Source organism: Oncorhynchus keta, chromosome 33 (genome assembly GCF_023373465.1).
Source record: "Oncorhynchus keta strain PuntledgeMale-10-30-2019 chromosome 33, Oket_V2, whole genome shotgun sequence".
Lineage (NCBI taxonomy): Eukaryota > Metazoa > Chordata > Actinopteri > Salmoniformes > Salmonidae > Oncorhynchus > Oncorhynchus keta.
In genome coordinates, this window is record NC_068453.1 from 5,400,619 (window position 1) to 5,472,707 (window position 72,089).

The 72,089-nt window shown below is 42.2% G+C and overlaps 1 protein-coding gene across 1 annotated transcript; it reads left to right on the forward strand.

Moving 5' to 3' along the window:
- The first annotated feature begins 3,912 nt into the window (after window positions 1–3,912).
- Window positions 3,913–38,728, forward strand: LOC118366089 (DENN domain-containing protein 2A-like). Its single transcript, XM_035748453.2, is given in 21 exon segments — window positions 3,913–4,303; window positions 5,353–5,424; window positions 6,058–7,334; window positions 7,453–7,520; window positions 7,607–7,704; window positions 8,010–8,225; window positions 8,830–8,923; window positions 9,008–9,058; window positions 9,203–9,414; window positions 20,086–20,140; window positions 20,143–20,194; window positions 21,942–22,011; window positions 31,391–31,468; window positions 31,629–31,769; window positions 32,004–32,152; window positions 34,798–34,975; window positions 35,119–35,160; window positions 35,306–35,414; window positions 36,759–37,013; window positions 37,089–37,175; window positions 37,314–38,728. Coding segments are annotated over 19 exon segments (3,123 nt in total). The 5' UTR covers window positions 3,913–4,303; window positions 5,353–5,424; window positions 6,058–6,198; the 3' UTR covers window positions 37,346–38,728.
- Window positions 38,729–72,089: the final 33,361 nt, after the last annotated feature.

Consider the following 72,089-nt stretch of genomic DNA (forward strand, 5'->3'; position numbering starts at 1 on the left):
CTACAACGCCGAACTTTTTACCAAATTAACTCCATAATATCGACAGAAACATGGCAAACGTTGTTTAGAATCAATCCTCAAGGTGTTTTTCACATATCTATTCGATTATAAATCATTCGTGGCAGCTGTGTTTCTCCTCGAAGCAAACGAAAAATACACGCAGCTGGAGATTACGCAATAATTGCAACGGAGGACACCAAGCGGCCACCTGGTAGATGTAGTCTCTTAAGGTCAATCTTCCAATAATTTGCCTACAAATACGTCACAATGCTGTCGACACCTTGGGGAAACGACAGAAAGTCTAAGCTCATTCGTGACCCATACACAGCCATATAAGGAGACATTGGAACACAGCGCATTCAAAATCTGGGACACTTCCTGTAGCATTCTGTGGCACTCACAGACAATATCTTTGTAGTTTTGTAAACGTCAGAGTGTTTTCTTTCAAAGCTGTCAATTATATGCATAGTCGAGCATCTTTTCGTGACAAAATATCTTGTTTAAAACGGGAACGTTTTTTTATCCATAAATTAAAAGAGTGCCCCCTATATCCAAGAAGTTAAAGTCCCCGGACACTGGGAGTGCCGCTTCTGGATGAGCCATTTATTGTTTGCTTATAACCTTACACAGGTTATGGTTGAGTGCGATCTAAGTGCCAGCATCAGTTTGTAGTTGTAAGCAGACGGCTACAAATAATATAGATGAGAACTCTCTTGGTAGATAGTGTGGTCTAAAGCTTATCATAAGGTACTCTACTTCATTAATATTAGACATTGCGCACTAGCTGTTATTGACAAAAAGACACTCACCCCCACCCCTCGTCTTACCAGGCGTAGCGTCTCTGTTTTGCCGGTGTATGGAAAATCCTGCCAGCTCTATATTATCCGAGTCAGCAGTCACCCACGACTCTGTGAAACATAAGATATTACAGTTTAGTTAATGTCCCATTGGTAGGAAAGTCTTGATCATTGGTCATCAATTTTAATTTCCAATGATCGCACGTTGGCCAATAGAACGGATGGCAGCGGGGGTTTACTCGCTCGACAACGAATTCTCAGAAGGCAGCTCGACCTCCGCCCCCTTTTTCTACGTCTTTTATTCATGCAAATGATGGGGATTTGGGCCTATTCCCTAGGAAGCAGTATATAATTTGTGTCAGACTCTTTAAAGAAAAAAGCTTAATGTAGTTTGAGGTGAGTAATCGCTGTTCTGATGCCCAGAAGTGCTTTTCGGTGATAAGAGACGGTAGCAGCAACATTATGTACAAAATAAGTTAAAAAATAAGTTACTAACAATGCAAAAAAACTAACAAAATAGCATGGTTGGTTAGGAGCATGTACAATGTCAGCCATCCTCTCCGGCACCATTCTAACATGGCTAGGTAAACAACGTTGAAGATCACACACATCACATAACGTTAGCTAACTAGACAGCCAGCTAACGTTAGCTAGCTAAACAACTTGGATCACAGTGCCAAATCTTTATTACCTGTTACTACCCTGCATGAATACGGCTCTGGAATATGAATAATAACGTCAGCTAGGGACCAGCCAGTTAACATTAGCTAGCTAACAGTACACATCAGCTCGCTAACAGTACACATCAGCTTGAAATTAAACCACTTTGTCACAATGTAATTAGAAATGTGTAATATGTATACATCTGAAAATGTAGCTAGTAACGCTAGACTATCTTACCTGTAGATACCATCATGCATGATGGACGCATCGCCCTGTTCAGGAATGCCATACCACTGTTGCCCTTAGTTTGAAGATGTAATCCGGAGACAGGCTGCGTTCGACAGGATTACCAACACAGATCACTACCCACAACCCCATGATGGATCTCCATTCCCCCAATAGATCACTACCCACAACCCCATGATGGATCTCCATCCCCCAATAGATCACTACCCCATGATGGATCTCCATTCCCCAATAGATCACAACCCCAACCTGTGGGAAATTTGTGACCACGTGTAACCACGCCAGCCCAGGACATCCGGCTTCTTCACCTGTGGGAAAAACGTGGTCTGCGGTATTCTGATTGGCTGGGCCTGGCTCCACAGTGAGAAGGCCTGGCTCCCAGGTGGGTGGGCCTATGCCCTCCCAGGCCCACCCATGGCTGCGAGCCTGCCCAGTCATGTGAAATTCATAAATTAGGGCCTAATGACGAGAGAGAGAGCGAGAGTACTACAGTGCCTTGCGAAAGTATTCGGCCCCCTTGAACTTTGCGACCTTTTGCCACATTTCAGGCTTCAAACATAAAATATATAAAACGGTATATTTTTGTGAAGAATCAACAACAAGTGGGACACAATCATGAAGTGGAATGACATTTATTGGATATTTCAAACTTTTTTAACAAATCAAAAACTGAAAAATTGGTCGTGCAAAATTATTCAGCCCCTTTACTTTCAGTGCAGCAAACTCTCTCCAGAAGTTCAGTGAGGATCTCTGAATGATCCAATGTTGACCTAAATGACTAAAGATGATAAATACAATCCACCTGTGTGTAATCAAGTCTCCGTATAAATGCACCTGCACTGTGATAGTCTCAGAGGTCCGTTAAAAGCGCAGAGAGCATCATGAAGAACAAAGAACACACCAGGCAGGTCCGAGATACTGTTGTGAAGAAGTTTAAAGCCGGATTTGGATACAAAAATATTTCCCAAGCTTTAAACATCCCAAGGAGCACTGTGCAAGCGATTATATTGAAATGGAAGGAGTATCAGACCACTGCAAATCTACCAAGACCTGGCCGTCCCTCTAAACTTTCAGCTCATACAAGGAGAAGACTGATCAGAGATGCAGCCAAGAGGCCCATAATCACTCTGGATGAACTGGAGAGATCTACAGCTGAGGTGGGAGACTCTGTCCATAGGACAACAATCAGTCGTATATTGCACAAATCTGGCCTTTATGGAAGAGTGGCAAGAAGAAAGCCATTTCTTGAAGATATTTTTTATCAATACCCTTGGATGAAGAGCATCATACAATTTGAATACCTTTTCCTTCCTCAAAATCAATACAGAATCAACTATATTAATTTGGGGAGAGGTCGAAAAGCAGGAAACATTTATGTCAATTTAGCTAGCTTGCTGTTGCTAGCTAAGTTGTCCTGGGATATAAACATTGGGTTGTTATTTTACTTGAAATGCACAAGGTCCTCTACTCCGACAATTAATCCACAGATAAAATGGTAAACCAAGTTTGTTTCCAGTAATCTCTCCTCCTTCAGGCTCCTTCTTCTTATTCGTTGGACACTATATGGAGGTTAGTTGAAAATAATAATGCATAATTATTTATAGTTATGATATGAAGATCTTAAAAGTAATAGACTGGGATATTGCAATAACCTGTTGCTACATAATGTTTTTCAGTATGTTACATGCAGAAAGATGTAGTTCTTGTAGCAGGCTGGGGATCGAAATGTGTAGCCACAGCTGCATTGCAACAGTGGTGCAGATAGATAGTTGCCATGAGAGGTTCAGTTCAACACATGGTTTTTAGGAAAATTAATATAGTTGTCACTGTCCATTCAATTCCCCATTCTCTTGGACTAGCAGTTGTTTACTAACTTAAATCAATAAATTTGGCCTAATCGTCATGTTATGAAATAGTTATGAAGTTGCAGTAAACACAATAAACAGCAGATATAGGTAGAGAAACGGACCAATGGAAACAATGACCTCGGACCAGTAAAGCAAAATCCTTCCTACAGAAATGAACTTCTTGACAGAAAAGTGAATAATCCCTGCACAGTGGATGAATTTATTTGAACCCATTACATTGCAAGTCAACTGAACCTCAGCCAGCTAAAATGTCCAATGATCTAGCTTAAGATAAGAAGTGGTGGAGAGCAACCAGAACTTTCAGTTAGCTGGGAAGGGACCATTGTGTAAGAGTGGGAGGGGTCTGCAGCTATAGTGGGAGAGTGAGTTTAGGAGAAAGGGGTCAGCTATTCCTTTAGGATACATGGCAAATAAAGCATATAGAGGGAAATACTAAATCAGACTACTAAAGCCTTGGAGCTGCGTTGGACTTGATGCAACCTTTGAGATACACTTCTTCATAATAAGCCAAGAGATGTTTTCCACAGTGTGTGAGAGATGATTGATGACTAGTGTTGGAGTCGTGGGAAAGGAGAGGCAGATCTTAGTATGGCAACGTATAGTATTGGAGTTGACCTGCTTGTGATTGAGGAAGTCATGGATAATGATGCTGTTGTATCAAGGGTCACTGATGTGGAAATGAGCTCCTGTTCCACCGGTAGACTCACAAGGTCTGTGCAACAGAGAAAGGTAAGGACGACTAGATGACGATTTGTGCATTGGCTGAGTTTGATAATATTGTATTAATTTCTTGTCCTGTGTCAAAATTGTAGGACCTCTACAAGGCTGATAAACGAGAATAATGTGATGTTATGTATGTCCTGCTGTATATCCAGCAGTATGTGAACCCCTGGTGCTCTTTCAACTTATCTACGACTTACAGCATCAAATCACATTTTATTGGTCACATACACATGGTGGGAGTGTAGCGAAATGCTTGTGCTTCTAGTTCCGAGAGTGCAGTAATATCTAACAAGTAATCCAACAATTCCCCAACAACTACCTAATACACACAAATCTAAAGGGATGAATGAGAATATGAACATACAAACACATGGATGAGCGATGGCCGAGCAGCATAGGCATGGTACAATAAATAGATGGTATAAAATACAGTACATTCATATGATATGAGTGATGTAGGACATGTAAACATTATTCAAGTGGCAGACATGCGGTCTAAAAGGGTCTGCTTGGGAAACTCTACCCAAGATCTTCTCAGAAGCCAGTGAACTGAGAGACAATGCCCTGAGAACTGAGATACAGAGTAGAGTCTCATAGAGTGGTTAAAACATTTCCATTTGCCATTGTGACAGTGACAGGGGTTCAAAAGTATCAGTACTCCCTCTCCAATAGTTATTTGTGACTCAAATGTTTTATTTGTGTGCTGACTTAGACCCTCATGGGATCTGAACTATTTTTGTCATGGTTTTGTATGAGACTTAACTGGCTGTGCAAAATACTGTAGGAAACCAGATGTGAGGAATGAATGAGAGGTGGAAAATCAGTTATAGGATACTATTCTTACACTGATTCAGTCTCACTGGGACAGATGCCTCGACTCTAGATGTCTGGCTAGTGATTTTATGAGCTTCATAGACATATCTGCATGACTAGAACTATGATTAAGGGAATCCAAAATATCTGATCTCTCTCTCTCTCTCTTTTCTGCAGTATCCCTTTGTGTGTAACTGTAATTTGAAACTTGTCTCTATCTTCCTGTCTCTCTCTCTCTACAGGTGTATGCTGAGAATGGAGTCTGCTAGCAGGATGACTGCAGGGCAGGACTGCCTTTACCAAATTGTTAACAAGTGAGTATGATGAGAGTGGGGACCTGTAATGTTGGGGGAATATTTATGGGTCCATTGAAAAAGAAAAGTCACCAAGAAGATCATGGTTACAATGTAAAGTGGTTCCCCTTAAGCCATACTATTCTTTCAACTACTAATACACTTCCCAATTCCAAACCATCAACACACATAAAACTAATTCAGTTTATCTTTAATTAACCACTGTTAAGTTTTTATTTGGGTTCAGAATGCTTATTTAATCTATTTGCTTATTTCCATCTAAAACAAAACAGTTTTAGATGGCTCTGGTCCATGTGGCTCTGGTCCAAGTATGTGTTTGTTTACTGAAGCTCTGTGAGAAGGATATGCTCGGTCACAGGCCTGTCCTCATGACATTTATGCTACCGCCAGACTAAAGACCCTGACTTTCCCATCAATGACTGAACAGACTGGAATGTTCCTTAAATGAGTCCTGTCGTTATTGTCTTTTTATGTTGACTAAATGGAGAATTTGAGGTCTACAATATATTTTAAAGTCTATTTTGCCTGAATTGAAAATTCAAGGTTGTGTTTGAGGTCTAAAAGTTTTAGTTGCCTGTGTTAATATGGTTTTAGTCGCCGTTGTGTTGACTACCATTTGGACTGATATTTCAGACGTGGCCTTCTGAAAGGGGACAGTGCACCTACAGACCCTAACAACAGGCCAGGGCAGTGCCAGGACAGGGAAGGGCAACCAATCTGCCCCTCATCTCCATAAACAACCTAAACAACCTGCTGGAGGTCCCAAGCATAACTATGCAGGCTGAGAGGAACACCTTGGCTGGGGGCAGAACACTCTCCAAACCTCCCCATGCCACCATCAAAGACAAGATCTCAAAGTGGGAAGGAAAGGAGTCTTCCCCATCCCCAACATTAACAACAGCTACAACTACACCCACTCAGAGTATTGTGGAAAGAACTGACTCCTTAATTAAGAGTGATTCCAAACCCACCATTGAGGACTGCGAAAGACCGAAGAACAATGGGAAGGAGAAGATGGAGCATATCTCCCCAACAGTCACTACAGTTCCTATTGGGAAAATAACAGAATCCCTAAAAAAGATTGATTCCCGACCCACCATGGAGCACTGGAGTAGACCAGCCAGCAAGGAGACACAGCAGAACCATGGGAAAGATAATGTAGAATTGGCTGGGAATTCGAGGACTACCTCGCCTGTGGGGCATGTAAAGGACACTACTGTGAAAATAACTGAATCCCTTCAGAAGAAGGATGTCAGACCCTCCGAGGAGCAGCATAAAGGACACTGCAGCAGGCTGGCCAGCAGGGAAAAGCAGCAGAACCTTGGGAAAGCGATCATAGGAAGGGCAGGGGTTTCTCGGCCTACTGTGGAGCCTGTGAAGGAGCAGGTGATGGGGATGCTGAAGAAAGACAACGGTAGGAGACTGGTGGAGCAGAGAGCCGTCTTCACTCTCTTCAAGAAGCTGGAGCAGACCATGAGGGAGGAGAACCCCAGCAACAGTCATCTAGAGCTACCTGGCAACTACTTCTGCCCACCTAGCAGAGATACACATGTAGAGGCCAAGAGAAGAGAGATAGAATCCATTTTAGGAACATTGGATGCTGACGAGATGTTTGGGGAGTCAAGGCAAGGTGGGCAAGAGGGACGAGACCTGCAAAATGTGTACACAGAGCCAGGGTCACCACCGATAAACCCGGTCCCCAAACCCCAGCGCACCTTCCAGCAACGTACCTTTCAGCATCTCTCCAAATTTGAAGCGAGGACCCGCTCATTACCGAGACATGGGAAAGGGCAGAGGAATCTGCCCCCACTGCCTTCCATCTCCCCTCCACCTCTGTCCAACCAGCCTTCCCCCAACATCTACAGGAGACCCAGGACAGACAGACAAAGAGATAGAGACAACCCCAAGAGGTAAAATGGCCATACAGAACAGACAACACTAAATTCACACTAACAGTAATTCATTCACTCTCATATAAACATACACAATATATTCTAAGTATTCCCCCTTTCTTTTGTTCCTTCACAGGAAATCATTTGAGTTTGAGGACATTCCATCATGTCATCCGCCTTATCATCATTATGAAATTATTACAGGTGAAGAATAAAAAAAAACTGATCTAATCACAAATAATAATTTGAACTAAATTCAATTGTGTTTAATTATCTTTGGTCTTCTGCAGACTCTTCCAAGGAGAATCCATATGAGGACATTGAGGTATCCAGTCAGTGCTCATCACAACCTTCTCTACCTTCCTCTCCTGGGTCAGAATGCTCCAAGGTACATAACACTGTCTTAATGATGACATAACAGTCATGACAGTTTGTGTCAGTTTAGCAGATGGGGATCTGTGATGCTCACTCCTCAGCCTGAAGTGTCTCCACATGCGCTGTTGGATAGCCAGCTTTTCAGTGGCATGACTGGGTAAGATGTGTGTTTGCGAGGCAGAGATCTTGGGTTTGAGTCTCATGAGCCAAATCAGGAGGAAGCGGTACTCGCTAAGCAAGCAGTGTGATGTCCTTTACATTATCTTATGACTTACTTTACTTCACAGATTGATCTGATTATTTTTAGTCTCTGTGCAGATCTCCAGGCCTGGTTTCTTCAGACAGAACTCTGGTGGGAGTTGCAGCTTCAAGCTTCCAGATCTGCGTAAGACCAACCATCACCGTAGTGATAGTGGAGGAGTAGCATCTCCCCCCCGGCTCAGCCCCCAGTCCACCCCTCACAGCGCAGATGAGCTGCCCCACTGGCTGTCTGGAGGAGATTCCTATAACCACGCCTGCAGGAGGATACCAATGGTACGAGACTGTGGGGGAATCTCAATAGTCTTAAGTGGCTTCCTCTCCTTCTCCTATACACTGAGTATACCAAACATTAGGAACACATTGCTAATATTGAGTTGCACACCCCCTACCCCCTTTTGCCCTCTGAACAGCCTCAGTTCATCGGGGCATGGACTCTACAAGGTGTCGTAAGCGTTCCACAGGGATGCTGGCCCATGTTGTCTCCAATGCTTCACACAGTTGATACACATGGGAAACTGTTGAGTGTGAAAAACCCAGCAGCATTGCAGTTCTTGACACAAACCGGTGCGCCTGGCACCTACTACCATACCCCGTTCAAAAGGCACTTAAATATTTTGTTTTGCCAATTCACCCTCTGAATGGCACACATAAACAATCCATATATCAATTGTCTCAAGGCTTATTAAACATCCTTCTTTAACCTGTCTCCCCTTTATCTACACTGATTGAAGTGGATTTAACAAGTGACATCAACAAGGGATCATAGCTTTTACCTGGATTCACCTGGTCAGTCTATGTCATGGAAAGGTATTCTTAATGTTTTGTATACTCAGTGTATATCCAATATTGATATTTCTAACATTCATTCTTCCAACAGGATGTGCTTAAAATCAACAGTATCTTTGAGGCTCGTGTTGGAAAGAAACATCTGAGGAGGGTCTATCACATTGCTGAGACCAGCTCAGGGAGAGGTGAGTGCGAGATTCTTTCAACCCCCAAAACATTATTTCAATGCTCTCCATTTTGTAACACTTTTTTTTTCATTTTTGTTGCAGTCACAGATGAAAACACTGACTCAGAAAGTGAGACAGAGGACAGGGCTAAAGGTACAATGTGACCAACTGACATCTTTCACAATTCCATAAAGTGCTTCTGTCAGTATCAAATGAATCTTCCCTTTTTCTACCCCTCTCCTTCATTACCTTTGCTTTTCCTTCCTTTCCTTCCATACCCTCCTTCCCCTCTCACAGCCCATCGGCAGCGCATGTCCTCAGTCCAGTCTATCCTGAGCCAGCCGGGAGAGGGTCAGTACTGTAACAAACACAGCTCTCTGGACCTCACCAGGAATCTGAAGGAGCTACATCAACGCCAGCTCTTTGAGTACTTTCTGGTTGTGGCGCTGCACAGCACCAAGGCTGGCGTCCACTACCTGCCGGAGGTCACACAGCACTTTCCCCTCAAGGTGAGGAGAATGGAGTTTGAACATGGGGCTGCCGTCTTAGAGGCTCCTGCTGTTTTTTTCATTATTTTCTATGCTGATCTTACATTTTTTTGCACATAATGTCTCCGCCATAATTTCCCATGACCGAAAACAGCTTTTGGACATCAGAACAGTGATCAATAACCTCAATTTGGATGAAGATATCTACTTTAACAAGTCGACAGCCCTGGACGTTCTGCTTACTCTGGACCCTGATCCCAGGACTCGAAAGAGGAAGTGGTGGCAAAAAAAGAGGCAAGCTGTAACATAGATGCAGGGAGTCAGGAAGCAGGTGCAGTTATGGAATGATACAAACCAAAAGATACGTCTGACATGGAAACACTAACAATACTACTTGCTGACTGATAACTAAAGGGCGCTAAATAAACTGTAGGTAATGACTGATGACGAGACTCAGGTGTGCGTAAAGATGGGTTGCCAGGACCGGTGGTTATTCAACTGGTGATGTCGAGGGCTGTAGTGGGGAAGCGGGAGTGGACGTGACACAAGTGACGCCGCGTCATACGGAGATTACGTCAGCGAGCATGTAGACCGCGATTAACTCCTTCATTTGTAACAAGTTTCAGTAAATTATTTTTGGTAGCATTTTTAAGTTAAAGATTTTTTTTCAACCTGTTGCGACGAGCAATCCCGTATCCGGGATCCTATTTATAGCCTCAAGCTCATTACCATAACGCAACGTTAACTATTCATGTAAATCGCAAATTAAATGAAATAAATATATTTGCTCTCAAGCTTAGCCTTTTGTTAACAACATTTACATTTAAGTCATTTAGCAGACGCTCTTATCCAGAGCGACTTACAAACAACACTGTCATCTCAGATTTTCAAAATATGCTTTTGAACCATAGCTAAACAAGCATTTGTGTAAGAGTATTGATAGCCTAGCATAGCATTTAACCTTAGCATTCAGCATGCAACATTTTCACAAAAACAAGAAAAGCATTCAAATAAAATAATTTACCTTTGAAGAACTTCGGATGTTTTCAATGAGGAGACTCTCAGTTAGATAGCAAATGTTCAGTTTTTCCAAAAATATTATTTGTGTAGGACAAATCGCTCTGTTTTGTTCGTCACGTTTGGGTAAGAAAAACCCAGAAAATTAAGTCATTACAACGCAAACTTTTTTCCAAATTAACTCCATAATATCGACAGAAACATGGCAAACGTTGTTTAGAATCAATCCCCAAGGTGTTTTTCACATATCTATCGATGATAAATCATTCGTGGCAGTTTGGTTTCTCTTCTGAAGAAAATGGAACGCGCATGGACCTGGAGATTACGCAATAATTTCGACGGAGGACACCGGGCGGACACCTGGTAAATGTAGTCTCTTATGGTCAATCTTCCAATTTATATGCCTACAAATACGTCACAATGCTGCAGACACCTTGGGGAAACGACAGAAAGTGCAGGCTCATTCCTGGCGCATTCACAGCCATATAAGGAGACATTGGAACACAGGGCATTCATAATCTGGACCATTTCCTGTATTGAAATTTCATCTTGGTTTCGCCTGTAGCATTTGTTCTGGGGCACTCACAGATAATATCTTTGCATAAATGCGTAAAACTACGTAACAATGCTGTAGACACCTTGGGAATACAGAGAAAAAGTAATCTGGTTGATAGCCCATTCACTGCTCAATAGGGACGCATTGGAACGCAGCGCTTTCAAAACGTGAGGCACTTCCGGATTGGATTTTTCTCAGGCTTTCGCCTGCAATATCAGTTCTGTTATACTCACAGACAATATTTTTACAGTTTTGGAAACTTTAGAGTTTTCCATCCTAAGCTGTCAATTATATGCATATTCTAGCATCTTGTCCTGTCAAAATATCCGAAAGCTCACATGTTCAAGAAGGCATTTCTGCCCAAAAAATGCATTTTGATAAGAAAAAGATGTTTTACGTAAAACGACTTTCCTGTGAAGTTGTGACTTGTGACATACATCTAGTTTCCTGAATTGGGTCACATATGAACTATTTTGACCTAAATCGCTTTTGTTTTAAAGATGAGTATGAGATGAGCGTGAGTGTTTTGTTGTCGAATGTGCAATCTCGATTAGCTCTGCTAGTGACTATCCTATCAACGGGACCTGAAAAACTGTAAGGTCCCCTGTTTCTCGGAGTTGCTGGTATTTCTATGCATCCTCAAGACCAGATGGCAGACTTGGGTAAGGGGAGAGGGGAGGGGTGTGTCTCATGGTTAACAACAGCTGGTGCGTGATGTCCAATGTTAAGTCTTGAGTTTTTGCTTGCATGAGTTAGAATACCTCATGATAAGCTGCAGACCATACTATCTACCAAGAGTTTTCATCTGTATTTTTCATAGCTGTCTATTTGCCACCACAAACCGATGCAGGCACTAAGACCACACTAGACAAGCTGTATAGGGCCGTAAGCAAACAAGAAAATGCACAGAGATGACATTTCTCATGGCCGGTCATTTTAATGCAGGACAACTGAAATATATTATTATTATTATTATCCGTTTTACCTCATATTTACCAGCATGTCACCTGTGCAGCTAGAGGCGACAAACTCTAGATCACAGAAATGCATACAAGACTCTCCCTCGCCCTCCCTTTGGCAAATCAGACCATAGCTCGATCCTCCTGATTCCTGCTTACAAGCAAAACACTCAAACAGGAGGTAATGTGTTTGCCTCGAAGCGGCGTAGTTCAATACGGAAGTGGTCTGACAAATCAGATGTTAAATTACAGGACTCTTTCGCTATAGCACAGACTGGAATATGTTCTGAGATTTACAACATCAGTCACCAGCTTCATAAATAAGTGCATCGACATCGTCATCCCCATTGTGACTGTCCGTACATAACCCAACCAAAAGCCATGGATTACAGCGAACATTAGCACTAAGCTAAAGGCTAGAGCTTCCAATTTCAAGGAGCGAGACATTAATCAAGACGCTTATAAGAAATCCCACAACGACCACCGGCGAGCCATAAAACAGGCAAGGCGCCATTACAGGACCAAGATCGAATCCTACTACGCTGACTCTGATGCTCATTGGATTGTGGCCATGAAATGCTTTGAAAGGCCGGTCATGGCTCACATCAACACCATCATCCCAGACACCCTGGACCCACTCCAATTTGTGCACTGCCCCAACAGTGATGAGGGGTGGTAGTTTGACCGTGGACCCATAGCGGATGCAGGCAATGAGGCAGTGATCTCTGAGATCCTGACTGAAAACAGCAGATCAAAGATGATCTCTATTGCACTCCACATTGCCCTTACCCACCTGGACAAAAGGGAATACCTACGTAAGAATGCTGTTCTTTGACTACATCTCAGCATTCAACACCATGGACCCTTCCAAGCTCATCATGCTCTGAACACCTTCCTGTGCAACTGAATCCTGGACTTCCTGACGGGCCACACTCAGGCAGTGCGGGTAGGAAACAACAGATCCGCCACATTGACCAACACGGGGTCCTCAGGGGTGGGTGCTTAGTCCTTTCCTGTTCTCCCTGTTCTCCCAGGGCTGCGTGGCCATGCACAACTCCAACACCATCATCAAGTTTACTGATGACACGACGGTGGTAAGACTGATAACCGATGAGGCATTCTATAGGGAGAAGGTCAGAGAGCTGGCAGTGTGGTGCCAGGACAACCTCTCCCTCAACATCAGCAAGACAACAGAGCTGATCGTGGACTCCAGAAAACGAACGACGGTGCGAGCACGCCCCCATCCACATCGAAGGGGCTGTAGTGAAGGGAGTCGAGAGCTTCAAGTTCCTCTGTGTCCACATCACTGAGGAATTAACATAGTACACATACACCCCACTCAGTTGTGAAGAGTGCACACAGCACCTCTTTTCCCTCAGGAAACTAAAAAGATTTGGCATGGGTCCTGAGATCTTCAAAAGGTTCTACAGCAGCAACATTGAGAGAATCCTGACTGGTTGCTTCACTGCCTGGTACGGCAATTGTTTGGCTTCCGACCGCAGGGCACTACAGAGGGTAGTGCGTACGGCCCAGTACATCACTGGGGCTAAGCTGCCTGCCATCCAGGACCTCTACACCAGGCGGTGTCAGAGGAAGGCCCTAAAATTTATCAAAGACCCCAGCCACCCCAGTCATAGACTGTTCTCTCTACTACCGCATGGCAAGCGGTACCGGAGTGCCAAGTCTAGGACACAAAGGCTTCTCAACAGTTTTTACCCTCAAGCCATAAGACTCCTGAACAGGTAATCAAATGGCTACCCGGACTATTTGCATTGTGTTCCCCTCCAACCCCTCTTTTATGCTGCTGCTACTCTCTGTTTATCATATATGCATAGTCACTTTAACTATACATTCATGTACATACTACCTCAATTGGCCCGACCAACCAGTGCTCCCGCACATTGGCTTACCTCAATCAGTCTGACTAACTGGTGTTTGTATGTAGCCTAGCTGTTTTTATAGCCTCGCTACTGTTATTTTTCAGTCTTTTACTCTTTTTACTGTTTTATTTCTTTACTTACCTATTGTTCGCCTAATACTTTTTTGCACTATTTAGAGCCTGTATGTAAGCATAAGGTCTACCTACACCTGTTGTTTTTGGCGCACGTGACAAATTAACTTTGATTTGATAGGCTCAATCAAGCTAGTTGTCTTCACTACTTTCTTATGTCATTCTCGCTGGCTCAAAGTTTAAAACGTGTTGATAGGGGACAGAATGCGGTCGGACCATCAAATAATTGAAATTTACATCACTCTTACAGATTTTCCACATTGGTGAGGATATTGGAAATGTAATCAAAGGCTGTTGGATGACAACTTGTTTTTAACCAGGACAGAATAGTTTATAACTGACTTTCCCAACATAGCATAGATACAGCAGATCCCATTATTGTATGGGACACTTTCAAATGTGTCTTTAGAGGCCATGCAATTCAATACTCATCTTTAAAACAAAAGCCATTTAGGTCAAAAGAGTTCATATTAACAATGGAAATAGTACAGATAGATAGCAAAAAAACTGTCCCATAGAGACACAGAACAATTTAGAGGAAAAACAAACAGAACTGGAGGAACTTATTCAAGAAGACTGGATGGAATATGGGGAAAATTGCACCAAATATTTTTTTATCTTGAACATATTAAGCATGCTACCAAAAATAATTTACTTAAACAAATGACCCATGATTCACCAAACGATTTTATTGAAAGAGGACGCACTGTACTTTAATAAGTGTGATCACATCTGGCCGTGATTCATAAAGGTAATGTCATGTTTGGGAATCATGAGTGGCGCAGCGGTCTGCATCTCAGTGCTTCAGACGTCAATACAGACACCCTGGTTTGATTCCAGGCTGCATCACAACCGGCCGTGATTTGAGTCCCATAGGGCAGCGTACAATTGGCCCAGCGTCGTCCAGGTTTGGCCGGGGTAGGCCGTCATTGCAAATAAAGAATTTGTTCTTAACTGACTTGCCTAGTTAAATGAAGGTTAAAAAAGTTAATTGTAAAGATTTCTTTCCATTAATACAGCTGTTAATTAACAACTGTACAGAAAGACTAATTTGAAAGCCACATTTCAGAGGAGGAACTTATTGATGCAATTATAGCCTTTAATTATTATTATAAACTCCAGGGCTGGATGGCATTCCAGTTGAGGAATACCAAATATTTGTTGATATACTCAGAGGACCGTTATTAGCATGTTTTAACCACTCCTATAAAAGTTTTACATTATCAGATACTCAATAAGAAGGTCTGATTCTTGTTACTGAAACATGATCCAGGTGACCCAGGTGGTAATATAAAGATCCAGTCCATTAAAAAAATTGGAGGCCCATACACTTCAGTGTTGACATGCAGAAATTCTAGCAAAATGCATAGCGCATAGAATTTAAAAGGTATTCTTGGATATTATTAAACCTAATCAGACAAGTTTTTTTTACATGGACAATACATTAGAGATAATATAGGACAAGTACTGGAATCAATAGAACACTATTGAAAATCTGGGTAACCGGGCCTGGTATTCATAGCTGACTAAGAAAAGTATTTTGATAAAGTACGACTGGCATTTTTATATAAATGCCGGGACATTTCAATTTTGGAGAATCTCTTACACAATGGGTTAAAGTTATGTTAGGAACCCTATGTGTAAAATAGTAAATAATGACTACTTCTCAGAAAGTATTAAACTGTCAAGAGGAGTAAAACAAGGTTGTTCACATTGGCAAATGTATAGCCATCGAAATTTTTGCTATTGAAATCAGATCCATCAATAAATCAGGAGCTAGAAATCCAGGGCTTAAAAACAAAGGTGTCATTGTAGGCTGATGATTCATGTTTTCTTTTACATCCACAATTTGAATCCCTCCATGGACTCATAGAGGATCTAGATGATGTTTCTTACTGCTCTGGATTAGAACTAAATTAACTAAATTATGATATACACTATATTACATACAGTCATATCAGTTTTTTTTATTATGTGAGCAAAAAATATTCAATTTTATTTTGGAATGTCAAGTCAAACCAAATTAAAAATATATAATGAATATTAATTCGGAGGGCAGAAATGATTCAATATTAAAGCAGTCATACAAAAGCAGTACTTTAATCCAAACGGGTTCTCTAGCATATTAATAAGAATGGCTCACCCTGTGTTCAAGAATGGCCTTTTCTCTTTATTCAGATTCAAACCTCTCACTTTCGCATATTTGAAAATGAAATCATCTCCAAAATATTGTTATTTTTAAACAAGCCATACAAGTTGGTTACAATTTCAGGTTAATACACTATAAAAGACAGAACATATATTACAACAAATATTATTGTTTAACTCAAATATACTAATTGATTAAAAAAACATTATTTGAAAATATAATACATTAAAATAGTATAATCTTTGTAAATTATATAATAAATAGGACTGAAGTTAAGTCACATATTCATGTGCATGTACACCCAATATGGTCCCCCTGTTGATGATGCTTATTATGTATTATGGTTGAATCAAAAGATGACATGTAATAAAAATTTAATTAAATTGGAAAGAATTAAATATATATGTGAAATTAAATTAAGAACATCTTCTGGCTCGGGTCTATTTCCACCTGAATGATGTGCCCAAAGTAAACTGCCTGTTGCTCAGGCCCTGAAGCCAGGATATGCATATAATTGGTACCATTGGAAAGAAAACACTCTGAAGTTTGTAGAAATGTTAAAATAATGTAGGAGACTATAACACAATAGATATGGTAGGTGAAAATCCAAAGAAAAACCATCAGGATAGTTTTTTGAGAGCCCATGCATGCTCTTCCATTGTAACATATAGGTAAAAAAATAATCTAGCTCCCACTATGCAATTCCTATGGCTTCCACTGGGTGTCAGTAGTCTTTGTTCAAGGTTTCAGGCTAGTTTCTTCCAAAAAGAGTAAGAAATGTGAGTTTTACTACAGGGACACAGACTTGGAAATTCGTGTATGCGTGTGCGATGAAGAGGACATGCACCTGCTGACATTGTTTTCCTATTGAATATATTTCTTTCAGTATGAAATATTATAGTTTAGTTACATTTTATTGTACCTGAGGATTAGGTAGAAATGTATTTGACTTGATTTAACAAAGTTTAGCGGTAGCTTTCTGGATTCATTGTTGAACGAGTGGACTACTCAAATCGATGACGCCAACTAAACAGACTTTTGGGACATAAAGAAGGATTTTATCTAACAAAACGGCACTACATGTAGCTGGGACCCTTTGAATGACAAATCAGAGGAAGATTTTCAAAAAGTAAGTGAATATTTAATCGCTATTTGTGAATTTATGAAACCTGTTCCTTGGACAAATATTTTGATGTGGGGCACCGTCCTCAAACAATCACATGGCATGCTTTCCCTGTAAAGCCTACTGTAAATCGGACAGTGTAGTTAAATTGACAAGAATTTAAGCTTTTAACCAATATAGGACACTTCTATGTACGTAAAATGTTTAATATCCATAATTCTTTTGGATTATTTATTTTAATCGCGCTCCTTCCAGTTTCATCGGAATTTGTCCCGCTAGCCTTAAACAATAATGTATGTCGACGCTATTATTTTTATACAATATCCAGTTGCGATTTTAGCATGTACATCTTGGTGGGGCAAACAAAAAAAATATTTTTAGATGCATGCCAGCAAAGCCACTATACAACACAACACTAAACAATACATTAATTGCACTATAACAATGACAAATGGTACACAAACTGGTAAGGCCTACATAAAGCTGTCCCAACAGCAGAGTTTTATTTTCAGCTCCATGGAGTGAATCCTTACCACTGCTACACCTGGCCATTAGCGAAGCCTTGTCTGGCAGCAAACAGTTAATTCAGCCTCATTTCCTGCTTAAAAAAACATAGCTGAGACTGTATAGCTGACTGGCTTAAACAAATGTGGTTTCTACTGACAATTGAGATGTACAAACTATGGTATAAAGGGAGTCATTGTAAATACGAAGTTGTTCTTATTAACTGACTTGCCTAGTTAAATAAAGGTTAAATAAAAATACAAAAAAGTTGAAAGTCCGTGTTGCCCAGCAACAGCCCCAAAATATCACTGCTCTAGAGGAGATCTGCATGGAGGAATGGGCCAAAATACCAGCAACAGTGTGTGAAAACCTTGTGAAGACTTACAGAAAACGTTTGACCTCTGTCATTGCCAACAAAGGGTATTTTCACAAAGTATTGAGAAACTTTTGTTATTGACCAAATACTTATTTTCCACCATAATTTGCAAATAAATTCATAAAAAATCCTACAATGTGATTTTCTGGAATTTTTTCTTCTCATTTTGTCTATCATAGTTGAAGTGTACCTATGATGAAAATTACAGGCCTCTCATCTTTTTAAGTGGGATAACTTGCACAATTGGTGGCTGACTAAATACTTTTTGCCCCACTGTACACTTAGTATTCATTTCCTAGCTACAGTATACATATCTCCCTGGCATATTACATCATTTATGCATCAGCATACAAGACATTTGTGGACTCACCTTGTTGTGCTGTGCTCACTTGAACAGCATGGCAGTCGTAGGCAAATTTTGTCCTCAAACTTTGTCATCAAAGTCTGGCATTCTCTGGACTTATGGTGATTTAAAGACAACTGGGAACTCTGGGAAAAAACAAGGTTGAATCATGACGTCAGTGCACTTCAGGTCGGAGCTCTAGAAAGAGGCCCGAGTTCCTGACTTGGAATTCCAAGTTGGATGACCGTTCAAAAAGTATTCAGAGTTGTCTTGAATTCACTGAAGTCTGAGATTTCCCAGTTCAGAGTTTCCAGTTGTTTTGAACACGGCAGAAGTCATGCTGAATTGCCAGCATGGCCATTCTATTCAAACTTTTCTGGCCCATGGTGTTGAATGTTCATCCTTTTAAGCTTGGAAAGGAGACCCTTAAACCCAGACTTGGACCACACAACCACTCCACTGAATAGCAGGCTAGTGATTGCTTTGCAATGCTTGCAGTTAGCAAATGATTCCTTCCAAGCCACTCATTGTTGAATTTGCAAATTCCAATATGTTGTTTGTGTAATGTTTACGTCCAATGGCCGATGAACACCGATATGTTTTATCTATAATTTCTCTTCGTATGACAAGAATTGAAAAGGATATGCCAGTAGATTGTCAATGTGATTTTTGACAATGACTGCTTGTCTAGCTTGCTAGCTAAGTCCAATCAAAGCTATGGTAGATATAGCGTGATTTGACGTCATTTTATCTGTTGCCAATGAGCCTTCTTGGATGGGCACTTCTAATGTAACTCTATTGCAGCACCCAAGGGGCTTGAATTTTGAGCTCACCGTAGATTTTGCGTTGATGTAGTGTGCCCATGAGTGACAAAACACTGAGCCAATGATGGCGCAACTAGAGAACATTACTAACCTCTATGCTCAGTATTTTCCGTTGGCTGCCCCACCACCATAGAAAGCACTGAGCTGGGCTGAACACCTGCATTTTGGAGCTGCCTTACTCAAAAAAGCAAAAAAGAGACTTGATTTGTATGCGACTTTATTAACTCAATAATTTTTTGTTTTTACATTGTTTGCAAACTGATATTTGACAGTTATTATTAACCAAATTAAATGCAAATATGCAACAAAAATATATATTATTATTATATATACGGTCAAAAGTTTTAGAACACCTACTCATTCAAAGGTTTTTCAGGTTTATTCTATATCTTTATCTTAACTCTGTATTGTTGGAAAAGGACCAATAAGTAAGGCTTTCACTGTTAGACTACAGCTATTGTTTTACGAAGCGTGTGTCAAATAGAATGTGATTTGATTTGAGTGCCTGGACAGAAAATGTGTTCTGACCAAGCCCCTTCTCCTTTTCGATTTGCAGATATAAAATTATGCTGCACAGAAATTGCACTTTGGGGAGTATAAGATTTTTGTGAATTTTAAAGTGACAGGATAGTTAGCAATCTGTTGATGGTTCCACTTAACCTTCCAATTGTCTTAGCATTGGGTAATTCTCTGAGATCTGCAATGGGTCTTCAGGAAAGTGTTTAGATGTTAAAGGCTAAGTGTTGATTTGGGTCGGGATTAGACTCGGTGTTTGATGGATTTCGTATTTTGACCCAGACTTATGATGTTTTGTCCTGCTCTTTCTGCAGCTGGAGCGGAGCTTCAAGTTCATGAAGGAGACAGAGGATCAGCTAAGGATCATCCCCATTTCTGTTTCCCTGATGCTAAGGACTTGAAGCCAGTAGAGAACTACCCCAGGTCAGCAGGATCACACTCATAATGCACTAATCTAATATAGCGTATATGTCTTTGTAATCATACACAGTTCTAATGTTTGAGAAAAGCACTTTATAGATAGAATGTATTTAGCTATTTATTATGGATCTGTACCATACTTTACTCTTATTAACCTCGTGAACCAAAATACTGACCTTGGAGACTGTGGCCCAGTAAACATTACCCCATTGGGCCTATGTCGGTATTCAGTGGGCAAGGTGGGTACGGGCTAGCCCACAGCAATCCAACAACGTTGCAAAACACTAAGCCCACACCAGCCCCAAATGGGCTAGCCCACAACAAGCCCAACACAGGCTAGCCTACACCAGCCAAACAAAGGTTATCCAACACCCATCCCACATCAGCGCAACATGGGCTAGCCTACACCAATCCCAAATCAGCCCAACACAGGCTAGCCTACACCAGCCCAATACGTGCTAGCCTACACCAGCCCAACACAGGCTAGCCAACACCAGCCCAACACCAGCCCAACACAGGCTAGCCAACACCAGCCCAACACAGGCTAGCCAACACCAGCCCAACACAGGCTAGCCTACAACAGCCCAACACAGGCTAGCCCATGCCAAGCCTTCAACAGCCCAACACATTTTAGCCCACACCAGCCCAACACAGGCTAGCCCACTACAGCTCAACACAGGCTAGCCCACTACAGCCCAACACAGGCCAGCCCACACCAAGCCCAATAGGGGCTAGCCCACACCAAGTGGCTCATTTCAATACTTGTCAGGCATGGTTAGCACACAATTATTTTCGGGGAAATTTATAGTACCTGTCCTGTGAAAATCTCACTTTTTAAAAGTTCATATTATGTTAACTCATAACAAAATAATGTTGTTGACTCATCCTATACATCCTATGTATTTGTGGCCAAAGCATACATTGGAGGAGGGAAAAAAACACTTAAAAGATCTTAAACTTGTATCTCAAAGAGACCAATTAAAAATGCTTGCCATTTCGTCATAGATTAGCTGGCCAATCAGTGGTCTACTCACAGAAAAGCTGCTTTTCAACATACTTAATTTTAATTTATTTCACTCATATTGTAATTAATTATTGGCCATATTTCATAAAAATCTTTAAACACTGAACAGTGACTTTGTGTTCTGTTGTGTGATGAGACATTTTTGGGGGATCTTGTGCACTGCCAATGATGAGGTCTATAAAATTACATAAATAAGTGCCAAATGTGATATATGAGAAACTTAACAGTTTCTCTTGTAAAAATATATTTTGAAAGAAACATCTTGGTCATCCATGATCCCTTAAATACCTTTACGTTTTGACAATTATGCAATTTATGCATTGAAATACATTTTAATTAATTATAAATAAATATATTCCTATGAAATTGCAACAGTGTATCGGCCCAATATAGGCAGCTTACATGGGGCCAATATTTCTGTCTGCAATGGGCCCACATCATTCTAATATGGACATGTTTGCTGGGAAAGGACAGGCTTATTTCAGGCAAAATGAGGGCTGCCCTCACCAGATATGGGCTGCCCACATTGGGTCACACTGGGCCAATGCCTTGGGGGCCAACGTGGAGCTGTTGAGCAAAGGCAAATTGGCCCAATATGGGGAGTCAGCATGGGGACAATATGTTTGCCTGCATTGGGCCCACATTATACCAATTACAACATGTTGTCTGGGGGGTTTATATCACAATCCTATATACATACATTTATTGTATTTTATTTTTCCACAGTGAAATGTTCTCTTTTGTTTTGACTGGCGAAGATGGAAGCAGGAGGTTTGGATACTGTCGTCGTCTACTGGTACATTTTGCATGTATTCCTTCAGTACACATATACACTACTTGCCCAAAAGTGTGTGGACACCAGCTCATTGAACATCTCATTCCAAAATCATGGGCATTAATATGGAGTTGGTCTGCCCTTCCACTTTTCTGGAAAGGCTTTCCACTAGATGTTGGAACATTGCTGCGGGAACTTGCTTCTATTTAGCTACAAGAGCATTATTGAGGTTGGGAACTGATGTTGGGCGATTAGGCCTGGGTCGCAGTGCATTTCGGGCAGGTAGCGTTCTCCTGGCATCCGCCAAACCCAGATTTGTCAGTCAGACTGCCAGACAGTGAAGCGTGAATCATCAATCAGAGAACGCGTTTCCACTGCTCCATAGTCCAATGGTGCTTTGCACCACTCCAGCCGACGCTTGGCATTGTCCACTGTGATATTAGGCTTGCTCGGCCATGGAAACCCATTTCATGAAGTTCCCGACAAACAGTTATTGTGCTTATGATGCTTCCAGAAAAAGTTTGGAACTTGGTAGTGAGTGTAATAACAGATGATTTTTATGCGCCACGTGCTTCAGCACTCGGTGATCCAATTCTATGAGCTTGTGTGGCCTACCACTTTGTGGCTGAGCTGGTGTTGCTCCTAGACATCTCCATTTCACAATAACAGCACTTACAGTTGACCGGGGAAGCTCTAGCAGAAATTTAATGAACTGACTTGTTGGAAAGGTGGCATCCTATGATGGTGCCACAATGAAAGTTACTCAGCTCTTCAGGCCATTTTACTGTCAATGTTTGTCTATGGAGATTGCATGGCGTGTGCTCAATTTGATACACCTGTCAGTGATGGGTGTGGCTGCAATAGCCAAATCCACTCATTTGAAGGGGTGTCAACATACTTTGTGTATATCTATAGTGTACCATACAGACAGACAACCACTTCCTGTCGGTGACTGTCTGTCTATGATGTCAGCTGAGTAAATAACCATGATACTGCAAATAGAGATGGACTGGTGGGAAACAGTTATTCCCTGAGATGGATTCAATGGAAATATGTGTGTGTATGTGTGCGCTTATGCATGTGCTTTACTGTGTGTATAGTGTTGTAGATGCTTGTGTGTTATTTTTGTGAAAACATCCTCAGTCTCTTTCACCCTGCTGAAAAAAACAGCATAGGCCAGCATACATTTCAAGCTGGTCAGTGCTGAGTCTATGCTGGTTAGTGCTGTTCAGATGCTGGTCAAGCTGGTCTGATCAGCATGGTCTAGCTGGTTATGCTGGTTATGTGAGCAAAACAAGACAAAACACATGGAAAATTAAAAGTGGATGGCTAGAAGACCGGCGACGCCAACCGCCGAGCTCCGCCCGAACAAGGAGAGGACCCGACTTCGTCGGAAGTTGTGACACTGACATCAGAGTGCTCAGCTGAACACTGTTGAACACTGTCAGCTGAACACTGTCAGCTGAACACAAACACTTGGTTTGTTACTTTAACTAAATGATAACCCATCTTTGTTAAACATAAATTCCAAACTTGTTTTTGCACAGATTCCTCAACACGGTTAGCTTTTTACAGCTAGGACCGCTATTTATTTTCCCAGAATCCTGCTTGAAGGACAGGTTAAAGCCTGCTTGAAAGAGCCACTAAGCTGCTAACATTAGCGATCAAGCTAACAAAGTTAGTCCCAGATGAGTTTTCCAATGGAGCCCTCTTTTTCTGGAGAGGTAAACAAATGGTTAAAGCGCTGTAGGAGCTGTATCTACTACGCTTTGTTTTGGGATAAACTGGATCACTCAGAGTTCCAATGCAGAAATTGTTTGCTTGCTGAGGATTATAGGCTTGAAGGTGGCTTCCCTGATCACGCAGGTAACGTATGGTGGAATGTTTACCTTTTCTATACCGATGGCTGGACGGTGTTCACATGTTGGATGAATCTCTGTCTTGACATTTGGCATTATCCAACTGGCCGGTGTTGCCCGGAGTTTGTTCGCCAGGGGAGCCATCTCCTGCCCCCCCCAATCTGATAGTGGAGGCAAAGGAGCACAGCAAGAGGAGCATGGCAATCAACGATGGTCGTCCCATGTCACGAGCCGCGGAGACCGATTCAGTGACCAGCAGAGGATTCAAACAACAAATAGTTTCGCCGGCCTGGAGCCTGATCTTCCTGTGTCTGTGTCTGTGGCCGATGTGCCTACTCCTTCCCCTACGATTTTGAAGTCGACATCGGCAACCTTCCATTCCTGCTCTGGATCGAGTGGGGCTTCTCCATCTGTCGGAGGCCTGCACCATCCTGTGAAGTGCGGGAGTGGGCGGATATCCTCGTCCTTCTTGCAAGCCGTGATTTAGGGCAGCTCCATGGTAAGAAATGTGACTGCTCCTGGTGCAAAAACAATGTCCTATCCCAGAGCTCAAGTAAATAACATTACTAAGCACTCCCGAATGTACTACGCCAGGACATGGACATAGATTCTATCGTAGTCCATGTGGATTTAATGACATTATGAAAGGCAACTCTGAACAGTTGAAACTGGATTTCAAAGAGTTGATTGACTCTCTGCTAGACACTAATAAAATACCCACAATGCTTTAGCAGGATTCTTTCTCTTCACAACTGGCTACGTGATTATTGCAGCTCAAGGGGTGTAACTTATGTTGACAATTTCGTTACCTTTTGGGGGGAAAAAACACGTTTTATAAGGAGGATGGGATCCACCCAAATCATGTGTGTTCCTGGATCCTTTCACAGCATTAATAGGCTGCGTTGAGACTGACTTATCTATGACCCAACCACAGCTCATTTAATCCCTGCCATTGTTTCGCGAAGCTGTCATAATGACTAGCACTATGTAGTACTCCCATAGTCTGTTCTGGACTTGTGGACTGAAGAGACCTCTGGTGCCATGTCTTGTAAGGTATGCATGGGTGTCTGAGCTGTGTGCTAGTCGTTTAAACAGACAGCTCTGTGTAGTGTAGTCAATTTCTTTTTTTTCTTCTTTTTTTTTGCAATTTCCCTAAGTCCCTCTTTGTGGCACCTGACCATATGACTGAACAGTAGTACAGGTGCAACACAACTAGAGCCTGTAGAACCTGCCTTGCTGATAGTGCTGTTAAGAAGTTAGAGAAGTGCTTTATTATGGACATACTTCTCCTTGGCAGCAGCTAATGGGAATCCATAATAAATACAAAACCCCCACATTTGTGAAAGGAAGAATGTCAGGATGACAATTCTTTATTGTGGCAAATCTGCCATATTCTGTTCTCCAAACTTCCCGTGGTGATGCCGTCAGATGACACGATCAGAAATAACTTTTCTGCAGGCAGAGTTGGCCCTCATGATACAATACTTCTTTAGAAATGCAGATAATGTGGTTTCTTCCAGCATGTCCCAGCTGCTTGTGAATGCGCTGTAGGAATCTTTCTCTCTGAATGAAACTAATGAGTAATAGACCACCCAATGCAGCTCTGACCTTCTGTTTCTACTTCGACTGACTGTACTTGGGAGTCACCAGCAGAGGTCAGAATTTAGTATTTTTTATTTTCCTTCTGAGCAATAGAAGAGTATCTCTGAGTTTAAGAAACCAAGCAACTGAGGCTTTGAGACATAGTTAATCAGTCGATTAGTTGCGCTCTGAGTCCTATACAACAACATTCACCGTCAGGCCCCTTTTAATCTCTGGATCATCTGACGGGATTGAATGGGGGTCCAAAGCAGGCTTTGGCCTTTCCTCCTCTGATTTTAAGAGAAAGTCTGGGCCCTCTATCCATATTTTACAAGCCAGAAAGCTGTCAGCCTACAACCCTCTGGAAGCCTCATAAGCAGGATTCTACTTGATGCTGATATATCTCCACTAAGACACTTTTGCGGCTTCTCTTAAGGCTGCTACTTGGTTAGACACAAAGTTGTGAAATCGTCTCTTCTCACTTTCAATGTCCAAAACTTTGACTGTCCCAGTTGAAGTGACAACTATTTGCTCAACATTCTGTCGACTTGAACCGCCAACACAGCAGCCGTGAGAATGGTAGTCTGCTTCAAGGGAGCAATTCGCTTTTCCCAGCATGAATGAAAGATGTACCGGTTTCTTGTTAATCCTGCTGAAAAAAACAGCATAGGCTGGTGAACAGTCTCTGTTGTGTTTTGCTGGTGACCATAGGGGTATACTATGTACTGGGTTTGAGGAGTTAGTGGTAACTTTTTTGTCAGTGCTGAGTTCAATTAAGGATAACTGGTCATACGAAAGTGGCTCACCTTTTAGCCAGGTAAATTTCTATGACAACAAATCCTTCAGAACTAAGCTGGTTGCTAACTCAATGCTAACTCAATTTATCCTAAATAAAGTGTCTGGGCCACAAGTTGAGGATTTTTGTCATATTATTTGACTGTGGCGCTATGCTATTCAGCAGTTGCTGATGACAATTATACCGCTTAAGGGATGGGTAGCGTCAAGAAGTTAATGCAACCACTGTGTCAGATTTCAAAAAGGCTTTACAGCGAAAGCACACTTTACGATTATGTTAGGTCAGCTCCTATCCACAGAAACCCATACCACCATTTTCCAACCAAGAAGAGTGTCACAAAAGTCAGAAATAGCATTAAAATGAATCACTTACCTTTGATAATCTTCATCTGCTGGCACTCCAAGGTTTCCATGTTAGACAACAAATGTTCGTTTTGTTCGATAAAGTTCATCTTTATGTCCAAATACCTCCGTTTTGTTGGTGCATGGTGGCACAATTCATGCTCTCAAAGACACAATGCACGCTCTCAAAACCAATACGAAAATTTAAAAAAGTACAATAAAAGATGTTTAAAATCAATCCTCTGGTTGTTTTTGTCATTAATAATAATAATAATAATATTTCAACCGGACAAAAGCTTCGTCAATGGAAAAGGTAAACAAGAAATACGCGCTCCCAATCACATGCTTGGTTCATGTCTGGAAATTTCGACTGTCCTCTTATTGAAAGCGGTGTATCTCCCTCATTTTTCAGAGTAAAAGCCTGAAACAATGCCTAAAGACTGATCATATGTTGAGGAAGCCATAGCGATCGTGAACTGGGTCCTAAGTCTTTGTATGGTGGATAGGCTTTCAATGGAAAAACAGCCTTTCAAAATAATAGTACTTCCTGGTTGGATTTTCCTCGGGTTTTCGCCCGCCATATCAGTTCTGTTATACTCACATATATTATTTGAACAGTTTTGGAAACTTTTGAGTGTTTTCTATCCAAATCTAATAATTATATATATGCATACCCTAGCTTATGGGCCTGAGTAGCAGGCAGTTTAATTTGGGCATATCAATGGTCATACTTGCGCCATTAAGACTCTTGACCATTGCTATTTAAACTTCCGGAATGCTTAGAAGGCCTTCACCCGCCCTTCTTTCGGCAAATCTGACCACGACTCCATCTTGCTCCTCCCGTCCTATATGCAGGAACTCAAACGGGAAGTCCCCGTGCTTCGTGCTATTCAACGATGGTCTTACCAATCGGAATCCACGCTTCAGGATTGTTTTGATCACATGGTCTGGGACATGTTCAGAGTAACTTGCGAAAAGAATCTAGACGCATACACGGATACGGTGACTGAGTTCATAAGGAAGTGTATAGAAGATGTAGTACCCACTGTGACTATTAACACCTACCCTAACCAGAAACTGTGGTTAGATGGTAGCATTCGCACGGAACTGAAAGCGAGAACCACCACATTTAACCAGGGCAAGGCGACTGGTAATATGGCAGAATATAAACAGAGTAGTTATTCACTCCACAAGGGAAACAAGCTAAATGTCAGTATAGAGAAATTCAACCATATTCGCAATTCAACAGCTCCGACACGAAAAGTGTGTGGCAGGGACTACAGACAATCACGGACTACGAAAGGAAAACCAGACACTCCGCCGAGACCGCCCTCTTGCTTCCGGACAGGCTAAACACATTCTTTGCACGCTTTGAGGATAACACAGTGCCACTGACGCAGCCTGCTACCAAGGACTGTGGGCTCTCCTTCTCCGTGGCAGACGTGAGTAAAACATTTAAACGTGTTAACCCTCGCAAGGCTGCCGGGCCCAGACGGCATCCCCAGCCGCGTCCTTCGAGCATGCGCAGACCAGCTGTCTGGTTTGTTTACGGGCATATTCAATCTGTCCCTATCCCAGTCTGCTGTCCCTACATGTTTCAAGATGGTCACCATTGTTCCTGTACCCTAGAAGGCAAAGGTAACTGAATTTAATGACTATCGCCCCATAGCACTCACCTCTGTCATCATGAAATGCTTTGAGAGACTAGTCAAGGATCATATCAACTCTACCTTACCTGCCACCCTAGACCCACTTCAATTTGCCGCCCCAATAGATCCACAGACGATGCAATCAGCATCGCTCTGCACACTGCCCAACACATCTGGACAAGATGAATACCTATGTAAGAATGCTGTTCATTGACTACAGCTCAGAATTCAACACCATAGTACCCTCAACTCATCATTAAGCTTGAGGCCCTGGGTCTGAACCCCGCCTAGTGCAACTGGGTCCTGGACTTCCTGATGGGCCGCCTCCAGGTGGTGAAGGTAGGAAACATCACCTCTGCTGATCCTCAACACTGGATCATAACAAGGGTGCGTGCACAGCCCCCTCCTGTACTCCCTGTTCACCCATGACTGCATGGACAACTCAATCATCAAGTTTGCAGACGACACAACAGTGGTAGGCTTGGTTAGCAACAATGACGAGACAGGGCTCGGAGTGTGGTGCCTGGATAACAACCTCTCACTCAACGTCAACAAAACAAAGGAGATGGTCGTGGACTTCAGGAAACAGCAGGGGGCGCACACCCCAATCTACATTGATGGGACCCCAGTGGAGAAGGTGGAAAGCTTCAAGTTCCTTGGCATATACATCACTGACAAACTGAAATTGACCACCCACAAAGACAGTGTGGTAAAGGTGCAACAGAGTCTGTTCAACCTCAGGAGGCTAAAATTTGGCTTGTCACCTAAAACCCTCACAAATGTTTACAGATACACTTTTATTGCCTTTTATGGCAACTGCACCGCCCACAACCGCAAGGTATCTCTGGAGAGAGTGAGTGGTGCAAACTACCCGCCCTCCAGGACACCTACACCACCTGATGTCACAGGAAGGCCAAAAAGATCATCAAGGCCATCAACCACCGGAGCCACTGCCTGTTCACCCCGCAATCATCCAGAAGACAAGGTCAGTACAGGTGCATCAAAACTGGGACCGAGAGACTGAAAAACAGCTTCTCTCAAGGCAATCAGACTGTTAAACAGCCATCTCTAGCACATTAGAGGCTGCTGCCTATAGGCATAGACTATGAATCACTGGCCACTGTAAGGAATGGAACACTAGTCACTAATAATGTTTACATATCTGGCATAACTCATCTCATATGTGTATGTACTGTATTCTATACTATTTTACGGTATCTTAGTCACTTAATGTTTACTCATCTCATGTGTATGTACTGTTTTCTATACTATTCTACTCTATCTTAGTCCGTTCCTCTCTGACCATGATCATCCATATGTACATGGCCTTAATTCATTCCTATTTAGATTTGTGTGTATTGGGTATATGTTGTGTAATTTGTTGGCTATGACTTGTTAGATATTACTGCACTGTCTTCTCTGTCGGAATCGCCAGTCCATCTGCTGGAGAGTCAGTTCATCAGAGAGTCTCTGGCTAACTTCCCCAGAAGTCGCAATGTCTTTCGTAGTTGTCAATTTTTCAGCAGCTCTGGATAGTGTCTGTTGTAATGGATATGGTTGTTGCATAGAATAGATGCTTCCGTGGTTGTCAGTATTCTCATACTAGATTTACGTAATTTCCAGCTGCAGACTAGTAATTCTATGTATAGAATTAGTTATTTCTCTAGTGATCGATAGTCTCAGAGTTTAACCATTTCCAGCCATGTAGCCAACACTACACACTGTCTGGTCTCCTGGGCCTATAGCGTTGTAGTTCTTAACCATTTCAACATATTTTCTGGTCTTCTACACCATTTGAGACATCCGGTTTATCGTGTGTCCCTTTGACATGAAATGTACATTTCATCATGGGTGGTTTTATACTCATAATTAGAAAAGGGTGGTTCCATGATGCCTGATGTATTGTCTGGCTCATAGTGGGGTGTGGCCACTGACCAGTTCAACTTTATATGAAAATCCATACTCTCATTTAGAAGGTTAACATCATATTACACCTTTTCACAAATAGGTTAATGTTTAATAACATACGTTTCACAATATTTCGATGTAAACCACATAATTAAGAAGTGTACACAACCAAAGGCACAGTAATGAGTGTTTTCTGTCCATCACGAGATTGCCAAATGAAACAAACTCATCATGACATGTCTCTTAAGTGTCCAATATTGTTTGCTTATTCAAACTTTTGATGTCCAAGGGTCTCTCTGTGTTCCACAGTTTACATTCCAATCTCGAATACTACAGAGCATAGAGGCAGCGTATTTTATGACTGCCATAAAACAGCAGACTTCCTGCTCTCCCCCTCTACGAGAGAGCATGCTGTAGAGCGGACCCACTGTAACCTGATAATTCAGATCGTCACAGGAGAGTTATGACAATAGCTACAAAAAATAGTGTGGTCTACAGCTTATCATGAGATATTCTAACTCAGGCGAGCAGAACTTCCAGACTCCTTAATATTAGAGATTGCGCCCCAGTTGCTGTTAACAAAGTGACGCACACACCCTCTTGAACTTCCCAGATGCAGCCGTTCTGTCCTGCCGATGTATAGAATTAGCAGCTAGATTTATATTTACCATGTCCTTTTTCAGCTACGACTCTGAAAAACACTTTGCTAGGATAGTCTCGAATTGAGCTCATGCAGTTGATTCTCAAGTGATTGTACAATCGCCAATAGAACGGAGGGTACAGGCGATTTATCCACTCACCAAAGTAGTCTCATCAGGTATCCCGCGCTCAGGCCTCTGTAGTGTTGTCTCCTCCTTCTTCGAGTGTCAGAGAATTGGGCCGCGACTCAGTGAAGTAGAAGTCTTCCTCCAAATGGAGGTTAGTGATAACTATTCTGATGTCCAGAAGATCTTTTTGGTCATGCAATAGAGAGTATGCGGGGAAATATGATATATGGTTCTATGTAGAACCCTTCTTGCTTTCCAAAGAATCCATCGTGCCTTCAAAGAATCATCAAAGAACCCTTTCCTACAAAAACAGCTCATATGATGTTAAAGGCTCTAGGTAGAAACCTTTGCCTTACAAAGAATTATTCTCTTCCAAAAGGGTTTCTTCAGATCCAAACGGTTCTTTGTAGATGCTGGGGGTTTTACAGCAGGAACACGGCTTAGTTTTTCCTAGAGGGGCTATGACAAAGCATTAAAATATCCTCCTCTCGTCTCTCAGCCCAGTGGGAAAGGAAAGCGTCTCCCTGAAGTCTACTGCATCGTCAGCCACCTGGGATGCTTCCACCTCTTCTCCAAGGTATAGTGTACTGTACTTCAGGCTCCTGGTTGCCACCTCTCATCCTGTTTCCCATCAAGCCCAGGATTCGTGCTGGCAACTTTTCCATTGCTGGCCCATCTCTCAAACCTCTAGGCTACCTGCTGATCTCTCTGTCCTGCCGTGTGTGTGTGTGTGTCAGGTCCTGGATGAGGTGGAGAGGAGGAGAGCCCTGTCTCCAGCCCTGGTCCAGCCCTTCATGAGGGCAATTATGGAAGCTCCGTTCCCTGCTCCTGGCAGACCCATCACCATTAAAACCTTCCTGCCCGGATCTGGTACTGAGGTAGCTCCTTGATTTTACAAAGAAGACTTCCAATAATATTACATACAGATGCCATGCAAAGTGTTTGAGTTGAAGTGTTCTATACTGCATCAGTTTTGTATTACTTAGTAAAATATGTCTCACTCTCCATTCACTTTGTCTCTCTCTCCTCTTCTCATTATCTTTCTTTCCATGTCACTCCCTGTCTGTTTCTCGCTCCCCCCTTCTTTCTACCCACCAATCCACCTGTCTCAGGTAATGGAGCTATGTCGTCCGTCTGACTCTCGTCTGGAGCATGTGGACTTTGAGTGTCTCTTCTCCTGTCTGAGTCTGCGTCTGCTACTCAGGGTCTTTGGTTCTCTCCTGCTGGAACGTAGGGTCATCTTCACTGCAGACAAACTCAGGTGTGATGCCATTAGCCTGATAGGCTACTCAGCTACTGTATGGCAAAGTTAATAAGTAGAAATCAAAACAATTTGAGTTATTATTTGACAATTATATTTCATTTCAAAGCATCCCCAAAGAGGGTAGTGAAGCTGGGACTGTGGATTTTATAAATGAGAGGAAAAACACAAGACAGAATAAACAGAGAAAATAAAATAGTGGCTCAGCCTCATGGTTCAAAAGTTTTTCTTCAATGTGACAGGGAGATAATAAGTGATGCCTGCTGTTGTGTTGATTCTGTCCCTTTTAGAAACTGTTTATTTCTCTTTGGAAATAGCCTGTGAGAGCCAGAGATTAATAGGGTCACTGGGATCAGTGTAGTAGAGAAGAGGTACGCAGAATGGAATGACATAGTTGTCCTAGAGCTGGGTTCCCCAACTGCCAGTCCACGGGTGATTATGGTAAAACATTTTACATTGATGGACATAAAAGACTGTAAAAAATCTAAGCAAATCAGCTTGAAGTGATTTTATTTGAGGAAATCTGTTCCAAAGTATTCCCACGCATAATAGAGAGATATACACTGAGTATACCATACATTTCACACACACCCCCACACCCCCTTTTTGTTTGCCCTCAGAACAGACACAATTCATCGGGGCATGGACTGTACAAAGTGTCGAAAGTGTTCCACAAGGATGTTGGCCCATGTTGAATCCAATGCTTCCCACAGTTGTGTCAAGTTGGCTGGATGTCCTTTGGGTGGTGGACCATTCTTGATACACACGGGAAACTGTTGAGCATTAAAAACCCAGCAGGGTTACAGTTCTTGACACAAACTGTTGCGCCTGGTTTGTCTTGCCCACACACCCTCTGAAAGGCATATATACACAATCTGTCTCAGGGCTTAAAAATCCTTCTTTAACCTGTCTTCTCCACTTCATCTACACTGTTTGAAGTGGATTTAACAAGTGCCATCGATAAAGGATCATAGCTTTCACCTGGATTCAACTGGTCAGTCTATGTCATGGAAAGAGCAGGTGTTTTGTATACTCAGTGTACGTGATTGTATACAAATGTTAGCAAGTTTGAAATGATTGGGTTTTAGTCAAATGTTATATCTGCTTGGACTATTTGTGGTCAATTTCCAGATGACATATTATTTATAATTATGTTCAGGCCCCCTGACCATCCGCTCAAAATCAAATCAAATGTCATTGGTTACATACACATATTTAGCAGATGCTATTGCAGGTGTAGAGAAATGTTTGTGTTCCTAGCTCCAACAGTGCAGTAGTATCTAACAATTCACAACAATACACACACATCTAAAAGTAAAATAATGGAATTAAGAAATACAGTGGGGAGAACAAGTATTTGATACACTGCCGATTTTGCAGACTTTCCTACTTACAAAGCATGTAGAGGTCTGTAATTTTTATCATAGGTACACTTCAACTGTGAAGTGGGGGGCTGAGCAAGTTTGCACGTCGGCCATGAAGAACGAGAGCCCAAAGTCCTTGGTAGCGGACCACGTCGGTGGCACTGTGTTATCCTCAAAGCAGGCGAAGGTGTTCAGCTTGTCCAGGGGCAAGACGTCGGTGTCTGCGACGCAGCTGGTTTCCATTTTGTAGTCCGTGATTGTCTGTAGACCCTGCCACATACGTCTCGTATCTGAGCTGTTGAATTACGACTCCATTTTGTCTCTGTACTGACGTAATGCCTGTTTGATTGTCTTACGGAGGGAATAATTACACTGTTTGTATTCAACCACATTCAGTCACCTTGCCGTGGTTAAATGCTGTGGTTCACACTTTCAGTTTTCCGCGAATTCTGGTCAGACCAGCGTTGCATAGACCTTAGCACGGGTACTTCCTGTTCGAGATTCTTCCTATAGGAAGGGTGGAGCAGAATGGAGTCGTGATCTGATTTGCCGAAGGGTGGGCAGGGGAGGTCCTTGTAGCCATCCTGGAAGGGAAAGTAACAATGGTCAAGAGTTTTGTAGTGCGAGTACTACAGGCAACGTGTTGATAGAACTTCAACAGTGTTTCCCAGCTACAATAATAACTATTTGACACCACACTTTCTCACTAGTGGTGAAAATACTCATACAAACTTTTTAAAGAGCAACTGATGGCAATAAACATCTTCTCTGGTACAAAATGGCCTTTGTGTCATCAATATGAGTCATTAGAATGTATTCTAGTGTCAAAATTGACTAAAACATTTAAATATATAAAACAGATTTGCGAGATATTTAGGAGAGAAAAAAATTGTCACAGAATGAACGGTAACCATTTAAGTTTATTTGGGGTTGTTTTCTAATCCTGCTCACATACCCAATTTAATCATCAATTTGGAACGCAGCTGCATGCGACCCGGACGTATTGCCCATGGTCAATTTGGCTTGACATAATACATATAGGGCTAGTTACGGACCATCAGTACATTACACAATGTACATGGGACAATATTTTTCAATGTCAATAGCTCCAGATTTCAATGACTTAACCTCAAAACAAATATCAATTTAAATTGAATGACCCTGTTTTAGTGTGCAGCAAAGAATACAGTGAGTATATCATCAAACCTGTTGTGATTCAACTTGGAGGATAACTAGCCAACTGTTTGAACTTGAATCACTTACCATTTCTCTTCTCTGCAGTACTCTGTCTCAGTGCTGCCATGCGGTGGTGGCTCTACTCTACCCGTTCACCTGGCAGCACACCTACATCCCCGTACTGCCCCCTGCCATGCTGGACATAGTGTGTACCCCCACCCCCTTCATCGTAGGGCTACTGTCCAGCTCCCTCCCTCAGCTCACAGAGCTACCACTAGAGGAGGTGAGAATACAACCCCTGTCTGGTGGTCGAAACTCAACAGGAGAATGTGTACTGTAGATATGTTTTGGGGTGCTGTAATCCACAAGGAATTGAAGTTTGATGGCCAGGACTCACACACCCTGTCTGCCTTCCCTACTCTCCAGGTTCTGGTGGTTGACCTTGGAAACAGTCGCTTCCTCAGACAGGTACTGTTTCTTCACTGATTACCCTGAAAGACACAAATTTAGCCTAGTTCTGGACTCAAATGCAGCTTCATTGAGTACACTTCATCTATGTCTATGATATTTAGCTAATCATGTATACTGTATTTCTCTTGAATTCCCATGTCAGCTGGATGATGAGGACACTATCCTGCCTTCTAAACTCCAGTCAGCCCTAGAGACAGTCCTGGAGAGGAGGAGAGAACTGGCGTCAGAGCGAGGAGGAGACGGTCCTAATGGTACAATTATACTGTTGTGATAACCCGCGCAACTGCTGCAGTAGAGAACCAGAGAGAAAATTGACTCCTTTGATTACTTGTGATTGGCCGACGACAACAACAAGCTACACATGCCATTTTTGTGAAAAACCTGAGCAGTGGCATAATATGGCACTAGCCTCTGGCTCTGTGTGTCGTGGCAAACAAGTTAGACCAAGAGCCAAAAGGTAGGCTGCTACTTAATACTCTGAATGGAGATGTTGTAATTGTGTAGGATGGGGAAAGAGCAGCCTCAGTTAGCCTAACATGGTAGCTAGGTTACGTAGCTTTTCTACTGGGTTTGTTGCAGTCAAAACAATTACTATGGAATCAGATTGATGATAAATAACCAAGAAGTTAGCAGCTAGAAGTTAGTAACTAGTGTGATTCAGCTTGGTTGCTGCTGTCTCTCTTCCTCCTCCAAGTTGCCTGCACCTCACGCTACTTACACACACTGCATATGCACAGTGCCTCCCCCGCCTGCTGCTAGAATTCCTCTCTCCCTTGGCTCTCGGCTTGTGCATTAACAGCTTAAGTTAATAGCCTACCTTAACTTCAATTAAACGCTAAGTCTCAAATAGCCGACTGTCCCTTTGCAATGGAACACATTTCAGCAAATAAACGCCTCTTTCAAATAAACGCTGGCAAGTAAGAACTGCTGAAATGCACAGTCAAAGAGGAGAATAATTATTCTGGCAAGGAAACTTATTTTTCCTTCTCGAAATAGAGGCATACTAAGACAAAAGAGATGTGACTGTGTGTAAATGCATTAGTGCAGCAAATGTTAGTCCTCTGTGGCTGTTAGTAGAGCATGGTGCTAGGAATTTCAGGACCAGTAAAAAAATGTATCCACTCTGCTGAATGACAAAAATGTAAATGAAAAAATTGATTACAATTCTGGAATGAAACAATTAAGTATGCAAATTTGCTAAACCTGTGTGCATTAAGGATATAGATGCCTGGCTCAAATAGAAGCGTGTCTCTAAGTGCCTGTTGTGTTAAGTGATTTAAGCAAATAAACACCAGGCAATTAATATATGTTTTATTGTCGCTAAAAATGCACTTTTCCTCTGGTTCCCTCACTTTGACGGCTCAGATCAGGTCTGGGCCTGACCGGGTCTATACAGGGCTGGGTCTGGTTGTCCTCAGTGCCATTTGGACTGGGTCTCCATGTTTATTTATTCAGGTAGGGTCCGTGGAGGACACCCCCGGGTCCATCTTGGAACTGGAGTAACTTTTTAGACCCTTGAGATCATTAGTTTGAGGGAGACAGACCAGTGTTTGGACTGTAGCAATTTTGACTCTCTCTCTCACTCTCTCACACAGACTCTGGCCACCTCAGCACCGTTGTGTCCGAGGCCTTTGTGCGTTTCTTTGTAGAACTCGTCAGCCACTATCCACTCTTCATCACCCAAAGGGAGGTTGAGGCCTCCTCCCCCATCCCTTCTTCTTTCCAACGTGAGTCCTTCCGTAAGTCTGTCTCGTCTAAGAGTATGAGACAGTTCCTGGAGGTATTCATGGAGACACAGATGTTTGGACTGTTCATCCAGGAGAGAGAGCACCACAGACAGGCACTGAGAGGTACGGGTCAAAGTTCAGATTCAAAGCTTTATTGTCCAACTTTAGATAACACAAAGTTTGTTTGTTTTTCTACAGGACTGTTTGAGGTGAGGGTGCATGAGTATTTGGATTCAATTCATGGTAATGAGCATCGCAGGGTTAACAAGTTCCTCAAAGGACTGGGTAAGGATTACAACATTACATAGGAGAGTATGAACTGAGTGTTAATGGAGTGTTAGAAGACAAGCTGGTGCTCATATTGTTTAAATATGTACCTGTGCTTAAAGCTGGCATGTGTTTTGTTGTTTTTTTTACCTCCAGGAAATAAAATGAAATTCCTGTCCAAAAAGTGATCCCCTCTCGACCGATAATCTGTTAAACCAGTAGCCTACATGCAGATGAAGATGGGACTGGACACATTAAGGACTGAAGAACGAAGAGACCGACTGACAATGAGTTTATTGTGACTGAGGCCATGTCTAGACTTGACAGTTTAATGCAGTTTTTGTATTCTGATCATGGAGTTCTGATCATGGAATTTCAAATAAATAATTACATTGTATTTAACCAGGGGAAAACGCTTTGAGACCTTGGTCTCATTTGCACATGTGCCCTGGTAACAATACAGAAATAAAATTGTACACTATTTAAAACACCAAATTTAATAAATAGAAAATATTATATAAACAATCAAACAAAAACAAACACATTTATATATATAAAAAAAATCCCCAGCCTTTCTCCTAAATTGACCCAGAGACAACAGCACATTCAAATGATTATTCCACGTGACAGAGGCCTGGTAGGAAAGGCAGATTTACCCAACTCTACGGATACACGTGGAGTCTCCAACAGTAATCAACCCTGTGATCTAATGTTGTAATCCGCACTTCTATATTTCAACAATGCTGTTAAGTAAATTGGTAGTTGTATTGAGTAAGGCTTCATAAATAAAAACAGAATAATGAAGTGACCTCTGTGTTTTTAGCTTGGTCCAACCAACATAATGATAAAGGATGCAGTGGTGAGTGTCAAAACTGTCAGATGTTATAAAACAAAGTGTGCGATGATAAATTGTGTCCAAACGCTTCAAAACACGAAGCAGCATTCATGTATTTAATATCACCATAATCTAAAACAGGAATAAATGTAGCCTGAATGATCTGTTTTCTACTATTTAAATGAAAGGCTGGCCCTATTCCTATTAAGCCCAACTTAATTATAAATGTATTGACTAACTCGTCAACATGCTTTTTAAAAGATAGCATGCATCTACACCAACATTTAAATGTGTCTACTGTGTCCACACTTTGTTCTGGCTGGCATTTATGAGGCCAGCAAACACGTTCCTCAAACACTAGAAACATATTTCCTCCAACATTATAATGAAAAGGTAGCATCTCTGAACACAGACCACCTGTCTTTTCAATCCGATCCTCATATTCTGATAGCAGAAGTCGCATGTAAGTGTCAAGTGTAGACATGCCCTCAGGGACACATGGAGCCTGCAGTGTGTACATGATAGACTCAACAGAGAGAATCCTATATACTGGGAGACTGTATAGCACAGCCTGTAGAGAGACTGGTATTGTACTATATAGTGTACTTATCCAGTCTAAATTATCCAAACTACATTTGAGGCCACTTGAGGGCAGTAGTTCATTTTTTTTTTAACATGTATAATGTAATTGTTATGAGTGTCTCTGATTTGATGAATAAAGACACTTTGCCCTGACCATTGTTCTTGTGAATGACACTCTGGCCAGGATGCAATCAGATTGAGCGTTAGCCAGCATTGACCGATATCCGCATAGCAAATGTATTGGTGGTGTTGGAGGTGTAACTGCAGTATGAGCTGACATATCCGTGAGCTTTATTATACCTGTTGCGTTAGAAGTTCAAAACTGCGCTAGAAAGTGAAGGCTCTATCGATCTTCGAAATAATGACTCTCAAATATCAAACCTTTGACGTTAGGCTAATACATGTTAATTTGGATGGGGGGTGTATGTCTATCAATATATATTTTGTGTTTGAACTTGTAAAGTGGCTGTATGGGATTTGTCGGATTATAGTCAGGTGTGGATTCATTGCATCCAATGGCAGTCTGCAATAAGGTAACGCAATAAACTGCATGTGGATTTGACAGCTCTAATGCAATTCCACCTCAGATACAGTCAAAACAACTCTATGCGCATGTCAAGCTGATTGAAACCTGCCCTCTGACTGGATAATTATTTGCGGACAAAACCAACAGCTTTTGTTTCCCTTGAATTCCTTTGTTTATTTCAGTGTTGTGTACAATAAATGTTAGTACATTGAGGGTCTAAAAAACAGACAACTTAAAATGTACTTTATGAAGTTGAAGATGCATACTCATTCCGAGCATGCATGTTTGTCAGCCTACATATTCAACAGGCTACCTGGGATAAGGGAAGGTGCTGGGGATAGGTGTTGTACTGGGCATGTTTCTGGAGAGTAGGAGGAGAGGAGAGTCCATGGGGTGACAGCTGATGGATGTCCATACAGCTGTCATGTTGGACCTAGACATGAAACCCCTCCAGAGCTAATGCGGCATTCCTGTCATGTTGGAAACTCTGAAAATTCCAACTTGCTAACCTAGCAGGAAGAGTTGGTGAGTTTCCCACTTGGGAGGTACCAGAATCAACCAATGGGAAATAACTTGCGTTCATTTTAACTCAGAGGTCCTGAGTTTCCAACATAACATGAATGTGGCATAATGCCCTGCCTTTCTGCCATCCTAAACAAGCATAGCTTCAGTCTGCCACATCGACGTCTTCCTGCCACCTTTAAGCCTGCTAGCTAAGTAAAGCATTACATAACACAGCTGCTGACTGCTGAGTATACTGTTGTATTGTCTCAGCCTCCGGTCTTTACCCTTTAGCCGGTGAGCCAGCCTGTATGCCCCAAGGACATTCCACATCAACACAACAAACTCACAGCCACAAGTTTGCACCGTAAAGCTGTCAGAGGATAACAATAAATAATTGTACCATCAAATCAGACAGTGACGTCCATTAACATGCCTCAAACTCCTCCCAGGATGCAATGAAATATCACAGTGTTTTGAAGAATCATCTGTTGAAAGAAGTCTGTTGACTCATTCCAGAATAAAATTATCTCTCTCTATAGCAGCCAGGTTGCTACCTGGTTATTCTATCCATGGCAACATACCTGCAGTGCAACCACCTGTCTGTTTGTCAGCTTGTCAGTTGTGGATTATTAACAAGGACTCCTGGTTCTTAATGCAATGTAGCTGACCTGTTACTGAGGGCTCAATACAACATTAATACAGATGGAATTGGTTGTGCTGGGGTTTAGCCATGTGTAGACAACTGGGCTATAATATGGTGGCCAACATGTTGTCACGGGATACTAGGAGTGGTGGGTTGGAATCAGGCGCAGAGAACAGGGTTCAGTATATCGTGATTTTATTCTCTGGCCAAAAAACGGTCACGCCAACATACAGGGCGCATAGAACAGACCAGCCCAAAACCAGGACCAAACAGTCCAGAGAATACACACATGAAAACCACAATCCAACAGAGTAACCATAAACAATCCCGCACAAAACAAGGGCGGGACAACCTACTACATAATTAAACTAAAATACACACAGGTGAAACGAATAAGACAAAACCAACAGACAAACGAAAAAGGGATCGGTAGCAGCTAGTAGAACAGGCAGGGGAGCCAACTTCGGCGGAAGTCATGACACATGTCTACATGTATGACATTCCTGTAAAAAACTGAGCTGGTATTCACCCTTGACATGCATGATATTCCTTTTTTTACCATTCATTTGTAACATTGGAAAGGAATTTAACTGTTTTAAAAAAGAAAGCGGGCTGTAAGCAACAAGGGCCACCAACTCGGTGCTATACAAAGGACACTATTACAGCCCATTAAAAGCACATTACAAAGGCATCCTATGCTGCTCCTGACAGACCATAGATTTTCCACAGCCAAACTTTATTTCCAGAGTAAAGTCATAGGGTGAGCCCTATGGAGAGCCCTTCTCCAAAGTTGTGCACTATGAGGAGAATAGGGTGCCATTCGGTATGCAGATTACTTAATTACTTGATTTAAGGGAGGTAGGGAAGATAACTAATCTGCAACTACTGTATCATCAATCAATACTATCAATCAAACTATCACAGTGCAGGTGCATTTATACCGAGACTTGATTACACACAGGTGGATTGTATTTATCATCATTAGTCATTTAGGTCAACACTGGATCATTCAGAGATCCTCACTGAACTTGCTGCACTGAAAGTAAAGGGGCTGAATAATTTTGCACGCCCAATTTTTCAGTTTTTGATTTGTTAAAAAAGTTTGAAATATCCAATAAATGTCGTTCCACTTCATGCTTGTGTCCCACTTGTTGTTGATTCTTCACAAAAAAATAGTTTTATATCTTTATGTTTGAAGCCTGAAATGTGGCAAAAGGTCGCAAAGTTCAAGGGGGCCGAATACTTTCGCAAGGCACTGTATATATAGCCCATACAAACACATTGAATCACATATTCACTACATTGAACAACAGATAGTCCCAATAAAATATCAAAAGGAAGTTCTGAAGTGTCTCTCCTATATCTGAGAGATATAAGAAAGATAAGGAAACATTTTTTTTAAATATATTTTTGCACATTTATTTAAACCAATATTTTGGGCAATAAAGGGGACAGGCGAGACTCTGGCGGAAACCAGGCCAAGATTTAATCTGTCACAGTTAGTCCCAACAACCAGTCCTGTCTGCTGCAACACTAGAGATCTTGGAAGCCGTTAACCATAAACATAGATGCCGTGCTGTAGTAGATATATTGCACTCCGATCCAAAATACAGAATTCATGATTGGTGGATAAGCCATGTTGTTTGAAATATTCTTCGTTATAGTTTATAAATTAATATAGTGGAGTGGTATCCTAAAACTGCACAGAATAAAATGTGTTTAAATATAAAGTATAAAAAGTTGGTGTAGGGACGGATTTCAGGAAAAAGTGAATCAGAAACATGAATGAACTCTTACACAAATTCCGAGAGAGAGAGAGAGAGATTATTCAACTAAAATCTTTCTCTGGTTAATACTATTTTACTCAAAGTTCATCAAGCTCTGTTTGTACTCTACTGTAGGCCTACTGGTAGCTACAATCTTCAAAATAAAGGTGCAAGTTGGAACCAAATAAGGTTCTTGAGAGCAATAGGAGAACCATTTTAGTAGTGCAAAGTTGGTCATAATTACAAAACAGAATTTCTTTCTTTCTTTCTTCCAGGTTAACTTTCCTAAGGGAAACAAAACAGCTATAGGCCTGAAATCTATGGCAGTTCAGTAGGCTTCCAGTCAACCCCTACCCTTTTAAAATCTATTATCAGAAGAATTTGGTTACAGAAATATTGGATACGATGCCTTTAAAGACATACTCATCCAATTATAACGCTCCTCTCTTCTTTGATCATGGTTGTGTCCCAAATGGCACTCTATTCCCTACATAGTGCATGACTTTTGACCAGAGCCCTATGGACCATGGTCAAAAGTAGTGCACTATATAGGGCATTGGGTACCATTTGGGACAAAGTCCACATGTTTCACTTCACTGTCACTGACAGCAAAGGATGTGCTCTGAGTCCACTGATGTCCTCTTCATTGATCTTTATGGGCTTCATAACATCCTGCTCATCCTTTGACCACAATGAGGAAGACACAGATGACAAATGACAATGGTAATTGGTTATAACTAGACTCTATGAATTTCCTGTTTCCCTAACAGTGTAGCCAAATGAAAGTTGTCTTGGGGGCTTGGTTTAATGTGGGTGACCTCGTGTGTGTGTGTGTGTGTGTGTGTGTGTGTGTGTGTGTGTGTGTGTGTGTGTGTGTGTGTGTGTGTGTGTGTGTGTGTGTGTGTGTGTGTGTGTGTGTGTGTGTGTGTGTGTGTGTGTGTGTGTGTGTGTGTGTGTGTGTGTGTGTGTGTGTGTGTGTGTCTGTCTGTCTGAGTTCATGAGACCTTGTTGCTCCCATAGAGTGATGCCATCGGTTTAGGTGATGTAACCTTGTACTCAGTGTAAACTCACCATCATGTCCCAAACTCCCAATCACAGAAACAGCACAAGGATGCTACAGAATACATTAACTGTTTGTATTAACTGTATGTTAATCAAACATATCCATGGATACCAAGGCCTGTTGCCATCTCAATGGAGCTCAGGGAATCAACACTCAAGCACAAACTTGTAGAGAAGTCTCTCTAAAAATCTAAATATCTAAACACTCAAGATAAATATTGCCAGTCAACACACACCATCATAACAGAGATGAGGGCAAGACAAAAACACAGAAAATATGACTGCAGTTATTTTGGGTGTCATAGCTTCCTTATCATTTATCGCCCTCCAGGTCCCCTCGGAGAGTTCATCAATGAGCTTGAAGTCTTGATAAGCTCCTTTCCTGAGGACGGCTCACCTCTCACAGTTCTGGGCGACTTTAACCTCCCCACGTCTACCTTTGACTCATTCCTCTCTGCCTCCTTCTTTCCACTCCTTTCCTCTTTTGACCTCACCCTCTCACCATCCCCCCCTACTCACAAGGCAGGCAATACGCTCGACCTCATCTTTACTAGATGCTGTTCTTCCACTAACCTCATTGCAACTCCCCTCCAAGTCTCTGACCACTACCTTGTATCCTTTTCCCTCTCGCTCTCATCCAACACTTCCCACACTGCCCCTACTCGGATGGTATCGCGCCGTCCCAACCTTCGCTCTCTCTCCCCCGCTACTCTCTCCTCTTCCATCCTATCATCTCTTCCCTCTGCTCAAACCTTCTCCAACCTATCTCCTGATTCTGCCTCCTCAACCCTCCTCTCCTCCCTTTCTGCATCCTTTGACTCTCTATGTCCCCTATCTTCCAGGCCGGCTCGGTCCTCCCCTCCCGCTCCGTGGCTCGACGACTCATTGCGAGCTCACAGAACAGGGCCCGGGCAGCCGAGCGGAAATGGAGGAAAACTCGCCTCCCTGCGGACCTGGCATCCTTTCGCTCCCTCCTCTCTACATTTTCCTCCTATGTCTCTGCTGCTAAAGCCACTTTCTACCACTCTAAATTCCAAGCATCTGCCTCTAACCCTAGGAAGCTCTTTGCCACCTTCTCCTCCCTCCTGAATCCTCCCCCCCTCCTCCCTCTCTGCAGATGACTTCGTCAACCATTTTGAAAAGAAGGTCGACGACATCCGATCCTCGTTTGCTAAGTCAAACGACACCGCTGGTTCTGCTCACACTGCCCTACCCTGTGCTCTGACCTCTTTCTCCCCTCTCTCTCCAGATGAAATCTCGCGTCTTGTGACGGCCGGCCGCCCAACAACCTGCCCGCTCGACCCTGTCCCCTCCTCTCTTCTCCAGACCATTTCCGGAGACCTTCTCCCTTACCTCACCTCGCTCATCAACTCATCCCTGACCGCTGGCTACGTCCCTTCCGTCTTCAAGAGAGCGAGAGTTGCACCCCTTCTGAAAAAACCTACACTCGATCCCTCCGATGTCAACAACTACAGACCAGTATCCCTTCTTTCTTTTCTCTCCAAAACTCTTGAACGTGCCGTCCTTGGCCAGCTCTCCCGCTATCTCTCTCAGAATGACCTTCTTGATCCAAATCAGTCAGGTTTCAAGACTAGTCATTCAACTGAGACTGCTCTTCTCTGTATCACGGAGGCGCTCCGCACTGCTAAAGCTAACTCTCTCTCCTCTGCTCTCATCCTTCTAGACCTATCGGCTGCCTTCGATACTGTGAACCATCAGATCCTCCTCTCCACCCTCTCCGAGTTGGGCATCTCCGGCGCGGCCCACGCTTGGATTGCGTCCTACCTGACAGGTCGCTCCTACCAGGTGGCGTGGCGAGAATCTGTCTCCTCACCACGCGCTCTCACCACTGGTGTCCCCAGGGCTCTGTTCTAGGCCCTCTCCTATTCTCGCTATACACCAAGTCACTTGGCTCTGTCATAACCTCACATGGTCTCTCCTATCATTGCTATGCAGACGACACACAATTAATCTTCCTTTCCCCCTTCTGATGACCAGGTGGCGAATCGCATCTCTGCATGTCTGGCAGACATATCAGTGTGGATGACGGATCACCACCTCAAGCTGAACCTCGGCAAGACGGAGCTGCTCTTCCTCCCGGGAAGGATTGCCCGCTCCATGATCTCGCCATCACGGTTGACAACTCCATTGTGTCCTCCTCCCAGAGCGCTAAGAACCTTGGCGTGATCCTGGACAACACCCTGTCGTTCTCAACTAACATCGAGGCGGTGGCCCGTTCCTGTAGGTTCATGCTCTACAACATCCGCAGAGTACGACCCTGCCTCACACAGGAAGCGGCGCAGGTCCTAATCCAGGCATTTGTCATCTCCCGTCTGGATTACTGCAACTCGCTGTTGGCTGGGCTCCCTGCCTGTGCCATTAAACCCCTACAACTCATCCAGAACGCCGCAGCCCGTCTGGTGTTCAACCTTCCCAAGTTCTCTCACGTCACCCCGCTCCTCCGCTCTCTCCACTGGCTTCCAGTTGAAGCTCGCATCCGCTACAAGACCATGGTGCTTGCCTACGGAGCTGTGAGGGGAACGGCACCTCAGTACCTCCAGGCTCTGATCAGGCCCTACACCCAAACAAGGGCGCTGCGTTCATCCACCTCTGGCTTGCTCGCCTCCCTACCACTGAGGAAGTACAGTTCCCGCTCAGCCCAGTCAAAACTGTTCGCTGCTCTGGCTCCCCAATGGTGGAACACACTCCTCACGACGCCAGGACAGCGGAGTCAATCACCACCTTCCGGAGACACCTGAAACCCCACCTCTTTAAGGAATACCTGGGATAGGATAAAGTAATCCTTCTCACCCCCCCCCCCCTTAAAAGATTTAGATGCACTATTGTAAAGTGGCTGTTCCACTGGATGTCATAAGGTGAATGCACCAATTTGTAAGTCGCTCTGGATAAGAGCGTCTGCTAAATGACTTAAATGTAAATGTAAATAGCTGAGACACAGCTGCTCTGTGAGAGCTGTTTTATATTGTTGGGATGGGTAGTTAGGGCACACACACACACACACACACACACACACACACACACACACACACACATACACACGCACACACACACAGGCAAGAGTAGCTAGGCCCAGGGCTGATTCACTTCCCTCCTCTGGCAGACAGCCTTATAAAAGCATGGGGATTCTGAATGACTAGCCCTGGACCACAGCACGGCTGAGTTGAGTGTGTGTGCATGCGCTTGTGTTTCCAGGGAGAAGTGGTCAAATAAAACTGTATTTCTTTCCATCTGCCTTCTATAGTGCTCAGTAATTTCCCTTTAAGGCACTCATGGGAGACGGTGGAAAAAGTACTCAATTGTCATACTTGAGTAAAAGTAAAGATACCTTAATAGAAAATGACTTAAGTAAAAGTGAAAGTCACCCAGTAAAATCCTACTTGAGTTAAAGTCTAAATGTAATGTGTTTTAAAAGTACTTAAGTATCAAAAGTAAAAGTATAAATCAGTTCTAATTCCTTATTTTTGTAACGTTCTGTATTTATTTTCTTAGTCAACCTTGTGTTTTGTTTCGTTGTGTTCTTGAGCGTAGCCCTGTTTCTTTGTGTTCTTCAACATAGGCCTGTCTTTCATTTTTATTCATTGGTTTCACCTGTGTTAGTTACTCTTACCAGCTTCGTATTTAGTTCAGTTCATTCTGTTTGTGCCTTTGAGGTATTGTTCGTTTTGACTCTACTAAGCCTTGTCCTAGCTCTTTGTGAGAACCAGTTAGCCTTCAATCCTAGTTGTGATTCACCTGCCTGTTTGCCTACCTGTGTATGACCATTGCCTGCCTGTGACCACATTCCCGCCTTCTGTGAAGGTGAAATAAACACCTGCTGCGCTCTGCGTGTGAACCTACACATTTTTCTCCCTGGATAGTCATTACAATATTAAGCAAAGACAACAGCACCATTTTCTTTCTTTTTTTTATTGACAGATAGCCAGGGGCACACTCCAACACTCAGACATTATTTACAAACAAAGCATTTGTGTTTCATGAGTCCGCCAGATCAGAGGCAGTAGGGATGACCGGGGAATTTCTCTTGATAAGTATGCAAATTGGACCATTTTCATGTCAAAATGTAATGCGTACTTTTGGGTGACAGGAAAAATTTATGGAGTAAAAAGTACATTATTTTCTTTAGGAATGTAGTGAAGTAAAAGTAAAACTTGGTGAAAATATAAATAGTAAAGTACAGATACCCCAAAAACTTTTTTTACTTCACTACATTCTTAAAGAATATAATGTACTTTTTACTCCATACATTTTTCCTGCATACATCTTCATATGGTGATGAGCCGAATTAGTTTTATGGCAGGGGATTGTTTTGGTATTTCTGTGAGATGAAACTTAAGTCCCTGGGATAACACACACACGTTAATTACCTTTCCCAGCTTTTCCCAGTTTCTGGGAAGAAATAGAAGAAACTTGTTGTTGTTGATTATTTTCCCATATTTAATTTTAATAAAGGTGTTTGATGCATGCAGGTTGTGTAATCAGACTGGCCCGTGAAGCAGTAGAGTGAAACTACTATTAATCCATTGGCAGCAGCAGGGATAAGCAGGGGGCTCATTTATCAAAGGTGCATGTGCACCAGGGGTGCAACTGCTCCCGAGCACAGAGGAGTGGCGCTCCCTCACTTCTTTTTTGTTCAGAATACGTGAAGCTGGTTAAACTATTTCTGGAATTATATTTATATTTATTTACCACTAAAATTCCATGAAAAATGATAGAATGGCAAACCAAATAAATACAGAATGTATAGCAGCCTAGAGACAGATACATTGTGCTTTCTTCCCTGTCTTCTCTGTAGTGTTGAGCGTTTAGCCTAATTTCAGTTAATTCTTGTTTTTTAAACAACTAATTGACTAACATCGGGTCAGTTATTTGAATTCCATTTTGTACATTTTGTCCTCTCTGAGGGCGTCACATCTTTGAGACAGCAGGACTAACTCCACAGGTCATTAAGCCACCCACCTTTGGGAAGAGAGGCTAGTTTCTCAGAGATCTCTTAAAGGTCTAGTTTCAGAGAACTAAAACTCCACCCTAATCTAGATAGTCAACCAACCCATTGCTAGCTACTGTTTCAACACGTCTGAACGTGAGGCTGCCTCCTCTTCTTCTCTCCCTCCATCCATTCCTCTCTCTGCCCTAAACAACCTGTAATCCTTTGATTCATTATTACAGCTGAGCAAAATCATGGAGTCCAATGGCAGACAGGAGTGTGTTTGCGTGTGTGTGTGTGCTCATGTGCGTGCATGCGTGTGTTTGTGCTTGCAAGCTTGCATCTGTGCATGCGAGACGAGTGCGTCTGTATATTTATGCATGCATGTGCGTGTGTGCGTCCATGCACGTGTTTGTGTGTGTGTGCATGTGTGTATGTGTGTTTGGGTGACAGTTTCCTGTTAGACAAAGAACAGGCGCAGTGGGCTGGGACATAGCCTGGGTACAATATCAGCAGACAGAGAGACAGACGAACATCGTCAAGTGGTTTTTAATGAGGAAAGTTGATATCTAATTTCCGTCTTTCTAATCTATGGCCTGTAAATCCCAAATGGCACCAAATGGCATTCCCTATATAGTCCACTACTTTTGATCCCATAGGGGTCTGGTAAAAAGTAGTGCACTATTGTAACGATGTTACCTGAGAGTCGGGAAGCAGGTTCAGGGAGTGAATACATTTTAATTAATTAATGAACAAAATAATAAACACAAACAGCGAACCGACATGAAACAGGAACAATGACAACTGGGGAAGAAACCAAAGGGAGTGACATATAAAGGGCAGGTACTCAAAGAGGTGATGGAGTCCAGTTGAGTGTCATTATGCTCTTAACGCTGGTGACAGGTGTGCGCCATAACGAGCAGCCTGGTGACCTAGAGGTCAGAGAGGGAGCACATGTGACAACTATAGGGATTAGGGTGCCTTGTGGGACACATAATACATCCACGGTGACCTGCGACTCCTCAAGACGGGGAAGGGCAGGCTTAACGTTTGTTGAGCATCTGATAGAAAATCTAACTGATGACCTGGTAGGGATATTTTTTTTAAAATTAAAGGCAGACAGTTGAGGATCCTTCCATATTGATGAGTATCATATGGTGCGTGGCTTGTAACATGATCGCCCATTGTCTGTTTTAGTCAGCAGCCTGTGAGTGGGGCAGAGCAGTTAGCTTGGCCTCACAATACAGGGCCTCCACACAGTAGAGTCAGGCCCAAGCCATGCATAGTCCAGATGTTTCCACAGTTTTTCACTTTCCAGCAGAATACTGCACGTATTTTTTTAAACTCCTGATTGGGAATGTGTTTTCAATATGTGGACTTGAATGGACTTTGGATTATTTTTCTAACCCGTATGAATCTTAGGGCTCAGGAGCAGGAGCTGGGACTGCATCTGTCATTATATAGACATACTTCAACATCTGACACTACAGAGATACTGCAGTATGTTATGTATAATAGATGCCTGGATACAGACATGGGGCATCTCTTATTGCATCCATATGGAGTCCTAAGGGCAGAAGCCAAACCATCAGCCATAAATTGACCATGGTGAATGATGACAGCACATGGTCACTGGGTGAATGGTATTAGACTCTGTCGCAGACTTGGTGTTTCACACTTTGCAAATATTAAAATCCCACCATACAAACTTTTCTATCTGCATCCCCTTCCACCAACCCCCAACCCACCGTCCCATACCTTCTGCCCTCCTCAACCATAAATTCACAGTCCATGCGTAGACCAGCCAGAGAGGCACAGCCACACACAGCAACCAGATGGTACAGAACGACTGGAAGGGGGAAATCTGCACGGACACGCTTGACCAGAACCAGCTCAGAGAAGTAGGGCAGCTGCATAAACACACAATACGTAAAATGTTAGCTATGCACGTCACCCTGGATACGGGTTCCTGCCAAGAATAGAAATATTAAAATCTCTTGAGACTAGGGGGCAGTATTTTGATGTTTGGATGAAAAACGTGCCCAAAATAAACTGCCTATTTCTCAGGCTCAGAAGCTAGAATATGCATGGCAGATTAGGATAGAAAACACTCTAACGTTTCCAAAACTGTCAAAATATTGTCTGTGAGTATAACAGAACTGATATTGCAGGCGAAGTGCTGTTTTTCTGAAACCTCTCTTTTCCATTGCAATTCTCCATTTATGGCTTCCACAAGGTGTGAACAGTCTTTAGACATAGTTTCAGGCTTTTATTCTGAAAAATGAGCGAGAATGATCACATCGCGTCAGTGGATAGCTAGGTGTCCCCAGATTTGTGCATGTGCGAGCGCCTGGAGCGAGACCTTTTCTCTCTCTCTCCTATTGAAAAGACTACCGTCCGGGTGAAATATGATCAATTATTTATTGTAAAAACAACCTGAGGATTGATTATTAAAAATAGTTTGACATGTTTCTACGAACTTTACGGATACTATTTGGAATTTTCGTATGCCCGTCGTGACCGCACGAGCCTGTGGATTACGAAACAAAACCAAATGGAGGTTTTTGGATATAAAATAATCTTCATCGAACAAAACGGACATTTATTGTGTAACTGGGAGTCTCGTGAGTGCAAACATACGAAGATCATCAAAGGTAAGCGATTAATTTCATTGCTTTTCTGACTTTCGTGAGCAATCTACTTTGCTGCCAGCTGTTTGTAATGTTTTGTCTGCTGAGATCTGTCCTCACATAATCACATGGTATGCTTTGACCGTAAAGCTTTTTTGAAATCTGACACACCAGGTGGATTAACAACAAGCTAAGCTGTGTTTTAGTATATTGCACTTGTGATTTCATGAAAATGTAATATTTGTAGTAATTTAATTTGAATTTGGCGCTCTGCAATTCACCGGATGTTGACAAATGATCCCGCTAAAGGGATCGGTGCGCCAAGAGGTTTTTAATAAAGAATGATGAGGATAATAAGAAGAAGTGAATACTTAAGTGGAATACGTGATAGCGACTGTGTGACGAAGGGGGCATGGGATGGATGACAGTGCCTTGAGGTTAGCTATAGTCCCCAAGTCCAGAAACTCTCAGTCCCCTAGTCAGGTCCTGCAAGGCCAGGACACAAGAGCCACGAGAGAAAGAGAGAGAGAGGAGGAGTCAGTAGATCATATTCACTACTGTAAATTAAAGACGGATTTCTGTCAAATATTTCTGAAGACTACATAGGATGGTATAGGATGGTACTTTAGCTATCCATTCTACACTGAACAAAATGAAGGTTCTTTCTCAGCTCCTTGGAGAACTCTTGCCCAATAAATAACCTTTGAGAAAGGGTAGACTCAGCCAAATGAGCAACACCACAGATATTGAAATGCTCTCACACGGTCACACACAGTATCTGCACATGTGCACGGGTTCGCTTCACAGAGCTTGATTAACTTGATTAACAGCGGGGACTGTGAAGCAACACAAACATTGGCACAGACACACACAATAATATAAATGTAAATGTAATACATACACATGTATTTAGTACTGTAGATACAGTGCCTTGCGAAAGTATTCGGCCCCCTTGAACTTTGCGACATTTTGCCACATTTCAGGCTTCAGACATAAAGATATAAAACTGTATTTATTTGTGAAGATTCAACAACAAGTGGGACACTATCATGAAGTGGAATGACATTTATTGGATATTTCAAACTTTTTTAACAAATCAAAAACTGAAAAATTGGCGTGCAAAATTATTCAGCCCCCTTAAGTTAATACTTTTTAGTGCCACCTTTTGCTGTGAATACAGCTGTAAGTCGCCTGGGGTATGTCTCTATCAGTTTTGCACATTGAGAGACTGAAATCTTTTCCCATTCCTCCTTGCAAAACAGCTCGAGCTCAGTGAGGTTGGATGGAGAGCATTTGTGAGCAGTAGTTTTCAGTTCTTTCCACAGATTCTCGATTGGATTCAGGTCTGGACTTTGACTTGGCCATTCTAATACCTGGATATGTTTATTTTTGAACCGTTCCATTGTAGATTTTGCTTTATGTTTTGGATCATTGTCTTGTTGGAAGACAAATCTCCGTCCCAGTCTCAGGTCTTTTGCAGACTCCATCAGGTTTTCTTCCAGAATGGTCCTGCATTTGGCTCCATCCATCTTCCCATCAATTTTAACCATCTTCCCTGTCCCTGCTGAAGAAAAGCAGGCCCAAACCATGATGCTGCCACCACCATGTTTGACAGTGGGGATGGTGTGTTCAGGGTGATGAGCTGTGTTGCTTTTACGCCAAACATAATGTTTTGCATTGTTGCCAAAAAGTTCAATTTTGGTTTCATCTGACCAGAGCACCTTCTTCCACATGTTTGGTGTGTCTCCCAGGTGGCTTGTGGCAAACTTTAAACGACACTTTTTATGGATATCTTTAAGAAATGGCTTTCTTCTTGCCACTCTTCCATAAAGGCCAGATTTGTGCAATATACGACTGATTGTTGTCCTATGGACAGAGTCTCCCACCTCAGCTGTAGATCTCTGCAGTTCATCCAGAGTGATCATGGGCCTCTTGGCTGCATCTCTGATCAGTCTTCTCCTTGTATGAGCTGAAACACATGTAAACACATGTATGTGACCAATATGATTATTCTTTTTTGAAATGGGAATATAATGTCAGATATTTAGCATTTACACAACCTGGAGTGGTTTACCACTGAAGAGTGGTTCACCACAGAGTTTGCAAAGACCTGCTAGGAATGGGGTGCCTTGATCAATGGCTCCAGACGTGTCCTTCTGTCTTTTTCCACATGCTGGAGTTGACCACCGACCCCCCTGCTCAAGCTTGCTTCATCTGGGCCTACTGACGAGCCATGGACTATGAGGCGGAGGACTGTGTGGTCAGATAGAGGAGTTGAGACAGTCGGGACAGTCGGATGTCATTTGAATTTGTGCCCGTCTCCGTGGAAGATTATTATTTTATCTTTTTATTTCACCTTTATTTAACCAGGTAAACCAGTTGAGAACAAGTTCTCATTTACAACTGCAAGCTGGCCGAGATAAAGCAAAGCAGTGCGACAGAAACAACAACAGAGTGACACATGGAATAAACAAGCGTACAGTCAATAACACAATAGAAAAAAAGAAAGTCTATATACAGTGTGTGCAAATGGCATGAGGTGGTAAGGCAATAAATAGGCCAGAGTAGCAAAGTAATTACAATTTAGCAGATTAACACTGGAGTGATAGATGTGCAGATGATGATGAGCAGATGGTGGTGTGTGAGTGGTGATACTAGGGTGCAAAAGAGCAGCAAAGTAAATAAAAACAATATGGGGATGAGGTAGGTAGATTGGGTGGGCTATTTACAAATGGACTATGTACAGCTGCAGCGATCGGTAAGCTGCTCAGATAGCTGATGGTTAAAGTTAGTGACAGAAATGTACGTCTCCAGCTTCAGCGATTTTTGCAATTTGTTCCAGTCACTGACAGCAGAGAACTGGAAGGAAAGGTGGCCAAAGTAAGTGTTGGCTTTGAGGATGACCAGTGAGATATACCTGCTGGGGCACGTGCTACGGGTGGGTGTTGTTATCGTGACCAGTGGGCTGAGATAAGGTGGAGCTTTACCTAGCATAGACCTATAGATGACCTGGAGCCAGTGGGTCTGGCGACGAATATGTAGCGAGGGCCAGCCGAGTAGAGCATACAGGTCACAGTGGTGGGTGGTATAAGGGGCTGCATGGAAGATCTCTCCATGCAGCCCATGAACTATCAATTAACTTAATTCTTGTTTATGTTTTAAAGCGTATTTCAGAGTCTTCTTGTCCAGTGCACTATATAGGGAATAGGGTGCCATTTGGGAACCATCCTCGGTCTGACTGTAGCAGGTTATTTGTTTGCCATCATAGGGTTTAAAAAAAGAACAAAGAAGTTGAAAAGACAGTGGAACAGGATACATACATGCAAGGCTCAAAATAAGCAACGAATGGCCGTGAATCATGAATGAAGTTTTAGAAAGGGCCCCCTCAAATGGCGGAACTTGTATGTCGATTTTTGTAGGGAAGAGGCTATTAAAGTCCTCACACACTCAAAACACCATGAAACAGTGAAACTGTACAGTATGTTGCTCACATGCCATGTCACGTTCGTTGAATTGAGGAGACCAAGGCACAGCGTGAGATGAATACAGCTTTTTGTAATGAAGACGAAGAAACACTTAAACTACAAAAAAACAAAAAACGACCGTGAAGCTAAATATAGTGCTGACACAGGCAACTAACACATTGACATACAAAACACCTAGATAGTAAACAACCACATAAACATACAAAACCCCTAGACAGTACAAAAACACATAGATCACCCATGTCACACTCTGACCTAACCAAAACAATAAAGAAAACAAAGAATACTAAGGTCAGGGCGTGACATGCCATCTATTCTTTAGTCAGTCTGATGTGGTAATTTCACAGACCTAATTGTTTCATCCTTCAATATAACTTCCAAATGTTTGTTCTATTTTTGGTGCCAATAACTTCTAGTTGTCTCGGAAATATGTGCATCTGCCACAGTCCAACAGAGTGAAGAATGTTTATTGAATGTTTTAGAATATAATGACATGACCAGTCACTTAAACAACAATGCAAACCTTTTGAAGTTAGAAATATACTCTCATCTAATTTTGAGCAGATATTTGCCCTCACGGTGACTAGGAAATAGACTATAGTGTATGTTAATCAGAAGCCACTGGCAGAATCCTGGATTGCCTGCGCTCAGAGTATCCTTCCTTGGCAAATCATGCTGTTAAGACACTGATGCCCTTTGCAACCACGTACCTATGTGAGAGTGGATTCTCGGCCCTAACTAGAATGAAAACTAAATACAGGCGCAGACTGTGTTTGGAAAATTATTTAAGACTGAGACTCTCTCCAATACAACACAACATTGCAGAGTTATGTGCATCCTTTCAAGCACACCCTTCTCATTAACCTGTGGTGAGTTATTCACCATTTTTGATGAACAAATAATGTTTTATATGTAAGATGGTTAAAAAGTGCAAAATATTGTTTATTATTATATTATTATTTGTGCCCTGGTCCTATAAAAGCTCTTTGTCACTTCCCCACGAGCCGGGTTGTGACAAAAACTCACACTCATTCTTGTGTTTAATAAATGTATCGTTTAGTGTGTGTGTGGCAGGCTTACAATGATGGCAAAAAAACATTTGAGAGTGCACTGTCCCTGGTGCTAGAGGGGGTACACAGCTGGAAGGGTGAATGTATGAAGGGGTACAAGACGATAAAAAGTTTGGGAACCACTGCAGTTCTCTTTTCTCTCACTGGGCATTACGGGATCACCAGAAGGCATCTGATTTCAATGTACTATGGCATGTGATTTAAAGGCAAATCAAATGATTCATGATCCAAATCCTCGGGAACTGTGACAGTACTAGAGGACAAGAAAACAAATCCCTAAGTAGTGCACTTTAAACGGAACATGGTGCCATTTGAGAGGAATTCTTAGACTTTGGAGTGACCTGGACAGGTAGTTCCACATCACGTGTCACATTTGAATATTTATACTATTTTATACCCTTCACAGAAAGGGTCCTGAGAAAATGTAAGGGCAATGCTTTAAATGTTTCAATTCATGACCTATGTGAGCCTTCTCTCTACAGGAGTTAAGTTCTCTGTCGTTTTTGTTGGATTGAACGTGGACTACTAAACAAGGTTTAGATTGGTCCCTAAAACTGAATGCATTTCATACAGGCGCTGCTTTTAACATAATTACTTATGTTCTGTCTGCACGGAATATAGCGTGTCAAGCAGGTTTGTTTCAAGCAGGTTTGTTTCTTTTGTTGTCAAGCTAAAAAAAAAATCTAATGCCAGAAGCTCACGTTGTGTTTTGTTATAAAAGAACGTCATTACATGACCTCGTGAATGAGGACACAAAACCACAATAGAAAGAAAGTGAAACCCATCTTGACCTTTCTGGTACAGATTTGCAAGTCATTGCTCTAATAATGACATAATTCATGTGTAAAGGTTAGAGTCAATGCAATAATGAATGTTATTGAGCACAAATCATTTTCCACATTATGAATTGTTCATTCAATGTTGTAATAATGATGACAGAATTACGGTGTGAATATTAGAAGTAAATGAGCCTCATAAGCATATCAATTCAGCAATTAACTTCATTAAAAGAACAAGTCAATTACCACATCTATGTGCCTTGCATGGATTTCTCCCCTTTTTCAGGGGCGTAACATTTTTGTTACATACTATGAACTTACTAATACTTTTTAACGTATAACAGGCTATGAATATTTCCTTTAACCTGTCACACATGCACAAACCATGGGAATAAATCACAACCGTATATGACTGATTGAGTCTAGAACAAATTGTTGGTAGTCATTCAGGAGTAAAAGTCAGCCAAGTTATACATTACTGTTTTAATCAGGCGTTCCACACATGTCCTGTGTGACTGTTTGAACCTTCTATACTGTTCCTCAACCCTCTCCACCCCTGATTGCTCCAGCTCTGACTCTTGGTCAGCCTCCAACCAAAGCACAATACTTTCGTCTACTGCAATTTTTTCCATCAGTATCACACAGTAAGGTGTGAGTCCCCTGTTAGGGCTCTGGTCAAAATGATTAAACTATAGGGAATAGATTGCAATTTGGGATGCAGCCTACACTTGTATGATTTCACCCAGACTCATTCAGGCTGGTTCATTTATCTCTGTTCCATCTAGGTGTTGAGAAATCATCTGTACTCACTGACCTTCGTTAAACGGCCTGGGCTTGGTTTAGAATGAAATACTGTAAAAGTTCATTAAAACACGCACGCATGAAACATGAATACACACACACGCAGTGATAGGAGTTCAGGCCCCAGGCACATTAGCTGGAGGGCAAAACAGATAAGACATTCTCTTCTCCAATTTTGTTTTCTTCCCTCTCTCTTTCATCTCTTTCTGAGGAGAAGGCCCACAGACTTCAGTGCACCGGTCAGTGTCATGGTGAGATATATTGCAATATTTGGGGAAATATCATCATGAGCCATCCTACGGGTGAATCCGACAGGGAAATTTGGAGCTACAGTTGAAGTCGGAAGTTTACATACACCTTAGCCAAATACATTTAAACTCAGTTTTTAAACTCAGTCAAAAATAACCTGTTTTAGGTCAGTTAGGATCACCACTTTATTTTAAGAATGCAACATTTCAGAATAATAGTAGAGAGAATGATTTATTTCAGTTTTTATTTCTTTCATCGCATTCCCAGTGGGTCAGAAGTTTACATACACTCAATTAGTATTTGGTAGCATTACCTTTAACTTGTTTAACTTGGGTCAAACATTTTGGGTAGCCTTCCACAAGCTTCCCACAATAAGTTGGGTGAATTTTGGCCCATTCCTCCTCCTTGCTCGCACATGCTTTTTCAGTTCTGCCCACAAATTTTCTGTACGATTGAGGTCAGGGCTTTGTGATGGCCACTCCAATACCTTGACTTTGTTGTCCTTAAGCCATTCCTCCACAACTTTAGAAGTATGCTTTAACTTGACTGATGTCTTGAGATGTTGCATCAATATATCCACATAATTTTCCTACCCCATGACGCCATCTATTTTGTGAAGTACACCAGTCCCTCCTGCAGTAAAGCACCCGCACAACATGATGCTGCCACCCCCGTGCTTCACGGTTGGGATGGTATTCTTCAGCTTGGAAGCATCCCCCATTTTCCTCCAAACATAACCATGGTCATTACAGCCAAACATATCTATTTTTTGTCTTATGAGATCAGAGGACATTTCTACAAAAAGTACTATCTTTGTCACCATGTGCAGTTGCAAACCGTAGTCTGTTTTTTTTTCTGGCGGTTTTGGAGCAGTGGCTTCTTCCTTGCTGAGTGGCCTTTCAGGTTGTCAATATAGGACTTGTTTACCGTGGATGTAGATACTTTTGTACCAGTTTCCTCCAGCATCTTCACAGGGTCTTTTGCTGTTTTTCTGAGATTGATTTGCACTTTTCGCACTAAAGTACGTTCATCTCTCTCCTTCCTGAGCGGTATGACGGCTGCGTGGTCCCATGGTGTTTATACTAGCGTACAATTGTTTGTACAGATGAACGTGGTACCTTCAGGCATTTGGAAATTGCTCCCAAGGATGAACCAGACTTGTGGAGGTTTGCAATTTTTTTCTGAGGTCTTGGCTGATTTCTTTTGATTTTCCCATGTTGTCAAGCAAAGTGGCACTGAGTTTGAAGGTAGTTCTTGAAAAGGTAAGCTTTGAAATACATCCACAGGTACACCTATCAGAAGCTTCTAAAGTAATGACATCATTTTCTGGAATTTTCCAAGTTGTTTAAAGGCACAGTCAACTTAGTGTATGTAAACGTCTGACCCACTGAAATTCTGATATATTAAATTCTAAGTGAAATAATCTGTCTGTAAACAATTGTTGGAAAAATATATGTGTCATGCACAAAGTAGATGTCCTAACCGACTTGCTAGCTTGCAAGCTTTAGTTTGTTAACAAGACATTTGTGGAGTAGTTGAAAAACCACCACACAATGATGTATAATGTAGTGTGGGAAAACGAACTGTGAACAGAAGATTTTTAATATCTTTCCTGGGACAGTGATGAGGACACCCACAGAGAGAACAGACAGAGAAACTGGCTTCCTCCTCCTCTGATCTGACCACAATTGCAAAGCATGTCTCTTCTTTACTCTCCCCTGAACCTGACACCAGTGATAAGTTAACAAAGACTTTGAGAGCATAGCTTAGCTTCTCAGTTGTATGTGTGACAGTGAGTTTCTCCATATCTGTATGTCAGCATATATGTGCGCATTCCATAAAAATACAAAAATGCCCACTTAGAACTAAAAACATTTGCTCACACAGTGTTGTGGAAATTCAGTACTGAGAGAGACTTGGTCATTTCTTCAAACAGTCATCTTCATTTAATATCTATTAATTATTGCAATAATGAAACCAGTCAGCCAAACATTTTTGACTGCTGAGCAGCCTTTACATACAATGCATAGCTGATATCAAGATTGCTTAGTCAGTCATTTCTAACCTTCCCATAAGCCACCTTGGTTATCTACACAGGATGGTGTTTTACTTAGTTCCCAAATGCCAGAAAGATGAGACAATGAGGCATTGTTCTAAACTCTTCCAGGCTATCTCTATCTCGGGTCACACACATCACATCTTGTCTATGGAATGCCAGCTTTTAGGTTTAACACCAAGTCATTATCAGCTCAAGCTATCTCTAGCAGACTAACTGCAGGAAGCTAGAATGGAAACAATCTCTTTACAGAAACATAGAATTAAACAGAAATCTCCAATTTATTAAGTATTAATTGCTAACCATTAATATCAAACAAACCAGGTAAATATGTCATTTTTCTATTACAACAGTCCCATAATATCTCTCTCTTTCTCTCTTTCTCTCCTCCGATACTTCACAGCGAAGCATATTCACAGACTATTTTTCGCGCTCTCTCCTTCCCTTTCTCTCTCCCCTTTTTTCTCTCCCCTTCTCCCTCCCTCTCTTCTCTTTCACAGCTCTCTGGGCCAGGCCGTCCTCGGTGGCTGCTTACAGTCGTGCGGCCAGCAAATGGAATTATATTAACCAATTGTTACTAATCCATGGGCATTAATGGATGAGTTGAAGTCGCGTGTGCCGCCTGTGGTTCAGAAATTCCCCGCACCAAATGTTTTGGAGAGGCCCTTACCTGCGTCTCATATGAACACTGTCAAAAGTAATGCACTATATAGGGAATAGCTTGCCATTTGGGACACTTCTGCTGCCGGCCTTAAACGAGCCCACCATGCCACTCCACTCTCTCCCGGGAAAGCAAAACTGAGACGAAAGAAAAGAAGGGAGAAGGTGGAGGGATGAGAGTGAGAGAGAGAGAGAGAGGAAAGGGAAAAGGAGAGGGAGAGAAAGAGAGCGAGAAGAGAGGCAAGAGGATAGAGAGAGAATGAGAGGGAGAGTTAGTGTGTGAAAGAGATCGAGACAGACAGAGACAGGAATCAGCTCATACTGGGCCATGAATTAGGACTTGGAGGTAAACCCCCTCATGTGTTTTTGAATTCTCTCCTCCTTTCTCTCCCCCTCATCACATCTCACGCCACAGCCACATAGGCTCCTTCTTTCTAGCCAGCCAGAAGTATCATTTACTGGACTATTTCTGAAAGATTTACATAATGTCAGATTAGTATTCTGTAAACACCCATGTTGTCCCCACCCCCACCCCGTCTATTTTCTGAAGTTTCAAATGATGTGACTCTGGGCGTATCAAAAAGCATCCCTTACCGAGCATATCCATATTTAGGCCTAGTTATCTTAATTTAGACCTTTTCTTTCTAAGAGCTGAATGTTGATGTTAAAAAGGGATACTGTTTAGAGAAGTGTGTAGTTAGTGGGATGGTGACATCGTCTGACATCACTCCATGTGAGTTATTCCTGAACTAGTGACCTGAAGAGGAAAGACTGGACCCAAGATCAACCTCAGATCAACCTTCCTGAGTAAACAGACATGTAGTGAGAAAATTCTCCCCTGAGAAATTGACTGTTAAAATAATCTGCATACTAAATGGACAAAATATAAATGTAAACTTCCACGTCTGTAAATAACCACCATCCATTTGCCCAGCCAGCAGGGTGAAATAAGTAGCTAACTGGATTCTATGGTGCCTCTTCTCTGACTGATGTGCATCCCAAATGTCACCCTTTTCACAATATAGGGAATAGACTGCCATTTGGGACAAATCCTGAGTCGTCCTGTCTCTTTACCAGCCCACAGACAGGCGCTAGCTAAGCTAACCACTAACCACCACATCACATGTAGCCTATAAACACAACGCCATGTCTTCACCCAGAACAGAACACTCCACTGAACATTTACCCCTCTTTATTTATTTTTTAGCTTAAATAACAAAACAAGGCCTGAAGCACTTGGCAGGGTTGTGTGCTGCTCCACCCTGCATATTATATGGTCAAGGAACCAGAGTCTTCTACATTAAAACCTATTGGGGCTCGGGGGGCACAAGGAGTTCCCTAAAGGGAACACCCCCTCCCATTCAGCTGAAGAAAGTATTCTTTATAAATATTTGACTTTCACACATTAACAAGTCCAATACAGCAAATGAAAGATAAACATCTTTCGTAATCTACCCATCGTGTCCGATTTTTTTAATGTTTTACAGCGAAAACACATATATTTATGTTATATGACCACCAAATTCAAAAACACACAGCGATTTTTCACAGTCACAAAAGCATAAATATAGATAAAATGAATCACTAACCTTTGATTATCTCCATCGGATGACACTCATAGGACATCATGTTATACATGTAGTGTGTTTTGTTAGATAATTTGCATATATATATACATATTTAAAAAATCTCAGTTGGCACACACAGGTGGATTGTATTTATCATCATTAGTCATTTAGGTCAACATTGGATCATTCAGAGATCCTCACTGAACTTCTGGAGAGTTTGCTGCACTTAATGTAAAGGGGCTGAATAATTTTGCACGCCCAATTTTTCAGTTTTTGATTTGTTAAAAAAGTTTGAAATATCCAATAAATGTCGTTCCACTTCATGATTGTGTCCCACTTGTTGTTGATTCTTCACAAAAAATACAGTTTTATATCTTTATGTTTGAAGCCTGAAATGTGGCAAAGGGTCGCAAAGTTCAAGGGGGACGAATACTTTCACAAGGCACTGTATGTCTCAGAATCCCTGTGTCAGGGGTATATTTGGTCCTCCACTTCACCCGCCTGCTCAGTTTCTTTTTGTGAAGAAGGATGGGGGTCTGCGCCCGTGTATTGACTATTAGGGTCTGAATCAGATCATGGTGAGGTATAGTTACCCGCTACTGCACACAGCTACAGCAATAGAGTCAATGCATGGGGCGTGCTTCTTCTCCAAACTAGATCTTAGGAGCGCTTACAACCTGGTGCGTATCAAAGGGGGAGACGAGTGGAAGATGGCTTTCAGTACCACCTCTGGGCACTATGAGTACCTCGTCATGCCGTACGGGTTGATGAATGCGCCCTCAGTCTTCCAACACGCGTGGAGCATGTGCCCCTGGTGCACAGAGTGCTTGGTCGCCTGTTGGAGCATGACCTGTATGTCAATTGCCTGTTCTTCCAACAGTCCATTGGACACTTCTTCCGCATTTCCACATCAGGGGTGGAGATAGAGATTGACTGCATTGCAGCCGAGTAATTGTCCCCTTTGCTCATTGTGTGTATTTGCGATGGGATTGTATGGGATGACTTCATAACTAAATCATTGGAGCAACTCTTTTAATCCTCACGCCATTGATTCAGTGTGTATAAATAAATGAGGTGATGTGAGAGTGTGTGTTAGCGAGATTGCCTGTAACAAAATGTTGGTTAACAAGCTGTTTAAATTCCTACAGAGGTATAGAAAGTCAGACTGAGGTATGTGTGTGCGGTGTAGAATCTCAGAGAGCCCTAATGAGCCCATAGCGTGAGTGAGGCAGGTCTGTGGCTTGTGTCATCTTCATAATTTTGTAACCTCAGTTCTTAGGGAAGTGTGGAACTTGGTTAGAACACTCGTACAAATGAATCCATCTACACACGTAGGCTACATGTTCACACACACACATACTGACACTCACAGAAAACTGACACAAATTCACAAACACACGTACACCAACACAACACAAACATGCACACACACACACAGATGTGCTTGCTGTTCTTTGTGTGACCTCATTTCTGAGTACATGCTAACCCATATACAGCACATTTGGAACCTTGTCTTGGTTTTTTTATTTCACCGTTATTTAACCAGGTAGGCTACTTGAGAACAAGTTCTAATTTGCAACTGCGACCTGGCCAAGATAAAGCATAGCAGTGTGAACAGACAACAACACAGAGTTACACATGGAGTAAACAATTAACAAGTCAATAACACAGTGGAAAAGAAAGAGTCTATATACATTGTGTGCAAAAGGCATGATGAGGTAGGCGAATAATTACAACTGGATTAACACTGGAGTGATAAATGGTCAGATGGCCATGTGCAGGTAGAGATACTGGTGTGCAAAAGAGCAGAAAAGTACATAAATAAAAACAGTATGGGGATGAGGTAGGCAAATTGGGTGGGCTATTTACCGATGGACTATGTAAAGCTGCAGAGATTGGTTAGCTGCTCAGATAGCAGATGTTTAAAGTTGGTGAAGGAGATAAGTCTCCAACTTTAACGATTTTTGCAATTCGTTCCAGTCACAGGCAGCAGAGAACTGGAAGGGAAGGCGGCCAAATGAGGTGTTGACTTTAGGGATGATCAGTGAGATACACCTGTTGGAGCTTGTGCTACGGGTGGGTGTTGCCATCGTGACCAGTGAACTGAGATAAGGCGGAGCTTTACCTAACATGGACTTGTAGATGATCTGGAGCCAGTGGGTCTGACAACGAATATGTAGCAAGGGCCAGCCGACTAGAGCATGCAGGTCGCAGTGGTGGGTGGTATAAGGTGCTTTAGTAACAAAACGGATGGCACTGTGATAAACTGCATCCAGTTTGCTGAGTAGAGTATTGGAAGCTATTTTGTAGATGACAGCGCCGAAGTCGAGGATCGGTAGGATAGTCAGTTTTACTAGGGTAAGTTTGGCGGCGTGAGTGAAGGAGGCTTTGTTGCGAAATAGAAAGCCGATTCTAGATTTGATTTTAGATTGGAGATGTTTGATATGAGTCTGGAAGGAGAGTTTACAGTCTAGCCAGACACCTAGGTACTTATAGATGTCCACATATTCTAGGTCGGAACCATCCAGGGTGGTGATGCTAGTCGAGCGTGAGGGTGCAGGCAGCGAACATTTGAAAAACATGCATTTGGTTTTACTAGAGTTTAAGAGAAGTTGGAGGCCACGGAAGGAGTGTTGTATGGCATTGAAGCTCGTTTGGAGGTTAGATAGCACAGTGTCCAAGGAAGGGCCAGAAGTATACAGAATGGTGTCGTCTGCATAGAGGTGGATCAGGGAATCGCCCACAGCAAGAGCAACATCATTGATATATACAGAGAAAAGAGTCTGCCCGAGAATTGAACCCTGTGGCACCCCCATAGAGACTGCCAGAGGACCGGACAGCATGCCCTCCGATTTGACACACTGAACTCTGTCTGCAAAGTAGTTGGTGAACCAGACAAGGCAGTCATTAGAAAAACAGAGGCCACTGAGTTTGACGATAAGAATATTGTGATTGACAGAGTCGAAAGCCTTGGCCAGGTCGATGAAGACGGCTGCACAGCACTGTCTTTTATCGATGGCGGTTATGATATCGTTCAGTACCTTGAGCGTGGCTGAGGTGCACCCGTGACCGGCTCGGAAACCAGATTGCACAGCGGAGAAGGTACGGTGGGATTCGAGATGGTCAGTGATGTTTTTGTTGACTTGGTTTTCGAAGACCTTAGATAGGCAGGGCGGGATGGATATAGGTCTCTTTCAGAACATCTGCTATCTGGATTTGGGTAAAGGAGAAGCTGGGGAGGCTTGGGCGAGTATCTGGGGGGCTGTTGGCCAAGGTTGGAGTAGCCAGGAGGAAGGCATGGCCAGCCGTTGAGAAATGCTTGTTGAAGTTTTCAATTATCATGGATTTATCAGTGGTGACCGTGTTACCTAGCCTCAGTGCAGTGGGTAGCTGGGAGGAAGTGCTCTTGTTCTCCATGGACTTTAAAGTGTCCCAGAACGTTGTGGAGTTAGAGCTACAGGATGCAAATTTCTGCTTGAAAAAGCTGGCCTTTGCTTTCCTGTATGACTGCGTGTATTGGTTCCTGACTTCCCTAAACAGTTGCATAGCGCGGGGACTATTCGATTCTATTGCAGTCTGCCACCGGATGTTTTTGTGCTGGTCGAGGGCAGTCAGGTCTGGAGTGAACCAAGGGCTATATCTGTTCTTAGTTCTACATTTTTGGAACGGAGCATTCTTATCTAAGATGGTGAGGAAGTTACTTTTAAAGAATGACCAGGCATCCTCAACTGACGGGATGAGGTCAATATCCTTCCAGGATACCCGGGCCAGGACCATTAGACAGGCCTGCTCGCAGAAGTGTATTAGGGAGCATTTGACAGTGATTAGTGGTGGTCGTTTCATGGGCGGACCTGTAGCGGATACAGGCAATGAGGCAGTGATCGCTGAGATCCTGATTGAAGACAGCGGAGGTGTATTTGGAGGGCCAGTTGGTCAGGATAACGTCTATGAGGGTGCCCTTGTTTACAGATTTAGGGTTTTACCTGGTGGGTTCCTTGATGATTTGTGTGAGATTGAGGGCATCTAGCTTAGATTGTAGGACTGCCAGGGTGTTAAGCATATCCCAGTTTAGGTCACCAAACTCTGAAGCTAGATGGGGGGCGATCAATTCACAAATGGTGTCCAGGGCATAGCTGGGAGCTGAGGGGGGTCGGTAGCAGGCGGCAACAGTGAGAGACTTATTTCTGGAGATATTAATTTTTAAAATTAGAAGCTCGAACTGTTTGGGTATGGACCTGGAAAGTATGACATTACTTGGCAGGCTATCTCTGCAGTAGACTGCAACTCCTCCCCCTTTGGCAGTTCTATCTTGACGGAAAATGTTATAGTTGGGTATGGAAATCTCCAAATTTTTGGTGGCCTTCCTAAGCCAGGATACAGACATGGCAAGGACATCAAGGTTGGCAGAGTATGCTAAAGCAATGAGTAAAACAAACTTAGGGAGGACATGCATGAAACCAAGGCTTTTTCGATCACAGAACTCAACAAATGAGGGTGCCTGGGGACATGCAGAGCCTGGGTTTACCTTCACATCACCCGCGGAACAGAGGAGGAGTAGGATAAGGGTGCGGCTAAAGGCTTTCAAAACTGGCCGCCTAGAGCGTTGGGGACAAAGAATAAATGGAGCAGATTTCTGGGCGTGATAGAGTATATTTAGGGCATAATGCGCAGACAGGGGTATGGTGGGGTGCGGGTACAGCGGAGGTAAGCCCAGGCACTGGGTGATGATAAGAGAGATTGTATCTCTGGACATGCTGGTTGTAATGGGTGAGGTCACCGCATGTGTGGGAGATGGGAGAAAGGAGGTATCAGAGGTATGAAGAGTGGAACTAGGGGCTCCATTGTAAACTAAAACAATGATAACTAACCTGAACAACAGTATACAAGGCATATTGACATTTGAGAGAGACATACAGCGAGGCATAAGGTAATTGCAGGTGTTGATTGGGAGAGCTAGTGAAAACAACAGGTGAGACAACAACGACTAATCAGCTAACACAACAACAGCAGGTAAAATGGCGATGACTAGTCGGATTAACTACACACAGAGCCTGAGTTCGTAAACTAAGGCATACAATGCTGTTGTTGTTGTTGTTTTTTTTTTTTGGGGGGGGGGCAGCAGAATTTGGATAATATAATCCCATTTGTTTGTGTTTATCTGTTAGCTAACTAGGTGTAACTTACAGTGAACAGTTACAGTGCTGTACTGTAGTGATCCATTTTGGGAGAGTGGCACTGTAAGGCCTGACATTATGGACCTTATTAATCATGAATAAATCATTTATAACAGTGTTTATGAATTGATCAAATGTTGTTTATAAATAGCTCACTGACATTTCAAATGTAGGAATTATGCTTAACATATTATGAATAAACTATTTACTAATCAATTATAAATGTTTTACTACAAGGTGTTATTATAAAGTGCTACCATGTTTTAAGCTCACTGACCACTTGTCTCTGGCCTGACTAATTTGACCCTGCCTGAGGTGGACATGTCCAGGCATGTTACAGCAACATGCCCAGACATGTTGCTGTGGGTGACATTGCTCCAAGTCAATTGGCCTACATGACAATAACATACTCCAGTACATGAGACAACTCATGTAGCACAAGCCCCAGCCCTTGTGAGTGATCACGTAAGCTTCTCAAGTCTTTCACACTTTGGACTGATAATACAGCTGAAGTGGCTAATCCAATATTACTTGGAACCGTGTTTTCAATTTACATGACCTGAAAATCAAGTGTAGCAATTATAATTCCATGAACACACAAAATAACACAAGTCATCTCAACACTCATAGAACAGGTTCTAGGCCTACTCACGCAGAATACCAGTCAGCAAACCACTCTCCATATGAGTAAGGAGGTTGTTTTTATTTCAGTTCTGTCCACACCCCATCCCAGTAAGATGTTGAAGAGTGTCAGCGTTGTGTGTATAGGTGGCAAGGAAGTCAGGCGCAGGAGAGTCAAAATGGAGTGTAAAAGGAGTCTTTTAATAAATGTCCACGTAACATGCTCCATAACACTAAAATGTACAGACATAAACAAACATGGGTACGAGGACCCATCGCGCACCTATACAACATAAAACTACACTGACAATAAAACAATCTCTGACAAAGACATGAGGGTTAAATACGCAACAGGTAATGAATGGGATTGAAAACAGGTGTGTGGGAAGACAAGACAAAACCAATGGAAAATGAAAAATGGGTCAATGATGGCTAGAAGACCGGTGACGTCGACCGCCGAGCACCACCCGAACAAGGAGAGGCAACGACTTCGGCAGACGTTGTGACAAAGAGACTTTCCAGAATCTTGTAAACTCCAGTTGCTCAGGGCTCAGCCGTGTGAAGCACCTAGTATTATTCAGATTCAGAAATAGCTTTATGATGTGAGTATGTGAGTGATGCTAAGAATTGCTCCCTGGCCTAGGTGTCTGCTGAGCTAATAAGGCATTTTGAATGAAGTACACGTCGATACTGCACAGAGTGGGCTCATCGGAATTTTTGAAAAAGAGAGAGAGAGAGAGAGAGAGAGAGTAGAAAGAAGGAGACAGAAAGAGACAGAGAGAGAGAGAGGAAAGAGACAGAGAGAGAGACAGAAAGACAGACTTGCTCCCTTACAGTGCCTTCAGAAAGTATTCACACCCCTTGACTTATTCCCTATTTTGTTGTGTAACAGCCAGAACTAAAAATGTATTCAATTGAGATTTTTGGTTCACCTATCTACACACAATACCCAACAATGACAAATTGAAAACATGTTTTTTTTGTGCAAATTGAAAATGAAATAAATAAATAAATAAAAATATATATTATTCACACCCCTGAGTTAGAATCACATTTGGCAGCTGTGCGTCTTTCTGGGTAATTCTCTAACAGCTTTTCACACCTGGATTATACAATATATGAACATTATTATTTTTTAAATTCTTAATTATTTGTCAAGTTGGTTGTTGATAATTGCTAGACAGCCATTTTCAAGTCTTACCATAGGTTTTCAAGCCGATTTAAGTCAAAACTGTAACTAGGCCACTCAGGAAAGTGCAATGTTGTCTTGGTAAGGAAGTACAGTGTATATTTGGCCATGTGATTTAGGCTATTGTCAAGCTGAAAGGAGAATTCATCTCCCAGTGTCTGTTGGAAAGCAGACTGAATCAGGTTTTCTAACAGGATTTTGTGCTATATTCCGTTTCTTTTTTTTTAACTCCCTCGTCCTTCTTATGACAAGCATACCCATAACATGATACAGCCACCATTATGCTTTAAAATATGGAGAATGGTACTCAGTGATACTATCAAGGTACAAGGCGAGACCCAAATGCAGACACAGGAGGCAGATGGTTGGAGTCTTACAATGTTTATTAATCCAAAAGGGTAGGCAAGAGAATGGTCATGGACAGGCAAAAATGTCAAAACCAGATCAGAGTTCAGGAGGTACACAGTGGCAGACGCGCTCGTGGTCAAGGCAGGTAGAATGGTCAGGCAGGCAGGTACAAAGGGTCAGGCAAGGGTCAAAACTGTGAGGACTAGAAAAAGGAGAATACAAAAAGCAGGAGAACGGGGAAAATGCTGGTTGACTTGGAAACATACAAGATGAACTGGCACAGAGAGACAGGATACACTGGGAAAAACAAGCGACAACTGGAAGGGGTGGAGACAATTTCCAGTACAGGTGAAACTGATCAGAGAGTGCCCCAAACACATTTTGTATTCAGGACATAAAGTTAATTTCCTTGCCAGGTTGGGTAGGTTACTTTCTAAATGTAATCCGTTACAGTTACTAGTTACTTGTCAAAAATTTTAATCGGTAATGTAACTTTTGGATTATCCAAACTCAGTAACGTTATCTGATTACATTCCGTTACTTTTAGATGACTTTCCTCTTAAGAGGCATTAATTAGAAGAAGACAAAAATGTATGTTACCAATTGAACGACATCTATTGCAGGATAAATCAATGTTAAAGTTTACATAGCTAGCCAAATTTGGATGTTCAATTTTACTTTAAGGGTTTGTTATGTAGGCTTCTTCGAACCCATCAATTTCTACTACATATAATAATACAATTAAATGATATCTTTACATTATAAACCAAATTCTATCAGAATTCCAGTCATTCCAATACCCATTGATATTCAAGAACAGGATTTGGAAATATGGAAGTACAGATTAGCCAAATTGTTTTACCTGAGCATTGCCACGTAACTAAGGGCTACTTTGTTTATGATTTTGTTGTCATGGACTGAAAAGGCTCATCGATTCGAGTTGAAAAATAAATGCTGCGCTCATGGAATGTCATGCTTTGAGCACTACTGAAAAGTGCTATTTACATGTGAAAAATGAATGCCATATGCTGCATTTGCTAAAGGCCTATTGTCTACCTTTCTGTTGGTGACACTTTGATATCTTGATAATGTGCAGATGTTTAAAAAACGAATCCACAGATGAAAAAACAACAAAACGGTCACCCCACCTCTGTTTTGGTAAAAAGCTGAGGGATATGCCTGGACAAATGTAACCACTCTCAGATGAATAGACAGAACTATGGATGCAAGGACTGACCATCCATGACATAAAAATGATTGTTTTAACCATGTTATGAGGCTATTCAGTGTTTGTTTACATTTACAATGTTTACAAACATTGGAGGAAAAAAAGCTTATATTTTGGGGTCTCATGGAGTGTGACAGTTGAAATAAACTCATGAGGGATTTATAAGTTGTATTCTTCAAGAATCAATGGATATATGTGTATGTATATAATTTATAAATCCAAACATGGATGTAGAAACTACAGAGTGCCCCTTTAAGTCTATCAAAAGTGTGCAAGTTTAAGCATGTGTCCATTAGGCCTATGGATAATTGTTTATCAGCATGATAAAAGCCCCACCAAATGTTCAGCTTTTCATTTTTTACTAATTTGTAAAAATGTCTAAAAACAGAATTCCACTTTAACAATATGGGGTAATGTGTGTAGGCCTGTGACACACAATCTCAATTTAATCCATTTTAAATTCAGGCTGTAGCACAACAAAATGTGGAAAAAGTCCAGGGCTGTGAATACTTTCTGAAGGCACTGTATACTTAGCAGGCTGTTTTTAATAAGCATGACGTAGCCCCATGTTGTGGTCTGAAGTTTCTGCTTGAATTTTTCTTACTGAAGAAAGATTTGGTGGAAAAAAGGACAAGCAGGTTAAAAATGACCCTCACGAAACCACGATTGGCTAAGAATTACCCCGAAGAATAACCGCGATTGGCTGAAAATAGACTGGAAGGCTATCATTATCATTAATGGAGTTAAGATTTGGACATCTGATTTAGATCTGAGTCAGGAGCGATTCAAGCATTTCGGAGTGTGCCTTTTGCCATGCTGTTTTTTCTTGCTAAGGCATGTCTGTTTCTTGTATCTCGGCCTCTTCTTTTGTTTGAAGGGTTCTTGGATCTATGGTTCGTTGTGTGTTTTGAATCATTGTCAAAAACCCTGTGTAGGACTACTTGGCCTAACTGGGTCTGCAACCCTGTTCATACTTTTTTCAATGTACAGTGTATCTATAACATCTCTTTCTTTCTCACATATATACACAACTGACACACACCTGCCATTTGGCCCACCCATTGAGATACCTGCTATGTGGTGGATTTGCTCTTTTGTGAACTGAAGAAACAAGTGGCCAGTTCTCTGTTAGAAGACAGCAACGGTTACCATGACGGACAGTCAACAAATATCAAGTGGGCCTTGGAACTTCTCCCACCTTTCTTGTCTTATTTTGGAACTTTCCGACCACTGTTTCCCAATTCCAACACAATTTCAAATGCCATCTTCAAGTGGAAGGAGTGGACACCCAGTTGATGGGAATATACTGTAAACTTAGAGGTTAACAGCAAATATCACAATAGGCTTAGTCAAGGGCATGGTACTCCTGAAAACGAAATGTGGCAAGTGTCACTGTACATTTACGGTAAAGCACTTTATACTGAGGTTTGGCTGAAGAGTTCACAATGGGATTATCCTCACGTGAACCACAAGACAGACACAGATAATGGAGGTGTGACTCATGATTGAGGTAGAGAACCTAGCGTGACAGTGATAAAGATAGAGTATGATGTAAGCTTCTCCTCAGTGGAGAGGACTTGGCAAGACGAGAGGTTAGGAGTTGCCCTCGTTGCCCTCACTCTGACGAGGAGAGCCATTCTTATCAGGTGTGCTCTCACGCATGACTAGACCAGGAGATATCAGCTGGGAGTACATCACCACATGGAGGGAGCAGCCAGGAGCTAGCCTCATTTCACTCCCATATCTGTTCACAGCATGTCTCCCTCAGTTCTGCACACCAGCAGAACAACCTCCATAAAATGTTTGGCTATTGTATGTTGGCTTTGTGTTGTATTGAGGTATGGTGTATACTTCTTTCCTTTTAATAGAAAATGTGTTTGAAGGAACTCTGTTGTGGAAACAAATTGAAAGCATGTCGGGAAAGAGGGTGGGGGGGTTATGGGGGAGGGGAACAAAAAGGGTGAATGTCTTGTATTACATTTTTTGTTAATCAAAATATGTTATATAAAATTAAAAATAACAACCACCATAGGTCAGGTGTAAGTTCTATACAGTACATTGTCTTTATTCTACAGACTGGCATTGAGATTAATTAAAAGGAGCACTGTACTTTTCTCTGTACATTTTACATCATCTCAACAGAGGTGTTGTTGTTACATGTTAAGCTGATCCAAGGCAGTACATCCTACCATCCTACATCCATAAGGACCC